General features: G+C 30.6%; 1 protein-coding gene across 4 annotated transcripts; it reads left to right on the forward strand.

Annotated features, from left to right (window-relative positions):
* The first annotated feature begins 19,665 nt into the window (after positions 1 to 19,665).
* On the forward strand, positions 19,666 to 32,790 carry LOC106779519 (receptor-like protein 12). 4 transcript variants are annotated; one of them, XM_014667636.2, is made up of 14 exons: positions 19,669 to 20,057; positions 20,168 to 20,311; positions 20,459 to 20,617; positions 20,779 to 20,940; positions 21,011 to 21,160; positions 21,252 to 21,335; positions 21,458 to 21,613; positions 22,067 to 22,210; positions 24,590 to 24,745; positions 25,198 to 25,353; positions 29,745 to 29,819; positions 30,019 to 30,171; positions 30,259 to 30,408; positions 30,545 to 32,790. In XM_014667636.2, the coding sequence occupies exons 1-14, from the start codon at positions 19,694 to 19,696 to the stop codon at positions 32,704 to 32,706; spliced, it is 4,215 nt and encodes a 1,404-aa protein (XP_014523122.2). In that variant the 5' UTR covers positions 19,669 to 19,693; the 3' UTR covers positions 32,707 to 32,790. The 4 variants fall into 4 exon arrangements, with proteins under 4 accessions (XP_014523123.2, XP_014523122.2, XP_022632315.1 ...); XM_022776594.1 differs by having other exon boundaries at positions 30,073 to 30,171; XM_014667637.2 differs by lacking the exon at positions 24,590 to 24,745 and having other exon boundaries at positions 19,666 to 20,057.
* Positions 32,791 to 53,257: the final 20,467 nt, after the last annotated feature.

Consider the following 53,257-nt stretch of genomic DNA (forward strand, 5'->3'; position numbering starts at 1 on the left):
ATATATATATATATATATATATATATAAGGGTTTGTTAATACGCGTACGCCTGTTTTTCAGTTGGTACGTTTTAACAATGTGTACCGGATTATTGTAGACAAAAATACCCTCATTTATCATGGATTCTAAGTTTTAAGGTTAAGGATATTTAAATAATTTTCATTCTCAAAACTAAAAAAAAGAAAGAAACTCTCAAACCCTTACTCACCTCCCTCATCCCTCTCAACCCTTTCTCTTTCATCTCTCTCACTCCAACATTTTCTCTATCATCTCTCTCACTCCAACATTTTCTCTGTCATCTCTATTGTTGCCCAGTTGAAATAAAAAATCACAAACTCTTTGTCATTAGAGATATTTTCTCTCTCATCTCAACATTTTCTCTCTCATCACTCCAACTTTTTTTTTTCATCTCAACTCAATTGAAGATTGAAGATGGTGGTGGTAATTTGAATCAGAGATATTTTTTAAAAATTGAAAAATTTTACTCTTTTATAATCATTTTATATTTATTAATATGTGTAAAATGAATATAAACTTTGTCATTTTACGTTACTCTTTCCAAATCTCAAAGGTAAAAAATGATTTTATTGTTTTTTATCTTGCACAGTGGTTAAAGTTTATTCTACACATCTGTAGAAGTTGATTCAGTGATAAAAAAGGGACATAAGAAAATTAAAGAAATAGGTATACAAGAGCTCCCTAAGAGTACAATTCTTTCAATTATAGGTTGTAATCTTATATCATGTATTCCATACCAATAGAGAAAGGAAAAAGAAACACTTTATGTAAAGAGAAAAGGACAAGGGTTAGGTAAGAGTTTCTGATATTTTTTTTCAATTAAGGCAATAGAGATGACAGAGAAAATGTTGGAGTGAGAGAGACGAAAGAGAAAGGGTTGAGAGGAATGAGGGAGGTGAGTAAGGGTTTGAGGGTTTCTTTTTTTTTTTTTTTTTAAGTTTTGAGAATGAAAATTATTTAAATATCCTTGACCTTAAAACTTAGAATCCATACTAAATGAAGGTATTTTTGTCTATTATAATCCGGTACACATTGTTAAAACGTATCAACTGAAAAACATGCGTACGCGTGTGAACAAACCCCATATATATATATATATATATATATATATCTTCAATTTTATTCTAACCATTTTTTAAAATTTAAATAATTATTCATAATATTTTTTTACACAGTAAAATAATCATCTATAATAAAATTATAAAATTTATTCACTTTTATAAGTATCTTTTATAAAAATTATTTTATAATTTATTGATATTTTTATTTTAATAATTAAAAATTATTTTATAATTTATAAAACTTTTATTATAACAGACACACATGCGCTAGTCTTATTTAAATATAACTCGTATTTTATTAAAAGTATAACACCGTATTTCTTTATGTTATTAAAGTTTATATGGATTAAATATTTTTAATGTAAAAATAATACTAATAATTACATTATTTTAGTAAAAAAATATTTTTGAGCATTTAAACTTGAGTGATGGTCCACGTCTTCAACCTTGAACTTTCCTCTAAAGTGGATTTTCTCTATGGCTTTGATATTTTGGATTGAAGCTGTTAAGTATTACTTAATGATGAAGGACTTTTTATAGTACGAGCTTTAAGTCAGGATTTGAGGAAAACTTTTTGATTGGATTTCCTCTAATTAAGTCCTCAGAATGGTACTATAGTCGTACTGTGACATATTCGCATGAAAGTGTTACAAATCTTTTGTTTTTTCTCTAAATTACAGGTTTGATTCCTTGAGGTAGCTCCTTTCTGTCATAGTTATCTATCACAGTTATTTTGCAAAACAAGTGAAATTGAGGTATTTATGATGAATTTTACACACAATCAAAGCAATATAAGTTACAATCTAGCCCTTTATTATCTAATGTCTTAGTCATCTAACACCTTACTTGTTTAAAATAGATACTTAAGTCATCTAATGTATTCATTTGAGGATTTCAACTATTAGACTTGTCTAACACCTTGACTTGTCTAGTACTAAGATATGGCCTTAAATTTTTTGAACTTATTGCTTTCGTTGACATATGTAATGCATGAGCATTAATCAATTTAGCACATGTAAGCAATACTACACACATAATGTATTTTGATCTTCAAACAACATTGATCAATTTGTCATTCTCACTAAAGGCTTTCTCTCAGTCGTTTAACCACATCTTCACTTCTATCCAGAGACTTACTCATCTAGTAAAGTGTTTTGTTATATCATTAAAATCTTACTGATCGTTGGAGTTCATATACTTTAATAAGACCCTTCTAAGATTTTCACTTAAGAGTAACACCTAGCAGACCCTTGGTGTTGTCCAATGCCAACAAGGGTACTAAAGTTTCTCCAACGCAAGCAAAGTTAGAGACTAGTACTAGATTGGCATCCAATGACACTATAGGGGCGCCTAGCGCTACACTAGAAGTTTGAACTTCTTCTCTGAGTTTTAATTAGGTAAATTTCTCTTCTTGAGTTATTCTCCACTTAATAAATTTTAAAAAACTATAGTATTATCATATCTTAACTAAAGAAGTACCAATTTAATCAATCAAAGGTTTCATAAAGAAGTTCTTGTCAATAATCCAAAAACTCATGTTTTACAAGAGAAAAACACAACCATTGATACCAATTGAATCAGAGTTGGTAATTCCTAAAATGGAAACATTTTGAATTCAGCATTTCACAAAACAACATTTATCATAATCATCAATTTGATTCACATTCTCAATAATGCAATTCATTCCAAACATAAAATCCAATTAACCCAAATCAAAATTAAACGAAAATACCATAAAAAGACAATCAATTCTAAATATCTAACTTCCCTTACACATACACTACTCTTCACCAAAAAATTTACTATATCAAAGAATCATACTCCTCAATCAAACAAAACAATAATACATGTTTGTCGCAACCGGAATCGCGACGGGACGACGATCCAAAAAAAGAAACGAGTTTTGAAAAAGAGTTTGGAGTCGCCACCATAGTTTATTCTGGAAAACTACAGAAAAATCATAAAATGATAAGGCACGGTCCACGAAAACCAAAGATTGGGTTCGGGAGTCAGTTACGTGTAGGGAAGTATTAGCACCCTACAACGCCTACCCGAAGGCAGTACCTTTAATTAAAAAACGCAAACTTGATGTGATTTTTCAAAATGTTTAATTATCCCTGAAAATAAAATTCTAAAGAAACAAAAATATCTTTTTATTTTTTGCGCCCGACAAGGATCGACCTTGCTCCTACGTATTCTCAAAATGAGAAATCAGGGTTACGTAGTTCTAGTATAAAGATTGATTGTTATTTGGAAAAGGATGTTTTATATTTTTGGTATTTTTTTGTAAGGAAGAAGAAAAGGTTTTCTAGCACAAGGACGATGCGAGCGATCACACATGTGCTTAAACCTTTAAAATATTTTTTTGATTATTTTTATGAAAAGGAAGAAAAGGTTTTACAGCACAAGGACGATGTGTGCGATCAGACATGTGCTTAAACCCTTAAAATATTTTGATTATTTTTATAAAAAGGAAGAAAAGGGTTCTCGATGTGTGCGATCACATATGTGCTTAAACCCTTAAAATATTTTGATGGTTTTTATAAGAAGGAAGAAAGGTTTTATAGCACAAGGACGATGCGTGCGATCCCACATGTACCTAAACATTTTTATTTTTTTATATTTTTAATTTTATTCTTTTTACATTTTATAATTTTATAAAAAACTGGCCTAATTTATTATATGAAAATAAATTATTTTAAATGAAATAAGACCATATCTAATTATTAAATAAAAGAAGAATTTTAAACACTACGAAATCTACTTCCGACAAAATAATAGTTACTCAAATATTTAGAATAAAACAAAAATTTGAAATAAACAAAAATAACGCATATTGGCGTAATAATGGTAAACAAGCTATATAGATAAAACGTACCTGTGGAAAAAAATGGGTTGATATATTATGGTTGCATAAAAAAAAAATGAATATAAAGAAACCAAACATGCATAGATTACAATTGGTGAAGAAAAGTTTGAGACCAAAACTAGGAGAAAAAAAAATGATGATAAAATGTAATAAAAACAAAGATAAAAATAAAAAATAGAAATGAAATAAATAAGCAAATAAAAGAAAGAAGTAAGAGAATCAAGCAGAAAAGGAAAAAACGACGCAACAAAATAGAAAGAAAGGGGAAAAAGGGGTTGAGTTCAAAGTTTCTTACTAACCAGAAAGCTCTCCTTCTATTTTTCCTGTTCCCTTATGTTCTCTTCCCGAAATTGGATTTTTTTCTCTTTCTCTTTTTTTTCCTGTTTGCTTATGCTCTCTTCTCGAAGTTCAATTTTTTTCCTCTCCAAATTGGATTTTTTTCCTCTCCCTCCTTTTCTCTTCGAGGTGCATATTTATATAAACACATTGTAATATTATTGTGATTTTGTCTTAATGACGAATTAATTGACATTTAACAAAATAGGGAAGAAAATGATCTAATAAATCAAATTATAATAATTGTCAAAAAATTATCCATTAAAAGGAAATCATATTTTGCTTGAAACTGAATGCAGCAATCAATATATTATTTTTTAATTATTGCTTGTAATTATTGCCATAATGCTGATTCAAATTATTACCAAAAAATATTCTATTAATGACTTATGGGTAATTTTCCAAGAAAATCAAATCTTTTTTTTTTCATTTTTTCACGTGCACCCTCCTTTTTTTCCTTTTTTCCTTTTTTCCTTCCTTCTTTTTTCCCTTTTTTTTGTTTCTTTTTTTTCTTTTATTTTTCTTTTCCCTTTTTTCTTTTATTTTTTTGTTTTCTATTTTGTTCGTTTTCTTTTTTTTTTTTCATTTCTTTTCTTTTTGTAATTTTTTTATTTTCTCTTTTTCCTTTTTTTTTTCTTCTTCTTTTGTGTCTTTCCTTTTTCCTTTTTTTTCTTCCTTATTTTCTTTTACTATTTTTTTTATTCTTTCTTCGTTTTTTTTAAAACAAAATAATAAAAATGAATGAAATAGGACAACAATAAAAACCAAGTCTCATTATTTAGTCAGCCGGACGAAATTGGGTGTTGACAATGTTAAATTAAATTTATTATAACTGTTAGGAAACAGGTAGGCTTCGTTTTACACCAAAAGGGGGGGGGGTGAATTGGTGTTAGTTCAAAAACAAAATATTTTCGCAATCTTTATACAAAAGTATAAAGCTTTTTTATCTTTCTTGAAATGCAAGCAATGAAAATTTCTATGCAGCGGAAAAACGTAGTTGACTGCTAAACAGATAGAGTCGACTGAAATAAAGAGTGCAGGGATAGAGAAAATCAAACACTGGTTTTTGTACTGGTTCGGCCAACAATGCTTACATCCAGTGTCCTTCCAACCCAGGAAACAAATGCACTATAATGGTTGCGGTTTTTACAACAAGGAATTTTTAGAAGCCTCACGCAAAAATATAAATCTCCTCTCTAACCCAAAACCAAAATATAACTACACAACAAAACCAGAATTGTAGCAAGAATCCCCTCTTCTGCAATCTGAACCCACGTCAAACAATCCTCAACGTGTAACCAGAACTCTTCACAGGATGCCAAGCCTTAATAAAACAGTCTTCACAGGATGCCAAGCCTTCAAAGATCAATCAAGAAGCACCTTCTTCGTGCAGATAATGATCACACAGTCAACGCATCAACCTTCTCCCTTTGAATCTCTCTCAAGATAGATCACCACCGTCTTCTTGGAGAATTCTTGGAGCTTAACATAGAGATTTCAATCTGAAACAAGAAATGAAAGTGTCAGAGTGTCAAAAGTCCGAGAACAACTCGTGTTCTGTCTATTTATAGTTTTCTGTCAGTCAAATTGTTTCTCAGTCGAATAGCCTACAAATTCAGTCGACTGTATTAATACAGTTATAATAGACAATCACCATAGAGGCTCTCACTCAACAAAAATCAACACACATTCATTACAGTTGATGAAGTCATCAATGCTTAACTAACTTTTAAAAATATAGCCGTTGGAGCGTGTAAGCATAACAGAATTCCAAAACCGATCAATAACATAGTCGAATATGCATTTGACAATGTCGACTGACACATGTAAAAACAGTTTGAAATTCTTTTCAACTCAAAACATCACACATCACCGATTCTCAAAATCTGTACAATGATTTTAGAATAGTCGAATCCATTATAGGTGTATTCAACTGGACTAGAACTTTGTCACACAATTATAAGTTCATAAAGGTGTTTGTGATCTTTCACTTCAAGAAATGTGAAATAAAATGTTTTTAATCAACCAGTTCATATTCCACATTTCCATACAAGCATGTTCCACAAATATATCACACAATCAATCATAGGAACATACATCACAGTACATTAAAACATGTTTAGTAGATATGACAATTAATTCAAAATAAGAACATGTAATACTGCAACATGTGTACTGTTATTATTAATTGTGTTGTCATCATCAAAAACTAGTTTGATATAGAGTTTGTCTTGTCAACAATCTCAACAATCTCCCCCCTTTTTGATGATACACAACCATGATAAATAACTCAACAATGTTTGTACAATTCAACACATGATAGAGTATTAACATATATCAGAAACAATTAATACAGTTCAATTACTCTGCATATTCAGCTAAATATCAAGCAGATAAAGTATGAGACAAATAATTCTCCCCCTTTCACAAAGCATTTATGCTTGCTCTCATACTCTCATATATATATCTCTCCTCTTTGTGCATTAACAAAAAAGGAGTGCTTTAGATATTTATGCAGTTTTGAAAACTGAGATGCATCAGAAAAATATACAGTTTGGAAAAATACAATGATGCTCTCAAAATCACAATTTCATCACAAAACAGTATAAACTCCCCCTGAAATGTAGTGTGTGATGAAAAAAAAAATGTGTAAAACAGTGATACTCCCCTGTCATTATGCATGAGTAATAAAATCAATTCAAGTGCACAATGTAGCATATAACAGATTTATCAACAGTTTAAGCACAGAGTTGTATCAAAGTCAGAATATCAAACCATATAGATATGCAATGATACAAATTTCAACAATCTCACAATATTATCTCAATTCAGATATTGAAACACATAAAAACCAGAGATAATAGCAGATAATATATGATTTAGGAAAACAGTGAAGATAGAACCAGATTCCAGATATGGAATTGTTAACCCATTTTGACGCAGTCGAATGCTTCAAATCATCAGTCGAATGCATTGCTTTTACAAATGTGTAATTCCAATTGTAGATTTCCAAAGCAATGTCCTTCCTGCAAAACCTTTCAACAACCTTTTCTAGATCAAGCATAATGGTTAAGCAAGAATTATTACCAAATAACAACAAAAGTCAATATGTAAAGATGTATGATAGAATAAGCATAGTTGATTTTAAACAGGGCATAGTCGAATCAATCAACCAGAATCAATATTATTCCAACAGATTAAGTAAATGGATTGATTCAAAAAGACTAATTTCATTTCCTTGAATAAAAGATATTACAATGGTAGGATTATACAAGGAAATCAAAACACAAAAAGCAATAAGCAAAAGATGAATTTATATGCCATGCACAAAATATATTGCAAAGATAAAGCAAGTGATGTGTATCATTTATTCCTCTCCTTCATCAAATGAACTCATGGATATGTTCTCATTTTGGTTCGTATTCCTCAGATTCCTCAAAATGAAATTGATCTTTGACTCTAGTGATTCAAGCTTATCACCGATCAGTTGAAGCAGATCAACAAAATAGGTTTCATGAGGACAATTAGACATAGAATTGGATCTAAGTATCTCTGTTGAAGAAGTCCTTCCAATAACGTTTGTTATGTCAACATCTTCATTATAATGCCATCCTTTGTCACTCCAGACAAGTCCAAATAAGGCAAGAGTATTGAAATTTATTATATCAGAACATATGCTTAAATACTTTCTTTCACGAGAGACGTGTACTCCATGAAGTATTAGCATGTTACTAACAAGAACACCATATGGCAAATGTCGAACAAAGAATTGAGTGGCCTTGATCATGTGGTCCTTGAGTACTTCTATCCAGTTGGTGGGTATGTTGTTCTTGATGGCATATAAAAGATGTACTTCTTCAGTAGTCATTTCACCTTGCACCAGTCTTCCTGGAAGAATTACTTGTGCCAAAATATATGCAAGTAACATCTCTTCAGTCTTAAGATCCTTGTGAAGTAACATGTTTTCCCTTGCTTCACTGACAGGAACTCTGAGCCAGCTTCTGAACATATCCTTTTTTTCAAACCAGAAATTCATCTGAGACTCAGGTTTATGGGAAAGAACTCCATTGGGTTTAAGACCAGTAGTCTGCTGCCAAATATCATTGCTAATAATGATGTCAGCGCCTTTGACCTTTGAGCAAATATTTCCGTCAACAATTCTCAGATTTTGATAGAAAGTTCTAACAAGATCAGGAAACCATTCTCCATTCATTTGTAAAAATGTAGACAAGCTTTTTTTCTCAATCCATCCAGGAAATTTAAAGTTCTCTTTTCCAAATAGCCTTAGATCCAGATATCTTTGTGGAGTGACTTCCTTTGGATATCCCATATGGATTCTTACTTCGGGGTCTTCATCACTAACCATTTCTTTAGTATCAGCTTGTTTGTTCATAACAATGGACTTTCCTTTTACCTTCCTTGAAAGATGAGTTGTGGAGGTCATTTTTTAGTTTGTTCCAATAATCCAGAGTCCAGTCAAGGGTCATTGGAAATACACAAGTAAGGTGTGTGCTAGTGTCAGAAGAGAATGCAGTAATGACATCATGGATGAAATTGGCGCGAAAGGCTAAAAGGAATCCAAAAAAAAATAAAAATTATAGTTGAATGAATTAAAATGTTAGTTGACTATGAATTATGAAAATAATTTTCAAACAAGTCAACCAATCAATCAATTAAGCACACAACACAAACAATCATACAACAATAATCAATCAATATGAGCATGATGCAGCAGATAGATACAGATTTACCAGTTGTAGATTCTCAAGATTTTTGATATGTTCCATAGTTGATTCATCCTTGAGATCAATTTTGCATCAGTTGTGTATCCTGCAAAACAGTTAAGTTTTGGTTACTGGTACCTATTTGACTTTGGGTCCTTGATTGTTAATTTTTGTTACATGTTCCTTTGGTATCCAAACATATAATCCTTTAGGAAAAACAACATTTCTGTAATAACAATTTCTAACAGTATAACCAATACAATTGTAATAAAAACATGCATTTCTAGCAGGTTTGCTTAACTCGATAAATTTCCTAGCATTGGTTCTATTAGATTGAGCTTTGTAACCAATTCCTTGCCTATTAATGATTCTGCTAGATGAGTTTAAAATAACATCTAAGTTGTCTCTACCTTGAGTAAACTTAGCTAGCGTGCTAGTCAAGTAATCTATCTTTTCAATATGAGTATGACAATTTTCACAAGCTTTTTCTATAGTAATAGTTTTAACTTCTACATTCTTAGCAGATAACAAAGCTTCATTTAATTCTTTTTCTAATTTCTCATTCTCTGCAAAAAGGTTGTTAATTCTATTTTCAAAGTCTCTTCTTTCAGAGTTTAGTCGATTTACCTTATATTGTAGTCGCATGGCTTCAGCATGTAACTCTTTAAATGCATCTTGCAGCAGATCATATTTGACTTCCACTGGTTCATTTGATATGTCTGTATCACTGTCATAGTCGTCCCATGTTACACCTGTCATATAGCACAAATTTGATTCCTCCTCTTGATCAGAATCTTCATCACTTGATTTCTCAGAATCTGAGTTTTCCCAAGCAATGTAGGCTCCTTTTCTTCTCATATTTCTACCTTGAGGGAATTTGTTCTTTCCTTTTTGCTTTGGCTGTAAGTTAGGACAATCAGGCTTGATGTGACCTTCTTTTCCATATTCATAGCACTGGGCAACATTTGTACTGAAGCTCTTCTTTTTGCTTTGACCTGCATGGTTAGACAGTTGACTATCATTTTGCATTAGTCGACTAAACTTTCTTACCATCAAGGTCATCAATTCTTTGTCGTCCATGTCTGTTTCTGTGTTGTTCTTGCTTGAGGCTTTCAGAGCAATGAACTTCTTTTCTTCAATCTTCTCTTCATCCTTTAATATACCAAGTTCCAATCATGTTCCCGTAACTTGCCAAACAAGGTAGCCATGTTCATAGTTGTAAGATCTTTGGATTCAGAGATTGCAATGACTTTTGGTTGCCAATTCCTGTTCAGACTTTTCAAAATCTTGATGTTGATCTCCTCTTTATCAAACACTTTGCCAAGAGTCATTAAATGACTTACAATGTGAGTGAATCGTTTATGCACATCATAGATGTTTTCACCAACCTTCATTCTAAAAAATTCATACTCTTGTATCAATGAGTTCTTTCTGGCTCCCTTGACTTCATTCGTGCCTTCATGAGTTACCTCTAAGACATCCCACATTTCCGTTGCAGATTTGCATTGAGATATCCTGAAAAATTCATCAATTGTCAGTGCAGAGGCAATTATATTTCTAGCTTTAACATCATACTGAGCTTTTCTATTTTGATTAGTAGTCCACTCAGTAAAAGGTTTTAAAACAGTTTCTCTATCAACAGTTTTTGTAGGCACATATGGACCATTCAAAGTGGCATCCAAAATTCCCTTATCTTGCGATTCAAGAAAGATTTGCATTCGAATTTTCCACAAAGGGTAATTTTTAGCAACAAACAGAGGTGGTCTGTTTTTTGAAGCACCTTCACCAAAAGTTTGAAAACTAGAAGCCATCCCAGGTTTTATAGTCGAATAAGATAAAAACAGAGTCGACTAGATTTTCAAATATCTTATGAAAACCAGCTCTGATACCAATTGTTAGGAAGCAGGTAGGCTTCATTTTACACCAAGAGGGGGGGTGAATTGGTGTTAGTTCAAAAACAAAATCTTTTCGCAATCTTTATACAAAAGTATAAAGCTTTTTTATCTTTCTTGAAATGCAAGCAATAAAAATTTCTATGCAGAACGTAGTTGACTGCTAAACAGATAGAGTCAACTGAAATAAAGAGTGCAGGGATAGAGAAAATCAAACACTGGTTTTTATACTGTTTCGGCCAACAATGCCTACATCCAGTGTCCTTCCAACCCAAGAAGCAAATGCACTGTAATGGTTGCGGTTTTTACAACAAGGAATTTATAGAAGCCTCATGCAAATATTTAAATCTCCTCTCTAACCCAAAATCAAAATATAACTGCAGAATAAAACTAGAATTCCAGCAAGAATCCCTTCTTCTGCAATCTGAACCCACGTCGAACAATCCTCAACGTGTAACCAACACTCTTCAAAGGATGCCAAGCCTTAATAAAGCAGTCTTCACAGGATGTCAAGCCTTCAATCAACGTACCAGTCTTTACAGGATGCCAAGCCTTCAAAGATCAATCAAGAAGCACCTTCTTCGTGCAGATAATGATCACATAGTCAGCGCATAAACCTTCTCCCTTTGAATCTGTCTCAAGATAGATCACCAACGTCTTCTTGGAGAATTCTTGGAGCTTAACACAGAGAATTTAATCTGAAACAAGAAATGAAAGTGTCAGAGTGTCAAAAGTCGAGAACAACTCGTGTTCTGTCTATTTATAGTTTTCTGTCAGTCAGATTGTTTCTCAATCGAATAACCTACTAATTCAGTCGACTGTATTAATACAGTTATAACAAATAGTCAACACAGAGGCTCTCAATCAACAAAAATCAACACACATTAATCACAGTTGACAAAGTCATCAATTCTTAACTAACTTTTAAAAATATAGCCATTGGAGCATGTAAGCATAACAGAATTCCAAAACAGATCAATAACACAGTCCAATATGCATTTGACAATGTCGACTGAAACATGTAAAAACACTTTGAAATTCTTTTCAACTCAAAACATCACACAACAATGATTCTCAAAATCTGTACAAAGGTTTTAGAATAATCGAATCCATTATAGGTGTATTCGACTTGATTAGAACTTTGTCACACAATTATAAGTTCATAAAGGTGCTTGTGATCTTTCACTTCCAGAAATGTAAAATATAATGTTTTTAATCAACCAGTTCATATTCCACATTTTCATACAAGCATGTTCCACAAATATATCACACAATCAATCATAGGAGCATACATCACAGTACATTAAAACATGTTCAGCAGATATGACAATTAATTCAGAATAAGAACATGTAATACTGTAACATGTGTACTATTATTAAGCATTGTGTTGTCATAATCAAAAACTAGTTTGATATAGAGTTTGTGTTGTCTACAATCTCAACAATAACAACAAACTCATTAATCAATAGATTCATCAATCTCAACAAAGCCTTTTAAATATCTAGCTCTAATTACATTGGTTAAAAAACCCTTTAACTTAAAGTTGTTCCTTAGACTCTATTTTAACTACCTACGTAGACAATATATCATAGGTCTAACCATATAATTAAAATTAACTAACCAAATATTAGAACCACACGTGCCTCTAAATGCTAAACTAATTAAAAAATAGAACAAAAAGTGAACTTACTATATTTGTGATATTGGTCAATCAAAAGTATAGTCATCTCTATCGTGAATCTACTGGTGGTTTCTGATGTGAAACACACATATCAAAAGGTTAGAGAGAATGAGAGAAAAGGTTAATAAAAGGTTTTAAAGAAACAGAGACTCTTGTAAAATGAAACTCGTTTAATAAAAATATCTATTTATAATATAACTTTTATTAATAAACTAGGTGAGTGTCATCTTTTAACATCACAACCATTCTTTGTCTTGATCCTTATATAATTAAATAAAGAAATTATCTTATAATTAAAATTTATGATAAAATAAATATTGTTAAATATATAAAGTACATTTTAAATTTAATAATTTATATTAATGTAATTTTTTGTTATAATATAATTATTGAGACATGTCCATTTTTGTCTTGGATTCAAGTTGGTGGTGGATGAAGTCAAGTCATCGTTTTTTTTTTCTTTCGTCTTTGCATGTTTTAACTATTAATATTTATTTTAATTAAATAAAATCGATAATCAATTAACATTTAAATTTTATGCTTTATATTATGATTAAAAACAATGATAAATCTATTTTTTTAAAATATATGAGTTCTATTTTGGATTTCTAAACAAGATTTCATATTACGAAAATTTATTTTATTACTTATAACACAATTATTGAGTTATGTTTATCCTGAATTCTATTTGAAGATGATTGTGACTTTTGGTTGGATAAGTCACCCTTTGTTTTCTGAATTCTATACTTTAGTGAATATATATAGTATGCATATTTATCTTATACAATTAAAATTAAAATTAAATAAATCATAATTCATTGAATAATACTAATTATACATTGTTTAAATTTATGATAAGCTAATATTTTTAAGTGTATAAATTATATTTTAAATTTATAATAATATTGATATGACTTCTTTTTATTAATTATAGAACATTGTAGACGTATGTCTATTTTGGATTTCACTTGGTGTTGGTTTTGGCTTATTAGTTGACGTGAAATCAATTTTTTTCTGAAGTCTTTATATGTTTCAATAATTATTAATAAGAAATTCAATATATAATTATTTTTCATAATTAAAACCAATAATATATAATTACCTTTTGTTTACAAAACGTATTATAAATTTTAGAAGGATAATTATTAAATATATAAATTATATTTGTTTTAACATTTATAAGTGTTGAGAAATGTATGTTACATCTTCATTGTTGAGAAATGTATGTTACATCTTCATTTTGACCTTTGTTTTAACTCGTATTATCATAAATAAAAAAAGGTTTCTCTTTCTAATGTGTAATTATTATTATTTTTTAATTTTAAACTTTTAGTATTTTTTTAAAATTCGTATAAGTAATAATAATAAAATGATTACTTATATTTATATTTTTAATAGTGGAGATATTATATATATATATATATATATATATATATATATATATATATATTCAATTTTATCCTAACAATTTTTCTAAAATTTAAATAATTATTCATAATGAAAAAATTATTTACAAAACAAAATAATTATAAATTAAATATGTTTTTATTTCTTTAACTATAAAACGATTTTGAATTTAGTTCTTATTTAAAAATTTTGTTGATTTTACTCTTTTTAGTATTAAAACTCTCATAGTTAGTTTATAAAATTAGATGTAATTACACTTTTGTATGTTGTGACAAACGACGAACCGGCACATAATAAAATTATAAAATAATTTTTTTATAATTATCTTTTATAAACATTATTTTATAATTTATTGATGTTTTTATTTTAAGAATTAAAAATTATTTTATAATTTAATAAATTGGTGAAATATAAAATTAAAAAGTATGAAAATAAATCTGGTGGAATAAACACTCTTTAAAATTTTCTCGTTCAAATAAGCATTATAATTCATATATTAAAAAAACAGAATGAATGTATTTTCATTATATTTTTTAAGCCGTCTCTTGTTTTTTCTTATACAAATGAATTAAATATGTTTAAGACAGTTTAAGATTATGATTGATCAGAGGTATAAATCTTTTTGTGTTGAATCTATAACTAGTTTATAATAGTTAAACACATAAGAGACAAACTCAAAAGATGAGAAAGAAGGAGAGAAAAGATTTAAAAAAAGTTGTAGAAAGATTATGACTCTTGGAAAATGAAACTCAATTAATTGAAATACCTATTTATATTATAACTTTTATGGATAAAATAATTGAATATTAAGACTATCACTATTTTTCTTTTGCTAACTTTTAGGTCCTAAATAAATAAATAAATAATCTTATAATTAAAATGTATGATAAATAAATATTATTAAATATGTAAACTATATTTTTATATTTAATAATTTATATTAATGTAATTTTTTTTAGTTATAGCATAATTATTGAGACACGTCCATGTCTATCTTAATGTAAGTGGGTGGTGGATGAGTCAAGTCATCCTTTTTTTTGTTTTTCCTTCGTCTTTGTATGTTTTAGCTATTAATATTTATTTTAATTAAATAAAATCGATAATCAATAAACATTTTCATTGAATGCTTTATATTATGATTAAAAACAATAATAAATCTATTTTTTTTTAAATATGAGTTGTGTTTTAGACAAGATTTCATATTATGAAATTTTTATTTTATTAATTATAACATAGTTACTGGGTTATGTTTATCGCATTTGTGACTTTTGTTTTTATAAGTCACCTTTTTTGTTTTTGGATGGACTAAATAATAAGCTATATTTAGTGAATATATATATATATATATATATATATATATATATATATATATATATATATAAAATGAAAATGAAATGAATATTAATTAATTAAATAATATTAATTATACTATGTTGAAATTTATGATAACCTGATATTTTTAAGTGTATAAATTATATTTAAAATTTATAATAAATAATCTATATTAATATGACTTTATTTTTAATTATAGCATAATTGTAGATGTATGACTTGGTGCTGGTTTTTGTCTACGTGAAATCAATTTTTTTTTTATGTCTTTATTTGTTTCGATAATTACTAATAAGTAGGCAAATATATAATTATTTTTTATAATGAAATTAATCATAATAATAATTACTTTTTGTGTACAAAACGTATCATAAATTTATGAAGAATAGTTATCAAATATATCAATTATATTTATTTTAACATTTATAAGTAATTTAAATAGTGTAAATTTATTTTTAATTATGACATGATTGTTGAGAAATGAATATTTCGGATTCATCTTAACCTTTGTTTGAGCTAAGTTATCATCTATAACGTTGAAAAAAAGGGTTTTCTCTTTTTAAGGTGTTATTTTTTTTAATTTTAAACTTTTTGTAATTAGTTTTTAAAATCCATATAATTAATCATAATAAAAAAATTATATATATTTATATTTTTAATAAAAGAGATTATATATATATATATATATATATATATATATATATATATTCAATTTTATTCTAACAACTTTTTAAAATTTAAATAATTATTCATAATATTTTTTTTATACAGTAAAATAATCATCTATAATAAAATTATAAAATTTATTCACTTTTATAAGTATCTTTTATAAACATTATTTTATAATTTATTGATATTTTTGTTTAAATAATTAAAAATTATTTTATAATTTATAAAACTTTTACTATAACAGACACATATGTGCTAGTCTTATTTAAATATAACTCGTATTTTATTAAAAGTATAATACCGTATTTCTTTATTTCTTTATGTTATTAAAATTTATATGGACTAAATATTTTTAATGTAAAAATAATACTAATAATTACATCTTTTAGTAAATAAAATATTTCTGAGCATTTAAACTTATGGTCCACAACTTCAACAATCTTGAAGTTTCCTCTCTTAGTGGGTTTTCTCTATGATTTTGATATTTTGAATTGGAACTGCTAAGTATTACTTAATGATGAAAGACTTTTTATAGTTCGAATTTTAGCTCAGGATTTGAGAAGAAATTTTTTTATTGGATTTCTTCAAATTAAGCCCTCAGAATACTGTTATAGTCGTAATGTGACATACTCTCATGAAAGTGTTACAATCTTTTGATTTTTCTCCAAATTACAAGTTTGATTCCTTGAGGTAGCGTTTTTCTGTCATAGTTATCTATCACAGTTATTTTGTAAAACAAGTGAAATTGAGGTATTTATGATGAATTTTACACACAATCAAAGCAATATAAGTTATAAATTAATATTAAAAAATACTAGTATCAAGCACTTACCATCTAGCCCTTTATTATTTAATGTCTTAGTCATCTAACACCTTACTTGTTTAAAATAGATACTTAAGTCGGCTAATGTATATTCATATGAGAATTTCAACTATTACACTTGTCTAACACCTTGACTCGTCTAGTACTAAGATATGGCCTTAAATTTTTCGAACTTATTGCTTTCATTGACATATGTAATGCATGAGAATAAATCAATTTAGCACATGTAAGCAATACTACACACATAATGTATTTTGATCTTCAAACAACATTGATCAATTTCTCATTCTCACTAAAGGCTTTCTCTCAGTCGTTTAACCACATCTTCACTTCTATCCAAAGACTTATTCATCTAGTAAAGTGTTTTGTTATATCATTAAAATCTTATTGATCATTCGAGCTCATCTACTTTAACAAGACCTTTATAAGATTTTCACTCGAGAGTTACACATAGCAGTCCCTTGGTGTTGTCCAATGCCAACAAGGGTACTAAAGTTCGCCCAACGCAGGCAAAGTTAGAGACCAATACTCGATTGGCATCCAATGACACTATAGGGGCGCCTAGCGCTACCCTAGAAGCTTGAATTTCTTCTCCGAGTTTTAATTAGGTAAGTTACTCTTCTTGAGCTATTCTCGACTTAATAAATTTTAAAAAACTATAGTATTATCATATCTTAACTCAAGAAGTACCAATTTAATCAATCAAAGGTCTCATAAAGAAGTTCTCATCAATAATCCAAAAACCCATGTTTTACAAGAGAAAAACACAGCCATTGATACCAATTGAATCAGAGTTGGTAATTCCTATGGAACCATTTTGAATTTAGCATTTCACAAAACAACATTTATCATAATCATCAATTTGATTCGCATTCTCAACAATGCAATTCATTCCAAACATAAAATCCAATTAACCCATATCATAATTAAACCAGAATACCATAAAAAGACAATCAATTTTAAATATATAACTTCCCTTACCCATACACTACTCTTCACCAACAAATTTACTATATCAAAGAATCATACTCCTAAATCAAACAAAACCATAATACATGTTAAATTAAATTTATCATAAGAGCAAATTTACCAATCAACACATTCATCAATCTTAACAGAGTTTTTTTAAATATTTAGCTCCCATTAAATTGGTTAAATAACCCTTTAACTCAAAATTCAGAAGTATAATCATTTCTATCATAAGATTAAAAAGAATGAGAGAAAAGGTTTATAAAAGATTTTAAAGAGATAATAACTCTTGTAAGATGATACTCATTTAATAAAAACCTCTTTTTATAAATTTTATCAATAAAATAGTTCAGAGTCAAATATTACTACTATTTTTTGTTATTTTGTAGATCATTACATAATTAAATAAATTAATTATCTTACAATTAAATTTTATGATAAAATAAACATTGTTAAATATGTAAACTATATTTTAAAATTAATAATTTATATTAATGTAATTTCTTATAGTTATAGTATAATTATTGAGACATGTCCATGTCTGTCTATCTTAGATTGAAGTTGGTTGCGGATGAAAAGTCATCGTTTTTTTTCTTTTTCGTCTTTGTAGGTTTTAAATATTAATATTTATTTTAATTAAATAAAATCGGTAATCAATAAACATCTGAATTGTATGCTATATATATATATATATATATATATATATATATATATATATATATATATATATATATATATATATATATTTGTCTTATATAATTAAAATTAAAATTAAATAAATAATATTGAATAATATTAATTATACTATTTTTAAATTTATGATAACCTAATACTTTTAAGTGTATAAATTATATTTTCAATTTATAATAAATAATCTATATTGATATGACTTTATTTTTAATTATAGAATAATTGTAGACGTATATTTTGGGTTTCACTTGGTGTTGGTTTTGGCTTATTAGTTGACGTGAATTAATTTTGTTTGAATTTTCCCAAGTCTTTATATGTTTTAATAATTATTAATAAAAAGGTCAATATATAAATATTTTTCATAATTAAAATTAATAATAAATTAATACCTCTTGTTTACAATAACGTATTATAAATTTACGAAGGATAATTATTAAATATAAATTATATTTATTTTAACATTTATAAGTAATTTAAATAGTGTAAATTTATTTTTAATTATAACATGAGTAATATATGTTTCAAATTCATCTTGACCTTTGGATTGAGCTCAAGTTATCATCTATAAAAAATGGTTTTCTATTTCTAATGTGTAATTATTATTTTTTTTAATTTTAATATTTTAAAATTCATATAATTAATAATAATAAAATAATTACTTATATTTATATTTTTAATACAGGAGATTATATATATGTATATATATATATATATATTCAATTTTATCCTAACAACGTTTTCAAAATTTAAATAATTATTCATAATAAAAAATTATTTACACAATTAAATAATTATCTATAAATAAATTATAAAAAATATTCACTTTTATAAACATTATTTTATAATTTATTGATGCTTTTATTTTAATAATTAAAAATTATTTTATAATTTATTAAATTGGAAAACTATAAAATTAAAAAGTATCAAAGTAAATCTGGTGGAATAAACAATCCTTAAAATTTTCTCGTTCAAATAAGCATTATAATTAATATATTAAAAAAAACAGAATGAATATATTTTCATTAGTTTTTTTAAGCCGTCTTTTTTTTTTTTTTTATAGAAATGAATTAAATCAGTTTTCATGCTCTAAAATTAAAAAGTCACTTACCAAAACTTACACAGGAAGTTTGTAATTCAAATTGAAAGTATAGATGCATTGGAACATAAAGTATGTATAGGTGATGCTTTCCTATTTAAGAGACGGAGAGGAAGTTGTTGATTCAATGAAGCAAAAAATGAAGAGTGTGAGAGTGTGTTTCCTCATTTTCTTTTTATTGGAAACAATGTGCTCTGAAGGATGTTGGAAAGAAGAGAAACAAGCACTTTTGGGTCTACGTTTAGATGATCGTTCCTCACGGAACTTCTACAGAGTTTCTTCCATCTATTGGAACGTCGACACAGATTGCTGTGAATGGTATGGAGTGTACTGCAACTCCTCCACAGGGAGAGTGGTGGGACTCGATCTTGACGGTGTCTGGTGGAAGTCAACAGAACAATATATTAATTACTCGGATTTTTCTGTCTTCAAAGATTTGAAGAACCTCTCCTTGCCATTTAAAAATATAGTTGGTTGTGTTGGGGATGCAGGTATTCTTTCCTATAAGTCTATTGTTCTTTGCTTACTCAAAACTACAAATCTGTCTGTTATTGTTTTAAGGAATACTCATTATTTCAATTTTCTTTTACATACTTTTCAGATTTGCCAAATCTCGAACTCCTTGACATGTCTGGTAACAAGCTGGATACTGCTGCCAGTATTATATCTTGTTTGGATGGCCTTCCATCTCTTAAGTATCTTTATTTAGGATATAACGAGTTGATTACATCTTCATTAAACCATGGTGAGATTAGCTATTTTTTATTTATTTTAAGAAAATGACAACAATATTATTTTTTATTATCATGAAGATCTTCTAATTTTTTATACTATATATTTTCTTTTTCACATTTGTTGGGTTCTTTCACAACTTTTTGTGTGTATATGTAAGTTTTTGAAAGTGTACCAAAGTTGCGTAGTAATCTGAAGACCCTTGACATAAGTGGGAACTATTTGACTAATGACATCTTGCCATCCCTTGAGGGATTCACATCTTTAAAGAAACTGTATTTGGGTTATAATGAATTGGACTTGGATCTTCACTTTGAAGGTAACTTTTTCATTTCATTAATAAGGCTGAGTAATTGTTAATTAATGGATGATATTTACTTTAAGAAATGACAACAATATTATTTTTTATTGTCATGAAGATCTATATTTCTTTTTCATATTTGTTGGGTTCTTTGACACCTTTTGGTGAATATATGTAAGTTTTTGAAAGTGTGTCACGAAAGCTGCATCGTAATCTGGAGGTCCTTGACATAAGTCGGAGCCATTTGACTAATGACATCTTGCCATCCCTTGAGAGATTCACATCTTTAAAGGAACTGTATTTGGCTGATAATGAATTGGACTCGGATTTTCACTTTGAAGGTATTTTCCAGTTCATTAATAAAGCTGAGCATTTTTACGTTTTAATTAACGGAGGATATATTCCTTACAGGTTTATGGTCAACATTGAGGAATCTTGAGGTCCTTGACTTGTCTGATAACAACTTCAACCAAACTGATATTGGCTATGCTCTTGGTGGACTCTCATCCCTCAAATCTTTATATTTAATAGACAGTGGATTGAGTTGGAGATCAATTTCCAGTACGTTCCCGTATACTTTCCATATTACAAATCTTCATCATTTGTTATTTTATGTTAGAAAGTATATATCTAACAGCCTATAAATTGTTAGATATATCAAAATTGAGTTCTTTGGAGAACCTTTTCTTATATTGGAACGACTTGAAGGAGTCTGAAAGTATATTGTGGGGTTCAGGTTAGTTGTGATTAGTATTTAATAGCACTTTATATTTAAACAAGATATCACTCCCAAATGCATCCTTCTTATTATTAATTAGTGACTATTGATAAGTTGATGCTTTCAATTCTTTTTATCAGAGAATGAGACATTTAAATGGCCAACCAATTTACAACATCTAGACTTGAGTTCAAACCGTTTGAGCAACAAATCTCTTTCATCTCTGAATGACCTTCCACATCTCCAATATCTTGATTTAAGTCAAAATCAATTAGAAGGAGCACTAGANATAAGAGGTAGGTATTTTTTATCCATTATTTTAGGACATTCATTATTTATTCTAATGTTTTAGAATTAATATTTAATTATTCATTTACTTTGCATAATGATACAACATTATAGATATATTAGGGTAAATTAATATAAACATCCATATCAATAGAAATATAATTTATATTCATGTAAACATATTCTTTTTACATCAATAACACTCTCATCTCAACAATTACATTTTCATACCAAACAAATTGCACAAAAAAATTTACTATTGAATTACTTTCATCTAAGATATATCAGAAATAACATTGTAGGCTTAACTTTCTCAATTATTAAGAATAAAATATACTTTAATCCATTATCATTTCTATATAATGAATTATGTTTATTAATAAGAAACATAAAGATCTATGCACGCTCCTTATCCTTAGTGAATATTGATAAGTTGATGTTTTCAATTTTATTTTTATCAGAGAATGAGACATTTAAATGGCCAACCAATTTACAACATCTAGAACTGGGTGAAAACAGTTTGAGCAACGAATTTCTTTCATCTCTGATGGGCCTTCCACGTCTCCAGTTTCTTGATTTAAGCGACAATCAATTACAAGGAAGTGGTCAGTATTTTTATTTATTATTTTATTAGAACATTAAATAAAAATATAGTGATTATAGATAAGTTGATGCTTTCAGTTTTGTTTTATGAGTGAATTGACTCATAACCACATGTTTCCATTTTGTTTTTATCAGAGAATGAGACAATTAAATGACCAACCAATTTACAACATCTTGAACTGAATTCAAACCGTTTGACCAATAGAATTCAAAATTTAATTACTTTAAAACAAAATCAAATCTTTTATTTTAAGTTATGTTATATTTTCTACTATCTTTTAGAAGATCACTTTTGATTGGAAAAAGATTAATATTTGAAAGAAAAAAAGTTTAGAAATTAGATGAAGAAAAAAATAATTATAAAGAGATAGTAAAATTCGGAAATTTATATACTTAACATAATTAGAACTTTGATTTTTGTTATTTTTAAAACCATTTCTACTAAACATCAAAACAAATCTTAGAATCAATATATAAAGTAGTTGCTCTTTATTGAGATTAACATTTATACAATGCTAACGTACGTAAGAAAATCTATTTAATCCATCAAGTGATATATCATGGTTAATTTTATTTTTAAGATAATCAATATTTCAAAAGTCCATAAATTACAACACAACTATTTATATCATAAAACAAAAGTATTACACTCTTATATAAACGATCGATTTATTTATTCATTATAAGAAAAGCTTATATTAGGATTGCGTTTCCACTTTATATGGACTATATTTTTATTATATTTGCATCATTCATCTTTTAAATTTTGAATTGTGAGTGAAACTAAATTTCATTAAAATTATGTTTCAATTTTATTTAAAATATTTGTGTTATGTTTTAATTCGATTTTGAATTATGTTTGATTCAATTTGATGAATTATGTTTTGAATAAATTTATTTTTTATTTGACTTATGTTTAAATTTAGGCTTAATACCTCCTGTGGTTCTTGTATTTGTGTGAAAATCTCAGTTCGGTCCTCAAGTTTTGAAGTGTCTCAATTGGGTCATAATTTTTGTAAAAATGCACACATTTTACCCCAACCGTTAACTGATCTCAAACGGCGTTAAGTTTAGCTGACGTGGTATGTTGACGTGTTGGCTTAATCACTTCTTGGTTCTCGTATTTGTGTGAAAATCTCAGTTCGGTCCTCAAGTTTTGAACTGTCTCAATTGGGTCATTATTTTTGTAAAAATGCACACATTTTACCCCAATCGTTAACTGATCTCAAACGGCGTTAAGTTTAGTTGACATGGTAGCCAGAGGACATGCTGACGTGTATTATTTAATTATATGAATTATTTTTTCAAATAAGCAGTGTTTCACGTGGCACAATGCCTATTATTTAGTTTATTTGAATTAGGATTTTACACAGATTATCTCGTCGGCTCAAAAAATAAAGTCACCGGAAAACTCACGTAACCAGTGCAATCAGTCTCACAGCCTTTTCTTCAAATGAACCAACTTCGTAACCTATAGGTTCATCACTAGCCTTTAAGCTATTTATTCCACTGATAGCAGAAGATAATTGTTACACAGTGAGATCAGTTAGCGATTAGGGTAAAATGTGTGCATTTTTACAAAAATTATGACCCAATTGAGACAGTTAAAAACTTGAAGATCAAACTGATATTTTCACACAAATACGAGGATCAAGGGAGGTATTAAACCTTAAATTTAATCTAAATTATTATATATGACTAGATAACATTGTATTAGATATTATATAGTGCAAAGAGATAAATAATATTGATGGTCTGAATAATTTTTTCGTTCTAATTAATTACTGATGAAATTGGTTTTGGAAGTAGATAATGCGAAATTTTACACCTAGGTAATATTAGCAATTAATATGTCCAATGTTAATTTATATCCAATGATGACCGTCTCGGGCATAAAATCAATATATAAAATATAAATAAATATAAATGTTAAACTGTATTAAAAGTTTACTATCAATTAGAAATAAAATCAATATATAATATATAATATATAAATAAATATAAGTGTTAGTGGACTCTCATCCCTCAACTCTTTATATTTAAGACACAGTGGATTAAGTTGGAAATCAATTAATAGTAGGGCTCCATATACTTTCCATATTACAAATCTTTATCATTTGTTTTTTTTTATTAGAAAGTATATCTAACAGCATATATAAATGATTAGATATTTCAAAATTGAGTTATTTGGAGGTCCTTGACTTAGGAGAGAACTACTTGAATGAGTTTGAAATTATATTGTGGTATTCTTGTAATTAGTATTTGATATTATTTTATATTTAAACAAGATATCACTTACTTTGAACATTAGCATTGCATCTCCTTATTATTAATTAGTGTGATTACTGATAAGTTGATGCTTTCAATTTTGTTTTTATTAGAGAATGAGACATTTAAATGGCCAACCAATTTACAATATCTAGACTTGAGTTCAAACCGTTTGAGCAACAAATCTCTTTCATCTCTGAATGACCTTCCACATCTCCAATATCTTGATTTAAGTCAAAATCAATTAGAAGGAGCACTAGACATAAGAGGTAGGTATTTTTTATCCATTATTTTAGGACATTCATTATTTATTCTAATGTTTTAGAATTAATATTTAATTATTCATTTACTTTGCATAATGATACAACATTATAGATATATTAGGGTAAATTAATATAAACATCCATATCAATAGAAATATACTTTATATTCATGTAAACATATTCTTTTTATATCAATACCACTCTCATCTTAACAATTACATTTTCATACCAAACAAGTTGCACAAAAAAATTACTATTGAATTACTTTCATCTAAGATATATCAGAATAACATTTTAGGCTTAACTTTCTCAACTATTAAGAATAAAATATACTTATAATCCATTATCATTTCTATATAATGAATTATGTTTATTAATAATAAACATAAAGATCTACGCATGCTCCTTATCCTTAGTGAATATTGATAAGTTGATGTTTTCAATTTTATTTTTATCAGAGAATGAGACATTTAAATGGCCAACCAATTTACAACATCTAGAACTGGGTGAGAACAGTTTGAGCAACGAATTTCTTTCATCTCTGAAGAACCTTCCACATCTCCAATATCTTGATTTACGCTACAATCAATTAGAAGGAGCTGTAGATATAAGCGGTCAGTATTTTAATTTTTTATTTTATTAAAATATTAAAAAAATTCATATATTATATTATAATATTTTAGAATTAATAAACATACATACACTTGATTACAAATCATAATTAATTTGATGTTAAGATAATTAAGATTAAAAATATCCACAAACTACTGTATATATAATAGTTTATAGGTTTAATGCCTTTTTAAGTTCCTATTTTTGTCCAAAATCTCAAATAAGTCCCCTTCTTGTTTAATGTCTCAATTGCATCCTTATTTTTTTAAAATTGAATCAAATAGAGATCTTCCGTCAAATTGGAAAATGGTGTTTAAAATGGTGTTGTGTGGCATGGTGATGGTATTGTTGTAAATGACGTGGTACTTTATACATAATTGTGATGTGTATTTTGTAATTTCTGAATTAAAAAATTAAGGGTAAATTGAGAAAAAGAAATTAAAGGCTGTAATGCAAAATTAGGGTTCGTGGGAGAAAAAATGCAGCAGTTCCGTGGCAATCCTTTCTCTGCAATTGAAATCAGATTGGGGAAAATTGGTAATGGTTTTTCCTACGTCATCTAAAACAATACCCTCAGCATGCCACATAACACCATCTAAAACGCCGTTTGTCCAATTTGACAAAAGGTCGCTTTTTGTTTCAATTTTACAAAACTAAGGACCTAATTGAGACGCCGAACAAGAAGAACACCTCCTTCCTTTGCTAGTTTCTTCATAAGAAAAAATTGCATCTTTTCGATCTCTTATGGCATTTCAACCCAAAACAGAACTTGGGTCTTTTCCTAGTTCCATTCCAACCGCCAAAGAAAAAGAATACGGTGACATGATAACTAGGCAAGGACCCAAGTTCGGCATTGGGTTGAAATGCCATAAGAGATCCAAAAGACGCAAGCTTTTCTTACGAGGAAATTAACAAAGGGAGAAGGTGAATTACGCTATCCAAAGACACGAGAAAAACTGCACCAAAACACAACGAAAACTCATTTTAATCGATTCAAATGAAAGATATAATACATCAAAGACTACTTTAATCAAAGTAAAAGTAAGTTTAAACGGTTCAAAAGAGATAAATCGCACCTGGAAATGCAATGCCGCGGAGAGAAAAGGCGAAGGAAGACGATGAAGTGCGCGTAACTACTAGTTCGCAATTTCTGATTTAACAGGAACTAGGACATCGGTGGCCCCAGCGCCCAACGTCTATTCTCGAATATACGTCGGGGACCTCACTAATGTAACATCCATTAGATTTAAAAATTAATATTCGTGGTATATAGACGTCGGATGTAGGGGGAACCGACGTCTATAATCGCATATAGACGTCAGGGTGGCGGAATCAGACGTCTAGATGACGGAAAAAATGAATTTTCACATACCTGTCAAACATATAGACGTCAGTTAGGAGGGACCCCAACGTCTATAATCTCATAGATGTCGGGACCCCTCCTAACTGACATCTATTTATTTACGAAAATACCACCGATCAATAATTTAGGTTGAGTATTTTTTGGTCCAACGTCTACAAAATGATGTTAAAGGCCAATTATACACTAATTGTGTCACCGAACTCATGTTGAACGACTCTCAAATATGGAATTTTATTCTCAATATTCTTCAACCTATAGTTATATATATATATATATATATATATATATATATATATATTTATCTATTTATTGAGTTTATCATTGATGTGGTAACACTGACGGAACATTGTCCATGGATGATTTCGCATCACGTGATCAGTGGATAAAATTGAGTTATGAGCATATTTCAACTATTCTTTTTCATTTCTAAATGATACTTTACCTACAATTGGATACATATTTTCTCTTTGATGTAGCTTCTTTTCCCTCAAATCTTCCCTTTCTTTATAGAATGTTGAATCAAATGATCCTCCATCAGTAGCTAAAGACAAACGCTCCTTTTGAAGCAAACTTTCACGAACCTCAATCTGTTGCAATTTCGTATCCAGCTTTGCCTTTTTTTCTGTTTACCTCAGCAAGCTTATCCTCTGCATTAAGCAGTTTCTTGTCAACCACTGAAGACTTCTCTTCAATTCCATCGACCAACGAACTAGCTTCAGCTAGCTTTGTATAGGAGTTAGACTAGACTTGGGATGCTCTTCTTGCATTGCATGCAAAGCTCTCTCAAGATCAGCCCCACGTTACCTCTTTATGCTCAATGCTTTCCTCAAATTCTCCACTCGCTTCTCAACTTCAAACAAGGCAATTAAATGTTATGACTGTTCTCGTTTTCAAAATCTCCTTAATTGAGCTAGTTCTTGCCTCCTTTTATGCTCAACAAAAAACTTTTCAAGTTCATCAGCCTTCATTCTCAGCTCATCATGCAACCTTTGATTTCCTTTAGCTTGCCTCAACCTCTGATGTTGCTGCTCTAAAGATGGGGATGAGGATGGACGTGCATTGTCCTTAGTCTCTAAAACTTGTTTCATCTTCATGAGTACTTTTTGTTAGTTTAATCCCTTTTACCCTGCGTCTTCAATTCTTGTTCATTCTATCAGGTAGAGAGTTCTGGAACTTCATTTTTAGGATTTGGGAATCCTCATCCTTGTTTGGAATGAAGAAACGTCTTCAACCTCAATATGCGAAGATTGATCAACACGAACAGAAATATCCCTAATTTTGAGGCCATTGCCACCGCTGCTAAGGATCCAGAATGACTTTGGGGTCCCCTTATAAGTGACTGTACAACCACATGAATTTTCACCCACCATAAACCTTCACAACATCGTCTCCAAAAGACAACATCGGACCACCAACAACAACCTGAGATGAACCGTTCTTCACTGTTGCGATCTCTTCCTTCAATGTTTCATTAGCCGCACATGATTCTTAAGAGCCCTTTAGCGTCGCATCTTTCAATTCCAAAACATCTCTCTGTTTCTGCAACAACAGCTTTTCACTTTCCAACCTAAGCTTCTCCAATTCTTTTTGAAGCTTCGTCTCCTTCTGGAATCGCACAACGAGGCTTTTCAATTCACGTTTGAGACCTTCAACATCACAGTTTTTCTCTCTAAGGAGTATGTCGAAGCAGAGGTTCATCTCCTTGATCCGACTATCCAGGAAAACCGAAGTACTTGGTTTCCAATCCGAGTTATCAGCGTACACTGTCGGGCTTTACAATTTCTACATTGTCAAGCTATTAGCATACACTGCTAAGCTGACCATCTGTCTGACTGTCTCTTTCTCACTAAAACACTTAGTATCTCTTAACTTTATGCCAATTTGTTAGCAAATTTGACACTCAATAATTTCTGGTGTATGCCAAAAGGGTTCAAAAGGGAGGATTTCTACAGAGAGGAAATGTTTAAAATTAGAAATGAAGACTTAGATTCAAGGTTTTTAATGAGGAAATATTTTCAGAGTGAAAATAATATGATTCCATGACTTTTTGGAGTTAATATTTAGTGAACTAATCAAACCTAACAGTGAACTAAAAATATTTAAATTTGATTTAATCTACTACTAATTAGTAGATTAAACTAAACGAGTTGATTCGTTCAATTATAATTTTTGTTTTTTTCTATTTAAAAAAATTACAAATATTTTTAACTGAAATCAAAATAAAATTCAATCTAACTATGATCCAAAACGATGTTCTATTCTAAATACATTCAAAATGATGTTAAATTTTAAATATAAACCAAAATCACAATACAATTCAAATATATTTATAGATAAAAGAACATTTAGTAATTTTCGTTTTTTTATATAATTTAATATTTAAAATTTATTGGTAAATCAAACTCAACTCATCACAAATTCAATTTAGATGATGAGAATTCTTAATAGACCGAACTCATTTTTGATATGTGTCGAAATTTGTAACCTTTTTAAGTTAACTTAATTGGAACTCGTATTGAGACAGGTTGATTCACAGATTTTAATTTATTTTGATAATTTCATTTCATAGATAAATTATCCTACGTATGAGAGACGGTAAGTATTTCATAATGTGAGGCCCAATTACCCACTCATGACATCACAACACTCAGATTCTCTGCATTTCTCATGAATGTTATAATCGATAACTGTGTTTTTCAATGGTTATTTGTCGAGTCTTTGTTTCTTTATCAAATACTTAGTAAGAGAATTGCAACTCTTTTATGTATCATGCATGCTAGAAAGATTTTTAACCATCATTTCTACCTCTTGTTTTCTATGAAAGTGAGTAAATATAGTAAAAGTTAAAATTTACATTAATATCTTTCATCATAGTCAACTTTAGAGGTTAAACTTAGACTAATTTTTTGGAAAAATAATACGTTTAGTTATTTGAAAGTAAACTAGTTTTGTAATGCATCTGGTTGAAGACAAATAACTCTTCACATTAATGTTTGCTGACTTTTATTAACTCATATATTTTTTTTGCAGGATTATCAACTTTATCCAATTTGACGAATCTTTATCTAAGCCATAATAATATCCATAATTTTGTTACCCATCAAGGTATTAAAGAAAAAAATATTTAAAATGGTTTAATTTATCGTTTAGAGACAAAGAAAAGATAATAATTTTCTCAAAATTGGTATATTTACTTTTGCACAAAATATATTTCTCACCTTCCTAAAGGCATATATTATTTATCTCATTTAGTCTAGTTAAGGCTTACTTACATTTCTTTTAAATTAATTGACATATCTTTCAGGCTTAAAAGGTATTAGTAGATTGGATGTCCTTGATTTAGATTGGAATATGATAGATGGAAACAAACTAAGAGAGTCATTACGAGCTTTATCATCATCCATTAGAGAGCTTTCTATATCTTACAATAACTTCAAAGGAACAATTCTAGCTGAAGGTAGAAATATTTATGATTTTTACAAAGATAAATTAATTTCATAGTTGTGTTACATTAAGATTTATATATATTTTTTCTACTGCGCAGATTTTCAAGATTTAAGTAACCTAGAACGTTTGACATTGGACAAAAATAATAACATGGAGAATGAATTTTTTGAAAGTATTGGAAACTTGACATCCTTGAAAGCTTTGTCTCTTTCATACTGCGACATAAATGACACCCTTCCTGAAGCTGGTAATTATATTATTATTTAACGTTATTCATGAAATAAATGTTATATACTATTTTTCTTAATTTCATTGAAATCTTTATACCTTTCTGATTATAACCTTTGTTAGATGTTTTCTTGTTTCTTCAAATTTTCATTCAGATTGGTCTAAGATGAAGAAGTTAGAAGAGTTAAATCTAATAGATAATGGATTTGAAGGATCTCTTCCCAATTCTTTTGTTAACATGACTTCTCTTCGGATATTGGAACTTTCTCAAAATAACTTCATTGGAAGATTTGATTCTAACATTGCAACACTTACATCACTTGAAGAATTTGGTTTTGTAGAAAACCAATTTGAAGTTTCTATTTCTTTTTCGTCATTTGCCAATCATTCAAACCTTAAAGTCATACGGGGTAAAGGGAATAAAATCATAGTGGACTCGCAACATAATTTGCACACTTGGATTCCAAAATTTCAATTAAGTGAACTTAGCTTGTCTTCAAACATTGAGACTAGTTCTTTTCGGCTCCCCAAATTTCTTCTTTATCAAAAGGACTTAGTTACACTAGATTTTAGCAATTTGAAGTTGGAAGGAAGTTTTCCTCACTGGTTGTTAGAAAACAACACAAAATTGAGGGAAGTAACTTTTAGAAATTGTTCTTTGACTGATACAATGGAATTACCATTACGTCCCCTTCTTGAGTTAGAGAGCATTGATGTGTCTAACAATACCATAATTGGTGAAATTCCAAGTAAGAATATCAGTTCAATTTATCCAAAGTTGAAAAATCTAAACATGTCTAGAAACCACATCCAAGGTTCAATTCCTCGTGAGTTTGGCCAAATGAAGTATTTGTCTGAGTTGGATCTTTCAAACAACCAATTGTCTGGAAAAATATCAGATGACATATTTGAAGATGCACAACAACTCGTTTTGTTGATACTTTCAAATAATATGCTCGAGGGGCCCATCTTTACAATACCCGCTAATTTGGGGTCTTTATCATTAAATGATAATAAATTTAGTGGTAAACTTCCAAGCAACATTTTTAACACATCCATCGTTTTATTGGACGTAAGCAATAATCATTTGGTAGGAGACATTCCAATCCTTTTGACAAATTTTTCAAGATTATCGGAACTTCGTATGTCCAATAACCACTTTGAAGGGTCCATTCCATTACAATTGATACAACAACTTAGAGATCTAAGATATTTAGATCTCTCCCAAAATAATTTGACTGGTCTTGTACCATCATTTCTAAATTCTTCTGTGAAATTTATCCATTTGAGCAATAACCGTTTAACAGGATTGTCCAAAAAGATGTTCAATGGAAACTCTCCTTTAGTGATGCTAGACCTTAGCTACAATGAAATATTTGGCAACATTCAAGATATGATGCAAGATCTTAGTTATACAAAGTTGAATTTTCTCCTTTTAAAAGGTAATCACATTAATGGTGATATACCTAAGCAATTATGTCAGTTGATAGATTTAACCATGTTGGATCTTTCAAACAATAAATTTTTGGGAGAAATTCCCCATTGCTTGGGGACAATGCCTTTTGATAATAAGAACCTTGATCCATCATTGAAAGCATCAAAAGGAAGCTTCGTTGTTGAAGAATATAGTCAAGCACCATTACCATCAGAGCATAAGAAAGAGAAAGCAAGTTTCAGTACAAAGAAAAGTACCTTTACTTACACCGGAAGCATCCTTGGTTACATGTCTGGAATTGATTTATCCCTAAATAAACTGAAAGGAAATATTCCACATGAGCTTGGAAACTTGACAAAAATTCGAGCATTGAACTTGTCTCATAATGATTTGACTGGACAAATTCCAGATTCTTTCTCAAATTTGGTGCAAACAGAGAGTTTAGATCTTTCTTTTAATAAGTTGAGTGGTCCAATTCCTCCTAAGCTCAATATACTAACTGCACTAGAAGTATTAAGTGTGGCACACAACAACTTATCAGGCCCAATACCTAAACAAACAAATCAATTTGCCACATTTGATGAAAGTAGCTACGAAGGTAACCCATTCCTTTGTGGACCTCCACTACTAAGGAGTTGCAATCCATCTTCTACAAATATTTCAAATGACTCAAAACCTGACAAAGACAATGGTAGTTTTATGGACATGTATGTATTTTATGTGAGCTTTGTGGTATCATACACATTAGCATTGTTAGCAACCGCTGGAGCTCTATACATCAATCCTTACTGGAGGCAAGCATGGTTTTACTACGTGGAATTCTTCAGTTTAAATGTTTACTACTTTATTGTGGACAATTTTTGTAGATTTTGTAATGTGTGAAATATGTAAGATGTACCTTGTATCCCTAGAATATCCATTTTAGAGTGATTAAATAATGTAAATCATGCAAGTGTTTCTAATTCAAATTAAAATGTATATAAAAATAAACCTTAACTCCATGTATTTTTAATTTAAACGAAACCTAGCTCTAACAAAAATATTCATCACATTTCAACATAAAAATATGATTGCTTGCATTTCAAGAAAGTTCAAAAAGCTTTATAATTTGTTTACAAGATTGCGAAAAGAAAGCGTTTTTGAAACAACACCAATTCACCCTCCTTCTTGGTGATATAAAGAAGCCAACCTGTTTTTCCAACAAAGTAATCTATTTGTTTCATATGAGCAGGGCATTTATCACAATTCTTTTCTACTGTAATAATTTCAATTTTAACCTTCTTAGCAGAAAATAAGGCTTCATCTAACTCTTTCTGTAGTTTCTCATTATCAGTGACAAGATTATTGATTCTATGCTCATAGTCTCTTCTCTTAGAGTTCAGTCGATTTACCTAATACTAGAGTCGCATTGCTTCAGCATGAATTTCTTTAAAAGCATCTATCAATAAATCATACTTCACTTCTACTGGCTCATTCTCAAGATTTGTGTCACTATCATAATCATCCCATGAAGCTCCAATCACATAGCAGATGTTTGATTCCTCTTCATGATAATCTTCATCACTTAATGTTTCAGAATCACTGTTTTCCTAGGCTATGTAAGCTCCTTTCTGATTTCTATTCTTGTCTTGAGGAAACTTTTTGTTGGCTTTCTGCTTCAGCTTCAGGTCTGGACAATCTGGTTTGATATGTCCTTCTTTCCAGCATTCATAGCATTGTATAGCATTTGACCTGTAAGCTTTCTTGTTTCTACTCTAACCTGCATGGTTAGTATGTTGACTAAACTTTCTTACCATCATGGTCATCATTTCATCTTTGTCCCTCTCAGCATTTGAGTCATCCTCTTACTTTGAGGCTTTCTTGCTCGTTGCTTTCAGTGCAATGGACTTCTTCTCTTCAATCTCTTCTTTGTCCTTCAACCTTCCAAGTTCCAACTCATGCTCTCTTAATATTCCAAACAGTGTAGCCATGTTCATGCTGGTCAGATCTTTGGACTTTGAGATTGTTGTGACTTTGGGTTGCCAGCTTCTGTTCAGACTCTTTAATATCTTGATATTGATCTCTTCCTTGTCAAAGACTTTGCCAAGAGCCATAAGGTGATTTACAATATGAGTGAACCTTTTCTGGACTTCATAGATTGTTTCACCAGCCTTCAACCTGAAAAGCTCATATTCTTGAATCAAAGAATTATTCCTTGCTCTCTTGACTTCATCAATGCTCTCATGAGTAACTTCCAAGACATCATACATCTCCTTAGCAAATTTGCATTGAGATATCTTGAAAAATTCATCAACAATTAGTGTAGAGGCAATGATATTTCTAGCTTTGACATCATATTGTGCTTTCCTATTATCTTCATGAGACCACTCAGAAATTTTTTTCAAAACAGTTTTTCCATCAACAATATGAGTTGTCTTAAAAGAACCATTCAAACTAGCATCCCAAATTCCTCTATCCACAGATTCAAAAAAGATTTGCATTCTTATTTTCCAAAAAGGATAATTTTCACCCGCAAACAGTGGTGGTCTGTTTATAGATGCACCTTCACCAAAGGTTTGAAAACTGGAAGCCATTATCTAGGATATAGTCGATTCAAGGAAAATAGAAGTCCACTAGTTTTTCAAATATTTTATGAAAACCAGCTCTGGTGCCAACTGTTGGAAACAAGATGGCTCAGTTTCAACACCAAGAGGGGGGGGGGGGTGAATCGGTGAGGTTTAAAAATCAGAGTCTTTTTAAAATATTTTTTACAAATTAAAAACCTTTACAATGTTTCTTGAATCGCAAGGAATGAAAATTCTAAGTGCAGCAGAAATGTAAAGTTGACTACGTAAACAGTTAAGTCAACTTAATGTAAAAATGTAAGGATAGAGAAATCAAACGCAGATTTTTATACTGGTTCGGCCTCAATGCCTACATCCAGTGTCCTTCCACAATCCGGAAGCAAATGCACTATAATGGTCAAGGTTTTTACAACAAGGCTCTTATAGAGACCTCCACGTCAAAAATATAAAACACCATTCTAACCCTTTAACCAAAATATAGGAAGCAACACAAAGATCTGCAGCAAGATATCCCTTCTTCTGCAATCTTTAACCCACTTTGAACAATTCTCAAAGTGTCTAGACTCCATGAGTCAACCTCCTGTAATCAAAATAGGATAACAACAATCTTTCCACAGATTGACAAAAATCTTGATCAACAGATGAACACCACAATGTGCAGAATGTGATCAATCAGAAAGCACGAAATTCTTCTCCTTCAGAACCTCTTCAAAGAAAGATCTCCACCGTCTTCTTGATGAGTTCTTGGAGCACTTAATCTCAGGATTCTAATTTGAAAACAGAAAATGAAAATGCCATTTTATCGAAAGTTCTATGTGATCAATTGAGTCACGTCTATTTATAGTTTTCTGTAAATCAGACTCTCCTGTAGTCGACTGTGCTACTAATGAATACGATTGTCATCAGACAGTTATAATAGTTAAGCAAATTAGGAGCAGTCATGATAAGAAAATTGATTTTGCATTTAATACAATTGACTATCATAAATGTTTTAACAGACATTTGAAATATAGTCGTTACTGTACACAAGCATTAACAAAATTTCAAATCAAATAACTAACTAAGTCGAATCCATTGCGAATGCAGTCGACTTAGACACTTAAGCTTAGTTTGAAAAACTTTCAATGCAAAATCTCACACAACATTGCTTTTGAAAGTCTGTGCATAGTCACGAATTTTAGTCGACTTACTTCATAATGAAGTTGACTTAAAACTTGCAGTTATGCCACACAATATAAGTTCATCAAAGTGCATGTGGTTTTCTTCTCACAAATATATGTAATGCAACCATAAGTAATGTATTATCCATAAGATCAATGATTATGCATTCATATATCTATATCAACACAAACATGTTCATTTAGACATCATCCACAATAAAGAATAGAACATGTAACACATAACAATACATGTGTTATTACTAATGTGTTGTCATCATCAAAAAACAGCGTGACTAGAGCACTGTGAGATTAAGGTTTAGCTAAACCAGTGCTTCCCTTATCAACAATCTCAACAAGAGTGCTTACATGGCTTGGGAAAATAGTGATTCAGAATCCTTAAGTGATGAAGATCTTGATCAAGAGGAGGAATCAAACATATGCTTCATGGCAGATTATGAAAGTGATACAGAGTTCGAGAAAGAACCAATTGAGGTGAAATACGACTTGTTGCTGGATGCATTTCAGGAGATACATGTTGAAGCAATGCGACTGCAATATAAGGTTAATAGACTTAACTCTGAGAGAAAGGATTATGAGTATAGAATTAATAATCTTGTCAGTGATAATGAAAAATTACAAAAGGAATTAGATGCTGCTTTATTATCTGTCAAAACTATTATTACTTAAACTGTTACAATTGAAAAAATATGTTAAAAATGTCCTACTCATGTTGAATAAATAAATTACCTGACTAGCACGCTAGCTAAGTTAACATAGGGTAGAGATAATTTGAATGTTGTTTTAAAGTCTTCAGGAAGGGCAATTTATAAGCAAGGAATTGGATATAAAGCTCAATCTAATAGAACCAATGCGAAGAAATTTACTGATTTAAGTAAACCTGTTAAAGATGCTTGTTTTTATTGAAATAACATTGGTCATATAGTTTGAAATTGTTATTACAGAAAGGTTGGTGTTCCCAAAGGCTTATACAGATGGATTCCTAAGGAACATCTAGCTGCAACTAACAATCAAGGACCCAAATTGAAATGGGTACATGCATCGAAAAATCTGAACTGTTTTGTAGGTTAGAAACAGATGCAGTAATGTGCAGTGAGAGCTCAAGGATGAACCAACATGATTATATCAACTTTCTTGACTGTCTACAACTGGTAACAAATATCATCTTACTGCATCATGCATATAAATTGTTTGTTTGATAATGTTTTTTTGTTTGGATGATTGTTTGATTGATTATTGTGAAAATCATTTTTACGATTTTAATCGACTCGATTATGAGCACAATCGATTATTTGTTGCTGTATATGTTTCTCTATTTATGAAAACTCTGTCATACAATAGTTAACTTGGGAATTATTGAAATCGACTTTGTTTTCACCATGCTGCTGAAATTTAAATTTCTTTTGAATTGTTTGAGAGCTAGATTTTTGGTTCAAAATTATTCCCTCCAAAATTGATTTACAATCTGTTTTTAACTTAAACTCGCTAGAACCGTTCACTAAACATTCTCAGTATTCTCTGAATCATCACGTTCTCTCTGTATCTCTCTGAGTTAATCATTCTTCATTCTTGAGAGATGGCCTCTAGCTGTGCGCAAGGAAAAAGAGTTAAATCGATTGGTCAAAAGAATGTGAGGCGTATTTCTGATTTACATGGATGGATTAGTGATGACAAAATGCAGTCAAAGTATCTGGACTGTTGGAAGACGAGGTGCTTGATAACTCACAAGTTTCTGAAACTAAGATTCTTTAGAGACGAAGGATTCGAGTTTCAAGAGTTGTTAAAACATCAAGGATTGAAGAAATTTGTGGAAATGGCAAGTCCCTGGTACCTTGACTTAGTAAGAGTTTTCTACTGCAATTTACGAATTGAAGATGACACTCTTTGTTCAAGAGTAAAAGGCGTCAATATCAAATTGATGAATGATGTGTGGACTGAGTTAGCTGGACTCAAGTTAGAAGGTGAAAGATGCCATCTCGGCATTGAAGGTTTTCATCTATCTTTAGATGAATCATATTCTCTTTGATGATGAAGATCATCTATCTTGCCTTCAAGTCTTGTAATCCTTTCATTTGTACCAGTGTGGAGAGGCCTTGAGTTTCAATCCATTCTGGGAAGCGGAAGCCTTCTTTTTTTGAATAAGTGTAGGTTCGGGTGCATATGTAGAACAACGGTCTTGATCCTCTTCCCTCTTAGAAACCTTTCACGAGTTTCATCATCACTGGTCAATCTAGATGGATCAACATTTCTTGCAACAATAACAACCTTTCCTCTGTCTCCTGAAGGGTGTGATGAAGAAGCCATTAGATTTTGAACTCTAGACAATCTTTCTCAGTACTAGGGTTTTGAAGTTTACACTGACAAAATACACTTAATTTTTACACAGTTTTCAAGAATTACAAATATAAGGATGTACATTAACACTTTAGTATTAAGCCCATTTAAATTTTCAAAAACATACAAAGCCCATAACAAAGACCACTAATCGATTTTATTACTTACTGAATCGATTACATGTTTACCACTGCTTTATTCAAAAAAAGAGAACTACACAAAAATCATAATCGATTTCACACATAACCTAGTCGATTAAAAGTCGTGCAAACCGATTTTAATACAATGAGATCAATCACATAGACACTCATCAATCATGCATATAACAATCATTCATACAGATACTTATGATGCATGAATGCCAAAAAAAATGTTTCAGTTACCACATTTAGATACTCAAGAACTTGTTATTTATTGCATTGAAGTTCATTCCTGAGCACGACACTACTTCAGCAACAACTTACTTCCCTACAAAACAATTGAATGGTTTTGAAGTAGGTTCCCACAAAAACTTGGGTCCTTTCTTGTTAGTTGCTGAAGGTTGTTCCTTAGGAATCCACTTATATTTTCCTTTAGGAACTCCAACCTTTCTGTAGTAATATTTTCTAACATTGTGTCCAATAGTATTGCAGTAAAAACAAGCATTTGTAATAGGTTTACTCAGCTCAATAAACTTCTTAGGATTAATCCTATTATTCTTTGCTTTATAACCAATGCCTTGTCTATTGATAGCTCTACCAAAATATTTTAACACAACATCTAGTTATCTTTTCCTTGAGTGAACTTTGTTAGAGTGCTTGTTAAGTAATCAATTTTCTTTATGTGTACAAGGCAATTCACACAATTCTTTTCTACAATTTGTATTTCAGTTTTAACAGTCTTTGCAGATTGTAAAGCAGCTTCTAATTCCTTTTTTTAAATTTATAATTTTCCTCTACAAGGTTATCAATTCGATATTCATAGTCCTTCCTTTATGAGTTTAACCGATTCACCTTGTATGAAGTCGCATAGCCTCTGCATGTATTTCTTGAAAGGCATCAAGCAGCAAGTCATACTTGCCTTCAATTGGCTTGCTCTCAAAATCATCATCATTGTCTTCAAAATGTGCAGAGCCTATCATGGAACACAAATTGGACTCTTCTTCAACATTGTGGTCATCATCACTTGAAGAATCATCATAATTGTTCTCCTAAGCGATATAAGTTTTTCTTTGCTTGCTCTTTCTCCTGTCTTGAGGATACTTGGTGTCAGATTTCTGCCTATTCTTCAAGTCTGGACAATCAGGCTTTATATGACCTTCTTTTCCACACTCATAACATTGCACATTATTGTTCCTTGAGCTCTTCTTTCCTCCTCTTGAATAACCTGCATTGTCAGTTACAACATTTCTATTCTTCATGAATTTATTGAATTTCTTTACCATCATATTCATGATTTCTTTCTCAGGTATTTTTGCACCTGACTCAGGCTTGTTGAGATTGTTGACAACAAAATATCTATATCACTTTTGTTTTTGATGATGACAACACATTTTTAATAACACACGTATGATGTTGTTGTGTTACATGTTCTTATGCTTATTGGTTGATATACTGTTGAACATGTTTCTGTGTTATACTGCTATGTGAATGCATACTTATTGAGCTTGTACATGTTATATCATATCTGGTTGCATTACACATGTTTTAAAGGATGAAAACCACATGCCCTCTTGCGAACTTATAATTGTGTGACAAAGCTGCAGTAAAGTCGACTCCATTACTAATTGAATCGACTATACTAAAGTCTTTGTGCAGATTTTCAGAAGCAGTGCTATGTGAGATTTTTTGAAGAAAAGAATTTCAAAATTCTCTAACATGTCGAAGTCGACTATGTGCGCCACACGTTCGACTATATTAGTTGTTTGCTTTGAAATTCTGTTATGCTCATGAACAATAACGACTATATTTTTAAAAGTTTGTTGAGTATTGAATGAGAACTTATTTTTTTGACTGAATGCTACTGGTTTGACTAATCTGTTATAATTGTCATAACCTAGTCTATAAATAAAGGAAACTTGAAATTAATCAAGGACATTTGGACATTTTTGATCTAACATTTTTAGATTCTGTTTCAGATTGTTTCTTTGAGATTATAGATCTCCAAGAACTCTTCAAGAAGACGGTGGTGATCTTGCTCGAAGGAGATTCAAAGGGAGATTGATTGCGCGCTCACTGCTTGATCACATATATGCACATTCAGGTGTTTCTGGCTGCTTAAGATTCTTGTTGGCATCCGTGGTGATTGTTGTGGTTACCTGTTGGGATAAACTCGTGGAGTTTGGTTCACTTTGAGGATTGTTCAAAGCAGTTTTGTAGATTGCAGGAGAGGGGACATCTTGTTGCAAGTCTTGCTGTGTGGTTTGCCTATATTTTGGTTAGAGGGTTAGGGAGGTGTTTTATATTTTTGACATGGAGGTCTTCTATAAAAGCCTTGTTGTAAAAACTTTGACCATTATAGTGCATTTGCTTCTGGGTACAGGAAGGACACTGGATGTAGGCATTGAGGCCGAACCAGTATAAAAACTAGTGTTTGAATTCTCTATCCCTACTCTTTTACATACAGTCGACTTTACTATCTATGTAGTCAACTAAGATTTTCCGCTGCACATGAATTTTCATTACTTGTAACTCAAGAAAGTTTGTAAAGTTTTCTAATTTGTATAAAAGATTGCAAAAAGACTTTGATTTTGAAAACCTACAAATTCAACCCCCCTCTTGGTGTAAAAAGAAGCCTACCTGTTTTCCAACAATGCTCAAATTCAACTTTCTTTGAGGATCTTTTATTTGTAGCCTTGAGAGCTATAGAATCTTTTTGCTCAATCTTTTCTCCCTCTCTCAATCTACCAAGTTCTAGCTCGTGTTCCCTAAGCTTACCAAATAAGGTTACCATATTCATGTTAGTCAAATCTTTAGATTTAGATATAGCAGTTACCTTAGGCTGCCAACTTTTGTTCAGGCTTTTCAAGATTTTGATATTGATTTCCTCCTTTTCAAATACCTTGCCGAGAGCCATCAAGTGATTGACAATGTGTGTGAACCTTTGTTGCACATCATAGATAGTTTCCCTGACCTTCATCCTGAACAACTCATATTCTTGAACTAAGGAGTTCTTTCTGACGTGTTTTACTTCATCAGCTCCTTCATGTATCACCTCAAGAACTGCCCACATTTCCTTTATTGTTTTACATTAAGAGACCCTGGAAAACTCATCCATTGTTAGAGCAAAAGAAATTACATTTTTAGCTTTAACATCATACTGTGCTCTCCGGTTTTCATCTTGAGTCCATTCGGAAAAGTTTTTCGAAATAGTTCTTCCATTTAAAACATGAGTGGGTTCAAATGGACCATTGATTGTTGCATCCCATACACCTTTATCCACTAATTCAAGAAAAATTTGCATCCTTATTTTCCAGAATGCATAGTTTTCACCAGGAAATAAAGGTGGTCTATTTGTTGATGCACCTTCACCAAATGTTTGAGAAATAAAGGCCATTTTTAGGATCGATAAATCGATTATACAAAAAGGTTAATCGATTTGTTTTTCAAATATCTTTTGAAAACCTGACTCTGATACCAATTGTTAAAAATAAAGAGCTTCGTTTCTTACACCAAGACGGGGTGTGAATTAGTGATGTGTAAACAATGATTGCTTTTAAAATCTTTTTTTGCAAAACACAAAGTCTCTACACTTTTCCTGTACCGCAAGTAAATTTGTATGCAATGCAATAGTTCACTTAATCGAATGCAATAGCAGGTTAATCGACTTAATGTAGAGATAAGGGATAAGAAAATTCAAACATTGCCTTTTATACTAGTTCGTCCAACCTGCCTACATCCAATGTCCTTCCACTTAATGGAAGCCAATGCACTATAGAGATCTGAGTTTTTACACCAAGGTTTTTATAGCGACCTCACGTCAAAATCTAAAACACCTCTCTAACCCACTAATCTAATATAAGCAGTACAAAAAAAAAAGACACGCAACAAGAACAATCCTCTTTTGTTGTCAAACCCTTTGAGACCCCCCCAAATTCAAGAACCTTGTTCTTCTTCCTCTATACACGATAGGGAATACCAGCCAATCTTTAGCGATTGCAACAGCTCCTGATCAAGAAAAATACACCTTCTTGTGCAGAATGATCCGACGTTCAAAACCAACCAGTCTTGTTACTGGAGAAACCTTCAAGATTGAATCACCATGACAGTTCTTGGTTCTTGGAGCTTTTCTCTCTTTTATAAAACCACAAAGCTTTAATCTGAAATAAAGATTAAAGTGTGAATTCAGAAATTGTCTTATAGAATTCAAATCATGTGTCTTTACATAGTTTTTCTCAAATCAGATGCGTTTTAATCAATTACGTTATTAATCTAGTCGAATACACTTTGCAGTTATAACAGATTAACAACATTCAAATCAATTAATTGAATACAAAATTAATGTAACCAACTTGCAATAAATGCTTGGTCAACATATTCAAAAATATGATTGTTATGACAATTATGTCAAACATTTAAACAGTTTTCAGGAATCTTAACTAACTTAATCGAATACAAGATGCATACAGTCGATTAAGTAGAAACACTTAGAATATGTTTGAAAACTTTTCTTCTCCAAATGTATCACAACACACTGGAAAAATGTTTGTGCAAACACTCAAGTTTTAATCAATTTAGCCAATAATGTAATCGACTTAAAACTGGTTGTTTTGCCACACTTCAAAACTTAAGATGTCTGATCACCTTAATTGATTAATATACCATTATATTCGATTTGGTCATACAGATATGCTTGGTGCATGTGGTTTTTCAGTTTCTAAAACTCATTTTGTGCATACACAAATATAATCACATATAAAACACATCAATATGCATTTATTAAAACTATTATGTTCACATATATGCTTGTACAGATATAACATAGTAAGCAAAAGCGTATAACATGTATAACATAGAACATACACATGTGTTTTTATTAACTATGAGTTATCATCATAAAACATAGATATCACTGAGATTGTGGGTTAAGCTAAACTTGTGCTCCCCCTATCAACAATCTCAACAAGACAACTTATGTTTTGAACTGTGACAAAACAACAAGTTTAAATCGATTACATTAAGTGCTAAATCGATTAAAACTCATGTGTTTGCAAGCATCTTGTTTAAATATGCTGTGATGAGTCTCTGTAAAGCCTTTGGTGTAAAACTCAAATCATTATAGTAAAAGATCCTTCAATCTAAGGTTGATTGTAAGGGAAACTAGATGTAGGCATTGAGGTCGAACCAGTATAACTCCTTTGTTTGTATTTCCTTCATTATCTCTTTTACTTTCATTGCATACGTGCATTACTTAGATTACAAGAATGATTAAAGATCATTCTAAGTTTGCAAAAAGATTTAAAAAGCATTTGTTTTTATTAATCACCAATTCACCCCCCTCTTCGTGTTGAGAAACAAGGCACTTAATTTCTAACAATTGGCACTAGAGCTAGTTTTTCAAAAGTTATTTGAAAAATAATTGATTACTCTTTCTGTGAAATCGATTAATTGATCCTGATGGGCTCTGTTTCTTCAATCACGAGAAAGAGTGAATTTGAAAATGATTGTGCGTATGTTACTTGTAACAATAAATGCCTCTTTGTTACTAATGGTTTTCATGAGTCTTTTAAAATAGAAATATCTCATAAATGGGTCATGAAAGAAAAATTGCATCAACATTCTGGAAACTAAAGAAAAGGGAGCAAATTTGTTGACAAAAAAATTCACCAGATTCTTGAACATAAAGAAGACTAACATAAATCTCAAGGATGACCAAAAGATGAGCAAGGACCAAAATGTTGAGATTATTGACAACACAAACTCTATACAAAACTTGTTTTTGATGATGACAACACAATGCTTAATAACAGTACATATGTTCCAGTATTACATGTTTGTGTTTTATTGCTTGACATATCTGATTTGAGATAATATTGTGAGATTGTTGATATTTGTATCATTGCATTTACATGTGATTTGATAATTTGACTATGATACAAATCTGTGCTTAAACTGTTGCTTAGTCTGTGATATTCTACATTGTGCACTGAAATTGTTTTTGAAATTCATGCATAATGACAGGGGGAGTATCATTGCATTACACATTGTTTCATCATACACCTATATTTCAGGGGGAGTTTAAACTATTTTGTGATGAACTTGTGATCTGTGAGAGCATTATTATGTTTACAATTTGCATATCTTTATGATGCATCTCTGTTTTCAAAAACTGCATAAATATCTGAAGCATTCCTTTTTTGTTAATGCACAAAGGGGGAGAGATATTCATGAGTGTATGAGAGCAAGTCTATATGGGGAGAATTGTTGCATCACTCTTTATCTGCTTGATATTTTTGCTGTATATACAGAGTAACTGATCTATTATGATTGTTTTTGATATATGATTTTACTCTGTCATATGTGGAACTGTACAAACATAGTTGAGTTATTAATCATGGTTGTGCATCATAAAAAAAGGGGGAGATTGTTGAGATTGTTGACAACACAAACTCTATATCAAACTTGTTTTTGATGATGACAACACAATGCTTAATAACAGTACATATCTTCCAGTATTACATGTTCGTGTTTTATTTCTTGACATATCTGTTGATCATGTTTTGATGAATTGCAATCTATGTTCCTATGCTTGATTATGTAATATTATTGTGGAACATGCTTGTCTTGAAATGCGAGATAAAATGTTTTTGATTACTGCACATTTAGAAAGAAAAAGATCACAAGCACATTTATGAACTTATACTTGTTGTGACAAAGTTCTAGTTCAGTCGAATACACTCATAATGGATTCGACAATGCTAAAACCTTTGTACAGATTGTGTGAAACTGTGCTATGTGAGATTTTGAGTTGAAAAGAATTTCAAAGTATTTTCTCATGTGTCCGTCGACAGTGTGGAACACACATTCGACTGTATTACTGTTGTATTTGGAATTCTGTTAAGCCTACATGCTCCAATGGCTATATTTTTCAAAAGTTAGTTAAGATTGACTTACTTGGTCAATTGTCTTAAATGTGCATTGATTTCGTTGACTAAGGAGCCTTTGTGTTAACTGTCTGTTATAACTGGTTAATACAATCGACTAAATTAGTAGGCTATTCGACTGAGAAGTAATATGAAATAACAGAAAACTATAAATAGACAGAACACGAATTGTTCTAAGAGACTTTTGTGATTTAACATTTTCATTGTTCTGTTTCAGATTGTATTCTCTGTTTTAGAAGCTCCAAGAATTCTCCCAGAAGACGATGGTGATCTTTCTTGAGAGAGATTCAAAGGGAGGAGTCTTTTGCGCATACTATTTGATCAATATCTTCACAAAGAAGGTGCTTCTGGTTTGATCTTGGTAGGCTTGGCATCCTATGAAGACTGCTGCATTTGACTGAAGATTTGGCAACCTGTGAAGTCTGCTATGATAGGCTTGGCAACCTGTAAAGTGTGTTGTGAAATGCTTGGCATCCTGTGAAGAGTGCTGGTTACACGTTGAGGATTGTTCGACGTAGGTGCAGATTGCAGAAGAGGGGATTCTTGCTGCAATTCTGGTTTTTGTGTGTGCGACTATATTTTAGTTTTGGGTTAAAGAGGAGATTTATATTTTTGCATGGTGCTTCTATAAATTCCTTGTTGTAAAAACCGCAACCATTATAGTGCATTTGCTTCCTGGATTGGAAGGACACTGGATGTAGTCATTGTTGGTCGAACCAGTATAAAAACCAGTGTTTGATTTTCTCTATCCCTACACTCTTTATTTCGAGTCGACTTTAATTCTTTAGCAGTCAACTGCGTTTTTCCACTCCATTGAACTTTCATTACTTGCATTTCAAGAAAAGATCAAAAGATTTGCATTTTCATCTCAAGATTACAAAAAAATTTTGTTTTTGAACTAACACCAATTCACCCCCCCCCTCTTGGTGTAAAACGAAGCCAACCTATTTCTAACACAAAATTTATAGGATAATGATCTTAGTATGATGGCAAAGTCAAACAGAACTAGAACAAGCTCTGAACATGAAGAAAAACAATTCATGTGGTATCTGGACAATGGATGCTCGAGACATATGACAAGCAACCCGAACAAATTCATAAGTCTATCTCACAAGACAAGTGGTCATGTCACTTATGGGGACAATAATAAGGGTAAAATCATTGGAATTGGTAAAATCCAAACACCCTCTTCATATGTTATTGAAAATGTATTGTTGGTTGAAGGTCTAAAACATAATGTTCTTAGCATAAGTCAACCCTGTGATAAAGGGATAAAAATAACATTTGAACCTAATCACTGTCTTATAAGCAATGGCTCTACAATTGAACTTTTGTTAATTGGAAGAAGGTACAATAATATTTGCATGATTGACTTTAGAGAAACCTTATTTAAATTTGTTGTATGCTTACTTTCTAAAGAGGATGACGCTTGGTTGTGGCATAAAAAGCTAGCTCATATTCATATGGGATAATTAAATTAACTTGCCTCTAGGAATCTTGTTGTTGGTCTACCAAACATAAGATATGTCTCTGATAGACTGTGACGCTTGTCAAATATGGTAGCAAACAAAGACATCTTTTAAAAACAAAAGAGAGATGTCTACCACTAGACCTCTCGAACTTCTTCATATGGATTTGTTTGGTCCCTCAAGAGTCAAAAGTCTTGGAGGAAATTTGTATGGATTGGTAATTGTTGATGATTACTCTAGATGTACCTAGACATTTTGTATTGCTGCCAAAAGTGAAGCTTTCATGGTATTCAAGAATTTTGCAGTCATGATACAAAATGAGAAGGAGCTCAAAATCAAGTCAATCAGGAGTGATCATGGCAGGGAGTTTTAGAATGAGTTGTTTGATGATTACTGTGCAGAATGGGAATTTCTCACAACTTCTCTACACCCAAAACTCCTTAGCAAAATGGAGTTGTTGAGAGGAAAAATCGAGCTTTGGAGGAGCTTGCAAGGACAATGTTGAAGGAAAGGAATTTGCCAAAGTATTTATGGGCAGATACAGTCAGCATTGCATGCTATGTACTCAACATAACAATTATTAGATCTATGCTCAAGCTTACACCTTACAAGCTATTCAAGGGAAGAAAACCAAACATCACACACTTGAGAATCTTCGGTAGTAAGTGTTTCGTGCTCAACAATGGCAAAGAAATTCTAGGCAAATTTGATTTTAAAGCCGACGAGGCCATTCTTATTGGATACTCTCTCACTAGCAAAGCATATAGGGTGTATAATAAAAGAATTCTATGTGTTGAGGAATCAATGCATGTTACATTTGATGAATACATTGATAATGGTACTAACTATATGCATTCTAGAAAGTGTGTATATGCAAGTGATTCTATAGATGAAGAGGAAAAAAGTGAAGAAATTCAAGAGAATGAAACTCTAGAGGTTATTATGGATCCTCCTAGAGTTGAATCTATGAAAGAATGGAAGACTCCAAGAAATGTGTCTACCAGCAACATCTTTGTGGACATCACGAGAGGAGTGTCTACTTGAAGGCAGCTCAACCAATTTTGCATGAACGTTGCATATGTGTCAGATTGAGCCAAAAAATATTGATGCTACACTATCTGATGAAAACTGGTTAATGGCAATGTAAGAGGAACTAAGTCAATTTAAGAGGAACAATGTTTGGGAACTTGTTCCAAGCGTGAAAACTCAACAGGTAATCGGTACAAAATAGGTATTCCGAAACAAAATGAATCATTCTTGAGAGATTATCAAGAACAAGGCAAGACTTGTTGCAAAAGGTTATAGCCAAGAGGAAGGAATCAATTACAATGAAACTTATGCACTAGTGGCCAGACTGGAAGCTATCAGAATTCTTCTAGCCATTGCTTCTATAATGAAATTCAAACTATACCAAATGGATGTAAAGAGTGCTTTCCTAAATGGTTACATCAAGGAAGAGGTGTTTATTGAACAACCCCCTGACTTCCAGGATTTTGACTTTCCTGACCATGTGTTCAAGATGAGAAAAGCTTTGTATGGACTAAAGCAAGCACCTAGATAATTGTATGAAAGATTAAGTGAGTTCTTAATCAAAAGAGGGTTCCCAAGGGGTAAAGTTGATTCAACCCTCTTCATTAGAAAATCTGGAAAAGATCAATTGTTTGTGCAAATTTATGATATTATCTTTGGCTCTACTATCTCTCTTTTATGCAAGGACTTTTCAAAGACTATGCAGGATGAATTTGAAATATCTATGATGGGGGAACTAACCTACTGTCTTGGACTACAAGTGAAACAAGAGGAAAATGTTATCTTCATCCACTAATCTAAGTAATGCACAGATCTACTGAAGAAGTATAAGATGCTTGAGTGAAGGAAGCAGCCACGCCTATGACAACAAACTGTTACCTTGACCTGGATGAAAAAGGTAATTTTGTGGATCAACAACTCTATAGAGGTATAATCAGATCTTTATTATATCTTACTGCTAGTCGACCAAACATTATGCATAATGTTTGCCTTTGTGCTAGGTTTCAATGAAAACCAAAAGAATCACATCTTACTACTATGAAGAGGATTTTAAAATACCTAAAGGGAACCAAAAGTCTTGGATTATGGTATCCTAGTGGTTCAAATGTTTTCCTAGAAGGTTACAGTGATTCTGACTTTGGTGGTCGTAAACTAGACAGGAAGAAACAAGCTTGTGTAGCATTATCCACCATGGAAGCCGAGTACATTGCAGTTGGAAGCTGTTGTGCTCAGTCTCTGGATCAAAAGTCAACTAGAAGATTATGGCATATCTTTAGATCATATACCTTTAAAATGTGATAATACAAATGCTATAAACTTGACAAAAAATCTTGTACTTCATTCCAAAACCAAGCACATTGAAATAAGGCACCACTTTATAAGAGATCACATTCTTAAAGGTGAAATCAAAATTGAATATGTGGATACCTTGCATCAATGGGTTGATATTTTCACAAAACCTCTAAATAAAGAGAGATTTTATATAATAAAGAATGACCGAGGAATACTTGATCAAAATTGCATAAAATAACATTAAAACTATTATATCTGTTGTATGTATGTAAACTGCACAATTCACTGTTACATTAATCTTTTGCATATTCATACTTTATTTGTGATATTGTTTACTTTACAATTATACTGTTTCTGGACTAATTCTCAACCAAGTGGAGAAGAAAATGTATGCAGGCCTGATACTAATCTAAACTTGATCACTGATATGAAATGGATTTTTCACTACTTTACTGAATTAAATCAATTAAAGAAGAAGCATAATTGATTACTTTTCGAGAATATGGTTTGAAACTTCTTGCTGCTAAATCATTTACACTAACCATTTATTTTGATCTCACATGTGTTCATTCTTTATAAATCTCATTGACTCTTATCCGCTGTAAATATTTTTGAGTTTTATGAATGTTAACACTACATTGTATTGGCTTCAAGCAATATCTACAATACTTTGATATATGTCTTATTATTTGATACATTTCTTAGAACTAATATTTGTGATATAAGCTTTGATATATGTCTATCATGTTGCTTTAATATTGAACTGAATGTTTGCAATACTTTTGGAAATAATGCACATTGATAGGGGAGCTTTACTATTTGATACATGTTTGATTACTTGTGATATTTGCTGAAAAATCTATTTGCATATTGAATTACATATTATTGATAGGGGATGCGTCTTTTTGACAATATAATGAACATTTGTTGATGTATCTCTGTTAATTCACTGTCTTTATGCTTTATTGTAAAATAATTCCTTTTTTGCTAATGCCCAAAGGGTGAGAGATAATTGAATATGTGTTTGTTTGAAACTGCTTAAAAAATGTGTTTGTTTGAAATTGCTTAAAAAAATTTCTGATTGTGCATTGTACATCATGGTTGTGCATCATCGAAAAAGGGGGAGCTTGTTGATAGGGGGAGCAATATGAATGCTGAACCCAATCCCTGATGTGTTTGTTTTTTTATGATGATAACACATTGATTGTAACAACACATAGAGATTGTCATGACATAATAGAAATGTGTATATGTGATTGATACATATGTTGCTATGCAAATGCTTATTATTGATTGATACATATGTTGATATGTTGTTTAGTCTGTGTCAACACCCAATTTCGTCCGAGTGACTAAATAATGAGACTTGATTTTTATTATTGTCCTATTTCATTCATTTTCTTTCATTTTTTTATTATATATTTTATTTTATGTTATTTTTTTTCTTAATTTGTTTTAAAAAAAAGTAATTACAAAAAAAAAAGCAAAAAAATTTTAAAAGAAAAAAAAGAAAAAAAAGGAAAAAGAAAAGAAAAAAAAGAACATGAAAAACGGAAAAAAGAGAAATAAAAAAAAGGAAGAAAAAAAAGAGAGAAAAAAGAGAGAAAAAGAATAAAAGAGAAAAGAAAAATAGAAAAAAGCAAAAGAAGAAAAAAGGAAAAACAAAAACAAAAGGAAAAAAGGAAGGAAGGAAATAAAGAAAAAAAGGGGTGGACGTGAATAAAATGAGAGAAGTCCTGCATGTGATTTCCTTGAAAAATGCCCATAAGCAATTAATGCATGATTGACCACTTAAGAATTTTTTTTTTAAATTTTATTTTATTTGGTAATAATTTGAATCTACATTATGGCAATGATTACAAGAAATAATTAAAAATAATATATTGATTGTTGTATTCAATTTATTCCTAAAGAAAAAAAATATTATTTTGATTTAATTTATTTTTCTTCAATCAATACCATTTATTTTCCTATTTTGCTAATTTACAATTAATTCGCCATTAAGGCAAGATCACAATAATATTACAAATGTGTGTATATAAATATGCACCTGCTAAACCAGAAAAAGGAAGGGGAGAGGAATAGAACTTCGGGAAGAGAGCATAAGGGAACAGAAAAAAAAAAAGATAAAGAGAAAATTCAATTTCAAGAAGAGAACGTAAGGGAACAAAAAGAAAAGGGCTTTGGGTTACATGCACCCTGGTTTTCTCTACACCTATACTTTTGTCTTATTTCATGATTTTTTTTTTTATTTTTTTTTATTTGATTATTAGGTTTTTATCGCATATAACTCCCTGTGATTTTATATCTTCACATTCCTTGTTTTTTGTAATTTTGTTTATAAATTTGTTTCATTACTGCACTTCAATACTTATTGCACATGCTTTTAATACTATAAAATAAAGAAATAAAAAAAAAAAAGAGAAAAATTACAAAATAAAAAAAGTAATTTTAGAGATTTTTACGACATCTTTCTTTTTAATAATTAAATATGGTTTTTAGTTTTTTCTTGTTTATTATTCTTTAAATATTTCTTAAATGAAAAAAGATAAATTTTAAAAATATAAAAAATAGTTTCTAGTATTTTTTTTTTTGTTTTTTAATTCTTAATATATTTTTTTAGCTGTAATTTATTTTCTACCTTTTAGTCTTTCCTTAAAAAATAGGTTTAATACCTATTTTGGTCCCTCCTTTGGGAGGGTTTGTTCAAAGTGGTCCCTCCTTTTTTCAAAAGTTCACTTTAGTCCTAGCTTTCGCAAAAACCGTTCAAGTTGGTCCTTTTTGGTAACGGCGTTAAGTTCACTAACGGAAGAGCTGCCAGGGTGTCTAATATTTGATGATATGACATTGTAAGTTGTTTTAAAAAATAATTAATGATGACGTGTAAATGAATATAGTTAGGTTTTAATTAAAAATTGAAATTGGGGTTAATTAGGTAAAACCAAAGTCTTCGTCAGATGCGAAAATTTCCCAAATTTCCATTTGCGATTGGGAATTTCTGTGCTTGCTGTTAGGGTTCATCAACCTTCAATCCATCTTCATTAGCGGGGTTTGCATTTTCTTGGCTTGCAATTGCGATTAGGATTAGGGTTCATCAACCTTCAATCCACCTTCATCAGCGGTGTTAATTTAGAATATACTGAGTTGGTATATCGATGTTGGAAAAGACCCTGATAGATTATTGCTACTTAAATCGAGGGTTGTTAATTTAGAATAAGTCACATTTGTGAATTCATCTAGATGACCAAACTGATTATGGGAAAGCATAATTTTTTGCAGCTTTGGGAGTGTAAAAAGGGATGAAGGAATGCTCCCATCCAAATAAAAAGGAATGCTCACATGCGAACTTCTTGCAGGTAATTAGACCATCCAAATACAGTTGCCTAATACTGGTGAGATTTTGGACAAGCTTTTGTAGATTTGGGTTTTCAATAATTTATGGTTTCAGTAATTTGGGTTTTCAGTGATTTATAGTGAAGGGGGTTCTGTTGGAAAATTCAAGAACACCGACGATCAGAAGATTAAAGGTCTCAGTAACCAAACTGGTTTCACATCCAACCTGCTGCCACAATTGGTGATGGAGATGATTGCATTGAAGATGTGCGATGAACCCTAATAACTTGCTCAGAATTTCCCAATTCCAATTGCAATTTTTTCCCAAATAATCTTCTGACCACAATTAATTTACTTAATTACCCACCTCAAATTACCCCAAATTCATTTTTTAATTTACACGTCACAATTATTTATTTTTTTAAAACACATAACAATGCCACATCATTCTATATTAGCCACTTGTCAGCTCTACCGTTAAAAAGTTAACGCTGTTACCAAAAAGGACCTATTTGCTCAGTTTTTACAAAAGCTGGGACTTAAGTGAACTTTTTAAAAAAGGGAGGAACACTTTGAACAAACTATCCCAAAAGAGGGACAAAAATAGGTATTAAACCTAAAAAATACTTACATTGTTTTACATATTTACATGAAAACATTATTTTGATATTACAAATAAAAATTAATAAAAATGAAAGATAAAAATATATATAAAATAATAATAAACAAAAATTATTTCAAAGGGTTTAAGCACACGTGCGACCATTCGCGTCAGCCTTGTGTTGAAAGCCTTTTCTTATTCTTATTAAAATTAAATAAAAATTATTTCAAAGGTTTAAATACACGTGCGACCATTCGTGTCAGCCTTGTGTTGAAAGCCTTTTTCTTATTCTTTTAAAGTTAAACAAAAATTATTTCAAAGTGTTTAAGCACACGTGCGACCATTCGCGTCAGCCTTGTGTTGAAAACCTTTTTCCTTATTCTTTTAAAGTTAAGCAAAAATTATTTCAAAGGGTTTAAGCACACGTGCGACCATTTGCGTCAGCCTTGTGTTGAGAACCTATTTCTTATTCATTTAAAATTAAACAAAAATTATTTCAAATGGTTTAAGCACACGTGCGACCATTCGCGTCAGCCTTGTGTTGAAAACCT

Source organism: Vigna radiata, unplaced genomic scaffold (genome assembly GCF_000741045.1).
Source record: "Vigna radiata var. radiata cultivar VC1973A unplaced genomic scaffold, Vradiata_ver6 scaffold_289, whole genome shotgun sequence".
In the NCBI taxonomy this organism is placed as follows: domain Eukaryota; kingdom Viridiplantae; phylum Streptophyta; class Magnoliopsida; order Fabales; family Fabaceae; genus Vigna; species Vigna radiata.